Source organism: Pelophylax lessonae (assembly GCF_965119305.1).
Source record: "Pelophylax lessonae genome assembly, chromosome: 9".
NCBI classification, from domain to species: domain Eukaryota; kingdom Metazoa; phylum Chordata; class Amphibia; order Anura; family Ranidae; genus Pelophylax; species Pelophylax lessonae.
In genome coordinates, this window is record NC_138776.1 from 238,409,655 (window position 1) to 238,477,729 (window position 68,075).

Genomic DNA, 68,075 nt, shown 5'->3' on the forward strand with positions numbered 1-68,075 from the left:
AATACCCGGTTAGCCTCTATTCAAGATGACATTTGATTGATTTGTTCTCAGGCTGAAACATTGACATCGAAACCAGGACATAGAATTTGATTGTGGCCTTAATTATAAATGTGTGTCACTTCACTTTGGCATCAATAGAGATATCTTTGATCACTGCCTGCTTTAAAGACTTTCAGGTTTGCAAATTTTTTCTCATTTGTAAATGAAAATACATGGATTTGTAATACATACTTACCTGTAAAATCCATTTCTTGAAATACATCACGGGACACAGAGCCATAAATTATAACATATGGGTTATATAGCTACCTACAAGTGAAAGACACTGGCAACCGATCAGAAAGGATGTCCCACTATATAACCCCTCACACACAGGAAGTACCTCAGTTTCGTAGCAAGCAAAAAAGGCCTCCTAAAAGACGGGAGGGACGTCTGTGATGTACTTCAAGAAATGGATTTTACAGGTAAGTATGTATTAAAAATCCATTTATCTTTTCATACATCACGGGGCACAGTGCCATAAATTATAACATATGGGATGTCCCAAAGCAATGCATCTGAGGGGAGGGGGACATCAAAAATACCACCATCAGACCACAAAAAGGACAACACTGCTGCCTATAGAACACTGACGCCAAATGCAAATTCCTCCTGGATCCCAACCTCCACTCGATAGAAACAAGTGAACGTATGCAACCGACAATCGAGTCGTGGCCTTGCAAATCTGAGCCATAGAGGCTTAATGGCGAAGTGCCTAAGAGGCATCTACTCCTCTGGTAGAATGTGCCTTTACAGGAAAAGGTGGAACCTTCCCTTCTAAGTCATACACTTGGGTAATAACCTGGCGAATCCAATGAGAAATCGTAGACTTAGATGCAGCCAACCCTCTCCTGGGCCCTTCTGGCAGCACAAACAAGAGATCGGTCTTACAAATCCGAGCTGATCTTTCCAAGTAAAACTTTAGTACACTCATTACATCAAGAGAATGCAATATCTTTTCCTCCGGTCGGAAGAACTAGGGGAACCTGCCCCAAAAGGCTGTTTTTGTAAAACTGCCAGCACCAAATTGAAATCCCAAGGACATAATGGTGGCTTCACAGGTGGAAGCAAATGTAACATTCCCCGGACGAAGGTCTGAACCAACGAATGGGAAACGATCAGTTCTTGGAAGAAAACTGATAATGTTGAAATTTGCCCCTTAATAGAGCTCAAGGCTAATTTCATATCTACCCCCTGCTTGAAGGAAAGAACTCTCCCGATGATATATTTGCGGGGATGCCATTTCCTGGCTTCACACCAGGTAATGTAGGATTTTCAGACCCTGTAATAAATGTTTCTAGAGACTGATTTCCTAGCATTTATCAAGGTATAAACTGCAGGGCCAAATACACCCCGCTCCTTTAAGATTAAGGCTTCAATAGCCAAGCCGTCATATTTAGAGACTGTACAGCAGGGTGGAATATCAGATCTTGAAAGAGTAGGTCCGGATGCAGTGGATGGGCCCAAGGCCTTGTCACTGCCAACTTTTGGATTTGTGCATACCAAACCCTCCTCGGCCATGCCTGAGCTACCAGTATTACTCGTTTCCCCTCTGGCTGGAACCTGCACAACAGACGCAATATCAGCTGCACCAGAGGAAAGGTGGCATTAAATCAGGGAATACTCCTTCCAAGGAGTCACTAAAGCATCCACTATGACTGCGAGTGTATCCCTGGTTCTGGACACGAATCTCTTCAACTTGCTGTTGAACCTAGATGCCAACAGATCTACGTCTGGGACCTCCCAGCGTAGGCAGATTGATTGAAAAATCTCAGGATGTAAGGACCATTCCCCCGGAAACATCTGTTGACGGCTCAGAAAATCTGCCTGCCAGCTCTTTATTCCTGGAATAAAAACTGCTGTCAGGCATGGCACAAACTTCTCTGCCCAGGACAGGATGATAACCACCAGGATGATAGGCTGACTGACTCTTTGTGCCTCCTAGATGCTTGATATAAGTCACAACCATGGCTTTGTCAGATTGCAACCTGACAGGGTGACCCTGAAATCTGGGCGTCCAGTATTTCAAAGCCAGACTGACTGCTCGGATTTCCAGAATGTTAATGGGGAGACCTTTCTCTACCCAAGACCATTTCCCCTGGACAGTGGCTTCCTCCAGAACCACTCCCTAGCCGTAGAGACTGGCATCTCTAGTCACCACCTTCCAGATTACTGGAAGAAAGGATTTCCCCTTCTCCAGATTTCTGGTCACCAACCACCAATTCAGATTTTGACATTCTCTTGGTACCAGAGACATGGACCAGTCCAGAGACTGAACCCTTCCGGTCCTTGTAGACAGAATGTTGTTCTGCAGGGGTCTGGCATAGAATTGAGCATAGGCAATTGCCTCGAATGTGGACACTATCTTCCCCAATAACTTCATGCAAAGACGTACAGAAGGATATCTCAGCCTTACTATGGACCGAACCATATCCTTCAGGTCTGTGACCTTTCTTGTTGGCAAGAATACCTTTGCCTGTACTGTGTCCACAAGGAAACCCAGATATTCCAGATGCTGGACCGGCTGTAATGCTGACTTTGCCAAGTTCAGCATCCAACCCAGACATTCTAGGAACTGTACTGTCTGGAGGACATTTTGGCTTACAGCCAAAGCCGATTGATCTATATGTAATAGATCAACCAGATATCCTATTACAGATATCCCTTGGAACAGCCAATACTGGAGCTAGGATCTTTGTGAACACTCTTGGAGCCATGGCTAACCCGAAGGGCAGGGCCACAAACTGAAAATGACAGTTTTCTACTGCAAAGTGTAGAAATCCCTGATGAGCCTGGAATATAGGCATGTGAAGATATCCATCCTTGATGTCTCTGGATGATAAAAATTCCTCCCCCCTGCAGGGAGGCTATGACTGAAAGAATTGGCTCCATACGGAAAGTACAAAGGTTCAGAAACTGGTTTAGAGCTTTAAAATCCAGAATAGGTCTCACATCCCCGTGTGGTTTGGGGATTATGAACAGGTTTGAGTAAAAACCCCTGAGCCTTTCTTTCTCCAGAACCTTATCACTCTTTGGGCCCTCAGCTGGTCCAACGCCAGAAAGAGAGATCTTCTTTTTAGGGGATCTGTCGGTATATTTGACTTTACAAACCATGGATTCGGGAACACCCAAAATTCCAGTTTGTACCCCTGCGAGATGGTGGAGATAACCCAGTTGTCTTGGATCGTTTCCACCCAAACCTTTGAGAACCAAAGCAGCCTTCCCCCCACCCAAGTGAGTGGGGGCACCCTTTCACAGAGTAGGCTTAGGGGAAGACTTGGCTGATCTCTGGGCCCAGGGCTTTTTCTGTCCCTGCCCTGAAGGCTTGGTTCCGGACCCAGGTGGCTGAGGCCATCGCCACCCTCTGGAATTAGAAGAACTGGTAGTGTGAGTGCTGGGGATCTTAAAAGAGGGACGCTTGCTTTTACTTATACAGATCATCACCAAAAAGACATTCTCCCTGAAAAGGGAAGCCAGCCAGCCACTTTTTACATGGTAATTTTGCAGAACAGCTCTTTAACCAAAGGATTTTGCGCATATGCACTGTCATCAGAGCAAACCGTGACATTTGCCGTATGGAGCCCGTAATAGCATCAACTGCTAAACATAAAGTGCGAGGCAGATCTAACAGATCTTCTACAGACTCTCCTTGTCTTGTCTTGGACACTCGCTTCATACATTCTTTTAAAGACTGACAAACTCCTATGGCTGCTACTGCTGGTTGTATCACAGAACTTGCAATAGCAAAGGAGGCTTTCAATAAAGATTCCATCTTTTTATTTGCTGGATCTTTAAAAACCTGGGCATTATCCACAGGGCAGGTTAAACTCTTGTTAACCAAAGAAATGGCAGCATCCACAGTGGGTATATTCCATTTCTTAGTAAACTTTTCCTCCATAGGATACAATAGAGAAAACCTTTTATGAGGAACAAAAATCCTATCAGGATGATCCCAATCATTATACATTTCTTGCTCCAAGAGCAGATGTATGGGAAACGTCCGAGGATTATGAGGAGGGCGCAATGAGCCTAGAGAGGAAAAAGAGACTTCATCCATCTCTAAGGGAGGAAATTTGTATCCAGACCAGACCATTTCAGTAAGAGACTGAACTAACAATCTCTGGGTTTGAGAGGCTGACAAAGACTCCTCTGACTCTGACTCCCCAAAAGTGGAAACCTTAGCTTGACCTTCCATAGGGTCATCATCCGCTACTTCTTCCACATCCTCTGCCCAATCCTGAACTGATTCAGGGGGTGGCTCAGATGAGGGGGATCTATCACGTTTTCTTCCTCCTTGAGATGCTGCAGACATGCCAGCAATCTTACCCTCAAGGCTGGCTAATGCGGATGCCATATCGTCCTTAGTGATGTAGGTTGCGGCAGAAGCACCTGGAGTAGCTACTATGCCTGACAACCGCAATGGCTCAGATTGGCTAGTCGCCTCATGCTCTTCAGGGGGAGTAGACACAGAGGAGGCACGGCTAGGACCTTTAAGGTCTGACGGTGACATCACAGTGCCCCTTCCAACTGTTCCCCCTCGCAGCCCTCTTTTGGGCAGACATTGCTTTATAGCAGAGACAAACTTGAGGTACTAACTTCAGTGTACTTCAAAGCTTGTGCCAAGCTTATACAGCTTATCACACACAGCACTGATTATCCCAAAGAAACAGGACCTGTGTCAGTAACATACACCCACAGTGATTCACCCACTTGCTGCTGCCCAGTTGCTGCTGCCCTGTGTCTCCTTCAGCCTCTGACAGAGGCTAGCATGTTGGAAACTGTTCCTTATAAATCATGCCTATTTATGCTGTATTGCGCATTTGCGGCGTGCTATGTGGCATCCAAGTGCATGCCGTTTTAAAAGGCGAAGATTTGCGCACGTAAATGGGCCTTCGCCACAGACACGCTATCAAGGGAGGAGATGAACACGCGGGGGCTTTCACGCCAAGGCGACAACAACAACATGGGGTGAGAGCAGCTTAGGTCGAATTTGGTTTGTCACAGCTGATACTTTTCAGGTGATCAGCCCAGGGTGAAAACAGTGTGTCAAACAAAAAAGCAAAGAAATAATGATTAAACAATCTTTGCATGAATCCCACAACTGTACAAGCTCATATTATCACAATTGCCACATTTAATACCTGAGGAAAAGCCAGAGCTTTTAACAAGATGTATTTTGCATAGCTTAACATCCATAGTCTCATGCAGAGACCCACATGGCACTCTGTCTCTGTTATCTTTTAAAGGGAACAGTGCATAAAATATTTACCTTTGCTGTATGTGTAAATATTTTAAATAGGACTTACCAGTCCTGTGGCAGAATTCTGTTTGAAACAGGAATCCAATCTTCAACCATCATGGTGAGCTTTGCCTTGCTGACCTTCAAGGACTGGGTCCTCTTTATATAGAGAGGCCACTGCCTTGGACCTGTAGAGCCCCCTGCACGGAGCGCCTTTGGGGTTTGGTATTACCAAGGGTCCGGATCCCAGCCTAAAAAGGACAACATTACAAGCAAAACCTTGTAACTGCTTCCCGAGGCTCAGGTACTATCTTTTTAGTCTACTGACTTTTTTAGATGGATCTGATAGCTAACCCCTTAGATTCAGTGATCTTTGATTGGAGTATATTCTCTTTGAAGAATATGTGGAAAGACTCTCCACCGCGACTATCACCTTTAGACACTGGCAAAAAAATGGAGGTACTTCCTGTGTGGGAGGGGTTGTATAGGTGGACATCCTTTCTGGTTGTTTGCCAGTCTCCTTCACCTGTTGGTGGCTGTATAACCCATATGTTATGATTTATGGCTCTGTGTCCCGTGATGTGCGAAAATAAATTATTATTATAAATTATTACAGACAGCCGGCGGTCAAATTGAAAACTTTGTTTTCAAACGAACTCAAGGAAGACTCTACCTCTACTTTCTGAAGGATTCTAAACCAGTGAAATAACAGACCTAGTGATCAAACAACGGTCTAAAGTTGACTGCAAAGAATCAATCTATCATCAATCCCCACTCAAGGCTGGATTTTAAGTAGGCAAAAGGGGCAATTGCCCCCTGCCAGAGAGAGCCCCAGACTTCCTTTATAAAAAATGTAATAATTATAAACTTGGTGTTAATGTAGCTCTTACAATATATTTGAGCATGATGTCATTAGTTGTTTGGGACAAAAGTCATTTAGCAAATTGGCACTGATTATGAATTATCTGGGAACCACAAAGACCCATGAGAGACTAAGTGCTCTCTGTCTACCGACTCGGGAGAGCAGTGTCCTCAAGAAGATACAATTTGATGAGTTAGAATTTTTCAAGAATCTAAGTGTAAGAAAAAAGAATTTTTGTAAATATTGTAGTGTGATGTATAACTGTGATATATGACTTGACAGTTCCAATTACCTGTGTAATGTGACAATAAAAGGACTGCAAGGGACAATTCCCCCATATGTCTCCATATATTGGAATAAATGGACTATCTCAGTACCCAAGTGATTTCTGATAGAGGTAAAAGGTAATTTTGTATTGATACAAAATATATAAAAGACAGCTACAATTTTAAAAACACGGGTCTCATACTTAGACAAAATATTGGGGAGTATATAAACACATATTGCACTGATGCTTTGTCTCCCCCAGAAAGGAGGGGTAGTAAATCCTCCACCCCCCCCCCCTGTTTTCTTTCCCAACCTTTTTGCCCTCTCCCCTCCCTTATTTTTTACTTTTTTTTTATGCTATTCCTTTATTTCTAGCAGGATACCCTAATTCATTATTTTATTCTTTATTATTTTTTTCACTTTTATTTTTAGTTGTTGGTTACAGTACAGTACCAGCTTTTATACCTGCTGCATGTCCTCTGTGCTCGCTGTAGGGGAGACATGGGGGTATGACTGCGTTGTTCTTAAATTCCCTTGTAGTGATTGTAAAGTGATTATAAAGTCAATTTTTTTTTTTTTATTGTAAATAACAAACATATTTTACTTACCTCCTCTGTGCAGTTGGTTTTGCACAGGGAAGCCTGGATCCTCCTCTTCTCGGGTCCCTCATTGTTTCTCCTGGCCCCTCCTTCCTATCAAGTGCCCCTACAACAAGCAGCTTGCTATGGGGGCACCCAAGCCAAGCTTTTGTGCCATTTAGCACCAGACACGTTCTACCACCGTCTATGGTCCTGCCCTTACGTGCAGGGATTTTGGAAGCAGGTAGTGGATTTTCTTCATGACAACATGGGGTCTCTGTTGACCTTGGACCCCAAATTATGCCTGCTGGGAATCTTTCCGGATGCAGATATCGATAAATATACGAAAAAAATTCTGCACAAAACGCTTTTTCTGCTAGGAAAACAATAGCCAAATTATGGATGAGGCAAACTCCTCCCAGATTTTCCAACTGGAAAGCTGACGTAAGCAAAATTTTACCCTATAAAAAAATTTATTTATATTAATAGGGGATGCCCTGTTAAATGTAACAAAGTCTGGGACCGTTGGCTTAATGTATCTGACACCTGTGTATAGAGCTGCTGAACTTGTATCCCCTTTCTGTGCCCTTCTCATCCAGGCCTGAGTCATATAGACTGTGCTTTTGTTTGTCTCATGTATATAAGTATGGGGCATGTTGGTGTTCTCAAAAAAGCCTAGGTGTAGCTGTATACCAATACTCTTTTTGTGACTTGTCAGGGTCTCCCAAAACCATTCATATATGATACGTGTTAACTGATTGTACTGAACTATGCATCTGTTTATGTGCTGGAAAATTTTATTTTTTTTTTTTTTGGGAAATAAAAACGTTTAATTAAAAAAAAAATAATAATTAAATGTTAAAAGCAATGAATGTACTATGAATTTTCATACGAATGTTCCTAAAAATTTTGGAAAGTGCCTAGGACCCTGTATCAGTTGTGGATTTTTTACAAATGTTCCCATACATGTGTAATAATCTCTCTCACCCACAGGTGGTTATAAAATGGCTGCTGCATATTTAATGAGCCATGTGGTTGTGGGGGGGAAATGCAGCTATGTGTTGATGCACAAAATGAGTGAGGAGTGGTCAAGAAGAATGACCACATCCTGTGGGTGGTCTTATGTATACAGGACTATATAAAAGGAGTAATTTGCATGAGAAAGGTCCCTTTGGCTCTTTTACCTCCATGATGTAGCCTTGCTTGTTTGTTCGTTTGGAAGGTTGGCTGTTTGGAGAAACATGCGGCCAAGACCTTTGTCCGTTTGCTGCAGAGATCCATTGGAAGCTGCTGAATCCACCACCAGAGCCAAGTATTTATTCAATATTCTTGGGACAAGAGTTGTATGTTTAAGGTGTATTTGTTCATGGTAACTTTTATGTGTAAGGAAGCCTTATGTATTATGATGTCCAGTAATGGTAACTTTTAAGATGTGTAAGGAAGCTTTGTGTTTATGATGTCCAGTAAAGTTTTGTTTTATGCTTTTTATCAAAACTGCTCTTGGTGCCTGCTTTCATTTTAAATATTCACGAGATATGTCATTGGCTGTCCAGTATACCTGAATTATAAATTTTGTTGTTTTTCACCATTTGATACAGACCCCCTAAGGTCTAAACCCCCTAAGGTCTAAATCCAACATTGTCTCCACACTTACAGTAGCAAGCAATGCAAACTAGACATTTTTTTATTCTCCTTGAACCCCCCTGCAGACAATCCTTCCTTGGCTCACTACATTTGTAACAATCAGTCAAAACCCGCTCCCCTAAGACATGCAGTATTGCTATGCTGACAGCCTCTCCCAAAAACTTTTGTCCTCCCTATTTAGGTAAGTGGGAGAAGGATCTAAACTAGGTGTCTGCCACAAGCAGTGGGGCCATAAGCTCTACTTTGCACACAAATCTTCCATCATATGTAGGCTCCAGGAATCTGGCTACACATTGCTAAGCAGATGGTACAGGGTCCCCACAAGACATCACAGAATGTTCCCCACAGCTACATCCATATGTGGTCAATCTAAGAGTACCCTTCTTCACTATTTTTGTCTTGCCCAAAACTGCAACCCTTTTGGAGAGATATGCATGCAACAATTTCAGATCTCACTGGGGTCAGGTTAAGAGACAACCCTGTGGCCATATTGTAGATCCTCAGCCCACTCCCATGACAACAATATAATGGGGCTTTTCCACTGCATGGAACCGAACGGTTTGGCTCGCTTTTGTGCTTTTCCACTGCTGCATGGTACGGTGTAGGAACGGTTTGGTACGGTACGGCGGCGCTTTTCCACTACATGGAACCGAACGGTACGGCTCACTTAAACAGTACCACCTCAGTTGTGGTTCCAACAGGGCCATACCGGTACCATATCCCACAATCCTTTGCATGCAGCCTTGACTGTTTGTCACTACTAGCCACTGATTGGTCAGAGAATAATTGTTATCCCATCCACTTACTTTAGTACTACTTTGGAGGAAAAGCAAACCATACCAAACCGTACCGAACCGTTCCAACACCGTACCATGCGGTACCATGCAGTGGAAAACCAAACCGGGCCAAGCAGGGCAGAGTAGAGCCGAGCCGGTACTTGCAGTGGAAAAGTGCCATAACTAAATACCTATCCATCTATAAAATGCAGCCATCGCTTGCATCCCGGCCAAATGGAAGAACAGAAGCCTTCCCACTGTGAGCCAGTAGGTTTTGTCAGTTGATGAGATCATGAGGACACCATGATGCACACAGCAGCTTAAAAAAGGGACCTAAAGCCGGGTCTTGCATGCGCAATAATGCATGTTCAGTATTAATGCATTTTATTGGCCAGAATATTATTTTATCTAATCTAGCATTTATGCACATTTCTGCATGTTTGGTTTTTTTTACGCCCAATGAGCAAGTGATGGGGTTTTTTCTGCATCTTAACACTTCTGCCTCTAAAAGCCCTATGTTTGCATGGATACATAGGCTAACATACAGAAGCGTTTAGAGGCAGGAAAAAAAAACATCAAATGCCTGAAAAAGCAGCATTTTTTACATCCTGTGTACATGAAGCCTCCAGAAAAGTGGTACAAATAGTATACCCTGACTCAACTGTTTAATGTTCCAACTCTTTTCTCTGCTCCTCCTTTTGCGTTCTATCTGCCTACACCTGCACCCCAACCCCGCCATTTGTGTTCTGCTCATTGTCCTTAGGCAACCCATCTTCCACTTTTTCATTTAACTTCTGTTTGTGATATTTTATAACAGCAATAAAAACTAGGAGACTCTACTAACACATACTCTTGCTGCTCAAAGGTCAGCACAAGTGGCATGATCTCCTCATGCGGAGTGTTGACCCATTCGCAGCTGTAGCAATCAAAGGAAAAAGAAATCTGGATGGCTTTACTCCCAAGGTGAGATCCAAAATGCCTTTATTACCTTAAAGGGTAACTCCACTTCCGTGGGGAAAAAGAATAGCAAATAAAGGAAAAATCATTATAGCGTATACAATTGCGGCACAAATCATGTTGTAATTGAATTTTATTAAAAATTACCTTTCCTTATCAGTCTGCAGCTGCTGTTTTTTCTGAAATTGCAATGCAATATGGTTAACTGGAGCTGTTCGGTACACAGAATGTGTACTGACCATGCCCCAGAAACATCATTTCCTGCTTGTGTGATTGGCTCACCAATTTTCCCAGAAATCTGCTTAAAGCGGAGTTCCACCCTGGGAAATTTTTAATAAAAATACCCCCGGGACAGTCAGGGCTAGTGCATTCCACAATGGCTAGCCTCTGATCTGTCCCGGGTTGCACTTACCTGCAAGAAGAAATACTTACCTTGAAAATGTATTGTCCAGAGCTGCCATCTCAGGTGTGGGCAGCTTGAAGCCAGCGTGATCCTCTTCTGTGTCCTCTTCCGTCTTCTTCGGTCCCACGATGCACTGCACCGGCCCCGCCGTCACTTCCGGTGCCGCAGCGTCATCCCTGCACAGCTTCTGGGCATGCCCAGAAGCTGTTTAGCAAGGTATGATGGCGCCTGCACCGGAACTGACGTTGGGGCCGGTGCAGGCGCATTGATTCCTGAGAGCGATGACGTTCAGCTCCCAGGAATCATTGCAAGCCAGGAAGTGACAAATCGCCGTGGCCGCCGAGGGGAGGAAGAGGTAGTAATGTAAGTATATTTTCTTCTAAACCAGGTAAGTAAAAAAAAAAAAAAAATTGCGATTATCCATTTGTTTTTCAGGTGACCCGGAGCGAGAAGATGGAGTTAAGTATAATTTTAGGGTGGAACTTCACTTTAAGAAACAAGTCAGATTTCTGCCATCCCCTGCAATAAAAATTTCATTTTTGGTGAGATACTCCCAATAGGAGCACGTCTAAAGGGATGCAGGCCCAGCAGATTTCCTCATTAGTGTCCTGCAGCTGCCACAGCTGATAGATTATTATGAAACCACTCCCATTTGACCCACTCAGCACAGAGGCACAGAGGAACAAACAATGATTTCTTCAGAATAACAAAAGGTAGGAATCTGCAACAAACTTTGTTAAAATCCTTGTAATGTAACTAGATCACCCAGAGGGGAATGTTTTTTTTTTCAACAAAAGTGGAGTTACGCTTTAACATTATAAAGAGCACAAAATGTACAAGCAGGGCAATGAAGGCTAATGCGTTTCACACATAAACTGTGCTATATCAAAACCTCCATAGGGGATTCTGCTGAGTCCTGATACACACTGGGCCACAGGCCCGGATCCAGGGGCCCGCTGGGGGGGGGGGGGTTGTGAGACCCCCCAGATTTAAGTTTTGACCTCCCCAGATTTCTGAGAGTGTATTCACTAATCCATAAGACTTGATGGGTACAGGCGTTACTTCTGGGTTGTAACTCATGATACAAAAGGCTGCCAAGAGAACAGGAAATACTATTGACATTTTGCCCCCTGGACTTTTTTTTACTGCACCCCAGATCAGATAAGCTAGATATGGCCCTGCTGAGCCATATATCCAGAGCTACCGCAATATCCCCACATAGGGTCTGTATGATCACTAGATACAGGTAACTACTGTTTTAGAATCTTGGACCATTGTTCTGGGCCATTGGTTGTCTATGACATGTTTCACATAAGTTCTTGTAATTAAAGAACATTCTTGCTATGACTGTGTATAACTACCTGCCCATATGATATGTGTATTCTAAATCATTTATTTAAGTGAGGACACAGAACATTTTACAGTTACAGATCTACGGAGAAGCAGCATCTATGGGAACGTTTGAGGTTAAGTTGGGTTCTGGTTATATTTTCTGCCTTTTCTTAGAATTTTATGCAAAGTTCATTTAACGGAACCACCGACCCACACTGCACTTGTGGTCTTCTGTTAGTATACAGCTTCCTTGCAGTCATGATGAACATATATCCCAGATTTTCTCATACAAAGCTAGCCAACAACTTAGCTCGTACAAGTTTTGGAACATTCTCCTTTATTGAACAGTTTCACACTCAATTTATACACACATGAGCCCATTTCCCACCTGATCAAATTACTACACAGAGGTCAGGGGTTGCCTGATTACATTATCCTATGCAGATGAGATTGTATACAGAAACAGAATTAACCTGAACTAATTATCTAGCCATCTGGACAGAACAATGTGAGGTCATTAACATTTAACAATGGGACAGGCAGACTTAACACAATCCACACCCCAGCTCAATAAATAGACAATGTGATAAGACTGCCAATGACAGTCTGTCTGTCTACTACATTGAAACACATGGAATACACATCTAGGTGTCACAGACTCCATGGCAACAGGCCACAGGTCTCAGAGTGCAAAGTGGGATCAAATCTCCACATTTCTTGAGAGACACCGTTGACAAATATCACTCTCCCATCTGAAGCCATCCAAACATCCATTCTCTCAGCGTCCCCCCAGTATCTGTCCCTCACTCCCAGTGACTGTGAACACCGTCACAGTTCACATGATCACCTTTTTAACTGTTCATTGGTATGTTTTTAAAGGTTTAAATTACATTTATTTAAAAAGAGAACATTTCATTTAAAACATATTTTAGAACTGATTTCAGTATGATGTAGAGTTTATTTTTATTTAAAATATCTCCAAAAGCATTTTTAATTTTTTTACTTACACAATGCATACATAACTACAGAAAAACCTTTTTTGGGACTGTTTAATGAAAACCAAAAAAATTAGGAATAATATTTCTCTCTCTTTTGAATCTATGTGCAATCATAAATTATATGTATATGCCTTAGTATAGGTAATGCAGTGCTGTATAATTATGCTTAAGTACTACAGAAAAGCATTTTGAAATAAAATGATTCTGTATATAAGCTTAATAATAGCATGCAATGCCAAGCTGCAGTTTCCAAAGCAAGCCAAGTCCTTTCTTGTATTAACAGAGGCATGGACTCCAGAGAGAGATATCATTTTGCCCCTGTACAAATCATTAGTAAGACCTCATCTGGAATATGCAGTTCAGTTTTGGGCACCAGTTCTTAAAAAGGATATTGGGGAACTGGAAAAAGTGCAGAGAAGGGCGACCAAACTGATAAGGGGCATGGAGGAGCACAGCTATGAGAAAAGATTAGAGGAACTGAATTTATTCTCTTGAGAAGAGGAGATTAAGGGGGATATGATCAACATGTATAACTACATAAGGGGTCCATATAGTGAACTTAGTGTTGAGTTGTTCACTTTAAGGTCATCACAGAGGACAAGGGGGCAATCTTTACGTCTAGAGGAAAACAGATTTTGTCTCCAAATACGGAAAGGTTTCTTCACCGTAAGAGCTGTGAAAATGTGGAATAGACTCCCTCCAGAGGTGGTTCTGGCCAGCTCAGTAGATTGCTTTAAAAAAGGCCTGGATTATTTCCTAGGTGTACATAATATAAATGGGTACTAATATTTATAGGTAAAGTTGATCCAGGGAATATCCGATTGCCTCTCGGGGGATCAGGAAGGAATTTTTTCCCCTGCTGTAGCAAATTCGATCATTCTTTCCCCTTCCTCTGGATCAACTGGGGGTATAGGATTGTGTATATGGAATTGTATGGTTGGGTTTTCATTTCTGTTTTTTTGTTTTGTTTTGTTTTTTATTGGTTGCGCCAGATGGACTTGTGTCTTTTTTCAACCTGACTAACTATGTAAGCACTGATCTCTAAAAGTCTATATTTCCATAAGCTTAGACAAGCCCCCAAGTAACAATTAAAGAGTCAGCATTTTCCTATCACATCCCAGCACTCTGTGCCTGATTAAAGCTGGCCATGTATTGGTAGAATCTTGTTCAAAACTTTTCATTTTAAGAATGTTTGTTAGATTTTGAATTGTTAGTGGGGTCAAATTGATGCTTTATGAGCCAAGAAAATTCTAAGGAACAGTCTGGAAAACTTTTGAATTAAAAAAATTTTGAACATTGAATGAGGTTTTCGTATGGCAAAGTCTATATTCTATTACAGTATGTATTCTAAATTCAAAAAAGTACCGTATTTATCGACGTATAACACGCACTTTTTCCTCCTAAAAATGGAGGAAAAAGCAATAGTGCGTGTTATACGCCGATATTTAAAAAAAAAGGTCAGGAAGCAGCGCCAAGAGCAGAAGGGGGAGGGCCGCGCAGAGGAGACAGGAAGGACGAGCTGTCATAGGAAGCCCCGCCTCCTCTGCCGAGACATGTGACGTCTATCATAGGCGGGACTTCCGATGACGAGCCCTCGTTCTCCCTTCTCCTCGGCCCGGCCCGGCCCGCCCCCTTCTTCTCTCGGCACTGCTTCCCGGCCTTTTTAAAAACTGATTGTGTCAATTGCGCTTGCGAGGCTGCATTAGTGGAGACTGCTCTGGCGAGGCTGCATTGCTAAAGGCTGCATCTGCATTGCTAGAGGCTGCATTGCTCGGGCTGCATTGCTGGAGGCTGCATTGCTGGAGGCTGCATTGCTGGAGGCTGCATTGCTGGAGACTGCATTGCTGGACATTGCTGATGAGCATAGGTGTGCGCAGCCTAATGCATTAGGGTGGGCACACCAAAGCTCAAACACACACGCTAGCGATCACTCACGATGTTCATTCAGAAAGGGAGGGGGCCGGCAAATTATATATTTACCAGCCCCTTTCCCCACTCATCCCAAAACATCCCCACAGGAACAGCCAGCTGGAGAGGAGAGGAGGGAAGCCGGAAGAGCTGTGGGAGTAAAGGGGAGGGGAGCCAGGGCAGTAGGGGGAATCTGTTCTGCACAGGGTGATTAGGATGTGCCTGGGCACATCTGGCACACCCTGTGCGCACACCTATGCTGATGAGGCTGCATTGCTGGACACTGCTGATGAGGCTGCATTGCTGGACACTGCTGATGAGGCTGCATTTCTGGATACTGCTGATGAGGCTACATTGCTGGACACTGGTGAAATGTCATTTGATTAAAAAAAAATGTTCAAAGCTGTTTATTTTAAATTTAAGCTTTTTTCCTGAAATTTCATTCCTAATATTGAGGTGCGTGTTATACGCCGGCGCGTGTTATATGCCGGCGCGTGTTATACACCGATAAATACGGTACTTTCTATTGCTTTCAGCCTCTTTCAAATCTCCAAATTCCTTTTTCTTTTTTTGCTGTTGTGATCTGACTTCCTCTTAGTAGGTGGCTATGTTTGTTCTCCATGGTCCCACTGTAAGTAAGAACGTAACTACCCTCTCTTTCTCGCTCCAGAGATGGACTAGGGATTATGGACTACGGGATGTATAGTATGAATAGAGCAGTGCACATGACCGCAGGTAAAGCGTACTGCTCTAACAAGGACAATGAAAAACACAGTAAGAAACAATTTCATGAAAAATAGATTACAGGGGCATTACATAATGGATGGGTAAGGATTGTTTTTGAAAAATAAATATATATCATTTAGTGTCACATTAAGAGTCAGTGAATCTGGAGATGTCCTCCACAGTACATACTACATCGATTAAAGATTGTCTGTCCCCCTGCAAACAAAACTAACTGTATCCAAAATTAGTTAATTTTTCGCAATACACTTTTAGCAGGTATATCATAGGTTCAGTTTGCATCCACTGTTTTCTCTAGACTATATTTTGCATGAGTTTTCTTAGGCTGCTGGTTTGTCTTTGTCTTCCTGGACCATATAAGGTGGTGGAGCTGGTGGAGCTGATGGTGGTTGAGGAAATGCTGGTGCCGTAGCTGCATATACTGAGGGGGGCATTGAAATCACCACATCATTCTGTATCACAAACACCTGCAATGAAGATTAGACAGCTTAGCAAAAAAACGTATACATCAAAACAAAAGGTTTTAATATTTTGAAAACTACCTGAGTCTCATGTTCTATTTGAAGTAGATATATACTTAGAATGGGTCCTCAAAAACATTTAGTACAGTTATCCTTTAAGCACTTGCCGACCGCTGCCCGACTATATACGGCGGCGGTCAGCCCCTCACAGGAAAAGTGATGTACCGGTACGTCACTAGCCTGTGAGCCAATAGGGGGCGAGCACGCGCCGCCGGAGGCGCGCTCCCGCCCCCGCTCGTTCCCTAAGCAGCCCACGCGTGTGACCGGCGGACCCGATGTCCGCCGGTCACTCGCGATCGTCGGGTGGAGAGGGAGAAAGGCAGGCGGCTAATGTAAACAAAGCTGCCTGTCTTTCTCCCCTGTGTAACAGCACAGATCATACGGTCCTGCCATGTAGGACCGTTGATCTCTGCTGTTACACACACAGCCACATCCAATCACAGTTAGAAGCAGGCCCCTAGGGACACACATAACCCCTCCCTCTCCAATAAAGTTAACCCCTTCCCTCCCAGGGTAATTTTTACAGTAACAGTGCATATGTATAGCACTGATTACTGCAGTAATGTCACTGGTACCCCCAAAAGTGTCAAAAATGTCAGTCAAGGGTCCGATCTGTCCGCCCCAATGTTGCAGTCCCGCAAAAAAAATCGCAGATCGCCGCCATTACTCGTTAAAAAAAAAACATTAAAAATGACAAAAATCTTTCCCTTAGTTAGTAAACGCAATAACTTTTGCGCAAACCAATCAAAATACGCTTTTTGCGATTTTTTTTTTACCAAACATTAGTAGCAGAAAACAAATTGGCCTAAAATGTTAAACAATTTTGATTTTTACATTTTTTGGGGGGGAATTTCATATAAAAAAATGTGAAAAATATTGTTATTTTTGCAAAATTGTCGCTCTTTTTTTGTTTATAGCGCATGATCAAAAAATCGCACAGGTGATCGAATACCACCAAAAGAAAGCTCTGTTTGTGGGGAAAAAAAGGACGTCAATTTAATTTGGGTAGAGCGTCGCACGACTGCGCAATTGCCCATTAAAGTCACACAGTGCCGAATCGCAAAATAGGCCCTGGTCAGGAAGGGAGTAAAATCTTCCGGGGCTTAAGTGGTTAAATGATTCCCCTCCTAAGCATACTTCCCAAGTCTTGCATTTATTGCCCTCACTTTTCTGGGATTTGTGAAGTTGTGTGGACCGCAGGGAGACTTATTTTACCTTACATACTGTATGTGTAAGACCTTTCATTCTATTGAGAGGTCTTCCACCACTGGGACACCTAGCAGACTTCTCTATAAGAATAAGTGAAGATTATTACACACACATGAAAAAGAAGAGACCTCTGTGGCTGCTGAAGGGCTCCCAGTTATTCTTTAAATTCAACCTGTTACGTGAAACGTATGGGGACTCCTTCCATAGATGACCTCCTTCTAAAAATGCTAGTTGCAGACTGCTATGCTGACTCTTTGGCTTTGATTCTTTCTGAATCACCAGCTTGAGGCCAGTATGTACAGTATATTAGTTAAGTCAGTGAAATATCAGTCTATGTTCTTATTTGTTATAGCTCAGTATCTCCAAGTATTGAAGCCAATGGCTTACTAGGATTTTCAGAGGAACAGGTTAGCTATGGTGGCCTCCAATTTTTTGATAGATGAGGGAATAGGAAACATCAATGTTGAACATGTGTGCGCTAACACTTTAAAACTAAACTACAACTGTAACTTTTTCTAATTTTATAACAAGGTAAGGAAGAGTTAGAACCTCTGTCAAGTTTTTTAATTGTTGTGTCTCAGTACCGATTTGTCCCTCACTTCGTGTCCAAATTGGTTTAAAGCGGAGTTCCTGCTGAAAAAAAAATTTAGATAAAAATACCCCCGGGACAGTCAGGGCTAGTGCATTTCACAATGGATAGCCTCTGAACTGTCCCAGGTTGCACTTACCTTTTAGAAGAAATACTTAACTTGAAAATTTCTTGTCCAGCGCTGCCATTTCAGGTGTGGGCACCTGAAGCCGGAGCGTCCTCTTCTGTGCCCACTTCCGTCCTCTTCCGTCCTAGAATGCCCTGCACCGGCCCTGGCATGCCCAGAAGCTGTTTAGCAGGGAATGACGCGCCTGCACCGGAACTGACGTCGGGGCCGGTGCAGGCGCATTGATTCCTGGGAGCGATGACGTTCAGCTCCCAGGAGTCAACGCAAGAAGGAAGTGACGGAGGCGGCCGTATCCGCAGAGGGAGGAAGAGGAAGTAAGGTAAGTATATTTTCTTTGAAAACAAGGTAAGTGAAAAAAAAAATAATAATTATCCAATTCTTTTGCAGGTAAAAACAAGCAAGCGGATAGAAATTTTTTTTTTTTAGGGTGGAACTCCACTCCGCTAGGGGTGGTGATTTGAGGGGATTTGTGTTGGAAGGGGGAAGAAGATTTGTGCTAGGAGGAAGGATTTTGGGGGGGTTTGTGTTAGAAAAGGTAATATAGTGGGTGGGAGGAGATTTGTACTAGGAGTACTAGAGTTTTTTTTGGGGGGGGGGGGGGGAATTGGTGCTAGCAGGTTTGATTGAAGTATTTGTGCTAGAAGGTGAAATTTAGGGGAGGGGGTCGTGGTAGGATGGGGGATTGGGGAGAATTTGGGCTGGGAGGGGGATTTGGAGTGGGGGAGCGGATTTGTGCTTACAGGGGAAATTTGAGGGGTGGAGGATTCGTACTATGAGGAGGGAATTTTTATTTATATTTTTTTTGGGGGGGGGGTAGTGGATTTGTGCTGGAAGCTAACAGGAAATGAGAGGATTTGAGCTGGAAGGGAGGTTGGGGAAGGGGCAAAGATTCGGGCTGGGAAGAGAATTTCAGCAGGGGGGGGCAGAATTATATGGGGAAGAATTTATGCTTAAGGAGTAAGCATGCAGATAGGTGCTCGATTTTTATTTTTATTTTTTTTGAGGGGGGGGGTAAGGGATTTTTACTGACACATATTGCTCATACATCTTGGGGTGGAGCAATAATTCATGTTTGCCCTGAGCTCTAGATGACCTTGTCCGGGCACTGATTGAGTACACAGGACAATCTGCAAATAAGAAGGAATTTCCTCAAGAAAGAGGGACATTTGCCAACTATGGACTAGTGTACACCTCCATAAAAGTCAATCCAAATGCATTTTAAATGCATTTCAAACACCCATTTGCCCTAGGCCTTAGTTACCAAAATACCAAAAAAAAATGTGTTAAGACAAATGTACACCTTAAGTGATTGCCCTTATTTACCTTAAGGAGGTTGCAGTGAGGCGTGCTCTATCTGTGATTTGTAGATTTCCATAGTTTAAGGTAGATTTTTCTAGAGAGGGCATGTACATGTGGTGTGGCATGACAAAGCTCAGGACAGACCCGAGTATCGATATGTCATGCTTATGATATCGCAAGAGAATGAGAAGATGAGATGTCAACATGTAGATGTTGTTGTGGGTACTGCACCCCAGGAGAGTATGCCACTGTTTGACTATGCTTCCCTGGGGTCTTCAAAAAATACTTCCCTGTGGCATTGAGATGAAGAGTAAGAGTTTCCTGTCCTTTTTGCCAAGTAAGTGGCCTACAGAGGATGTGCTTTTGTTGGCATCCTTGCCAATAATGAGAGACTGTCGCCTGAATCATTATGTTGGAAGCTGTTAAGAGGATGCATTTCAATGGATATAAGGTTGAGCAGTTATGTATGGATTCCTAACATTCCTTACTCATCATAAAATAAATAGTAGGTAATGTAATTAGGACACTTGTGAGTTGACACTGCAAACAGAGAGGTTGAGACGGAGAGTTTGTAAAGATCAGAGAAAGAGCAAAAAGGGACTAGGAAACTGGAAGTGCAGTCTGTCTGATCTGGTGACCTTTGCTTTGAGAAGAAGCAGGGCTGTCTTTAACACAGGGCAAAAGGGGGCAGCTGCCCCGGGCCAAGCCATTGTTGTGGGGCCCAACGCACCTGCCCCTTGAGCCCGCACTGCCACAAATAATTGATAAGTGCATTTGGTAGGGCCCAAGAAACGATTTGTCCAGGGTCCAATCAATACTAAAGACGGCCCTGAGAAGAAGTAGTGCTTACCCAGGGGGCCTAGAGGAAGCGATGCATGATTGGCTGTCTACATTGGGAAGGCATGAAGAGGTGGTAGTGAGTTCCTGTCTGAGAGAAAAAGGGAATGCAGAATTCGGCACACCATCAGGCATGTGGCGCTAGAATTTCAGAAACCTATCCGAGAGGAAATGTCAGGGAGGGGCAATGGAAAAAAAAGAACCTCACAATTGTGTGACCACTATTTTAAAATAATGCTGTCCCTCTTTTGCAAGGTGTCCCTGGAATCTAGTTACACTTACACACATTTTATATATAATCAGTGAAAATAATATATATATTATCTTTTACACATTTCTGCACCTTGATGTATTTTAGGTCTTTTTTTTTCATATTTGGTTATTTTGCTCTCATATTGTGCATATACCTCCGAGTTGCTGGTGCGAGTATTTTTCTATTAATCAATAGAACATATTATGGACTATTTTTATATTGTGGTCTTTTGATTCTACTTTAATTCCTGTAAAACTTTAATTGTGCATTGACAAAAACTGTTCATTTTTTGTTTGGCCTACCTACATCTTATTGTATGGACAAATAAGTACATAAGAAACTCATGCTATCCAACAGGTGATAAACGTTTGAATCTCATACCCGGGGGGCGGAACTACAGGGGTTGCAGGGGTTGCAATTGCAACCAGGCCTCATGCTCCAGGAGGCCTGTGCGGCTCCCATGTACACCTGGATAGGAGGGGCGGCAGGGGCAGCATGTAGAGAAATCACTGTCCTCCTTTTTCCTCCTATAGCTGCAGGAGGAAAATGGAGGAGATTGGTTCCTCTGTATGCTGCCCTCGCCACTCCTCCTATCCAGTTCACTTCTGTTCTGCTGTCTCTGGGCCCCTGTGTGCTCCCCTGGTTCCCCCCCCCCCCCCACTGTGCTCCCTTCCCTCTCCTGCTGGCTGCTGCAGGGGATGAGTCATGATAGAGTACCAGGAAGGGGGTCAGTAAATATGTAATTTACCAGCTCCTTCCTTTTCTGAATGGACAGAGTCATAGTCAGGGACATTTAAAAAAAAAATAAAATAAAATGATAAAAAATAATACAATTAAAATACCAAAAAATAAAAACTACTGACACCAGTGGGTGAACTTCCAGGATAGCAAAGGTCACACTTGGTACCGGGCCCTGGCATTCCACCACCGTGGGGTGCCCCAAGATGACAGCAAGGGGGCCCACCGTAGAACTTGTGATAGGGTCCTGCTGCGGGACCGTAATAAAGGGCTCTGCAACTAGAGTAAAAGGCCCCAGGATCAGTGAGAAGAGCCCCAGGCTTGAAGGTAAGGGTCCCGGCCAGGGGTCAGTGGGGCCCTTCATGGTTTCTTGCACTGGGGCCCTGAAGGTTCTAGTTACGCCTCTGTCTCATACTGTTTTTATTTGATTGCTTTGATCACCACTGTGATGGGGTATAAAAATGATGTACAGTATGTTTTTGTGAAGTCTAAAACACTGAGGCTAATTTTACTAAGAGAATTGTTACACCTTGCATTGTGCAAAGATTCACTTTATTATCCAATTATGTGCAAAGGAAATAAGTGAGCAGAGATTTTCTTTTAACCTTAACATGACTGGATAATTGAAGTGACTCTTCAAACAATTTATTGTGTGAACATTCCAAAATACTTTAAATAAATCTGTATTACTATGTGATAAAATGTAGATGTCTCCCCAATAGGAAAGCTTTGCTAAGAGAAATTCTGGTAACTGGAAAACAGCTACAAGACAAAAATTATGCGCTGAGGTAGGATCAATGGACAGATGCATTTTCGCTATGAGTTGCTTAACTTCTTCCCGCCCGTGCTATAGCCGAAAGACGGCTACAGCGCGGGCTCTAATTTCCGGGAGGCCGTCTTTAAACTGCCTCCCAGTGACAGGCTCCCCGCGCGCTCCCGCGAGTGCGCATCAGGGAAAATCTGTGTCGGCCGTGTCCCTTGGACACAGCCATTCACAGATCGTGGTGAATGGCCAATCACAGCGGCCATTTACCACGTGATCGGACCGTGCAATGAGAGATGATCTCATATGTAAACATATGAGATCATCACTCATCGTCAGCTCTCCTTCCTCACACAGAGACTGCAGTGTGAGGAAGAGGAGAGCCGATCAGTGGTTAGGGGACACAGAAAAATGTAATCAGGGCACTGATCACCAGTGCCCTGATTACACAAGGTAAATAAAATACAATAAGTGCCCACCATCATTGCCCACAGTGCCCGCCATCAGTGCCCCCCATCAGTGCCCACAATCAGTGCCCATAGTGCTGCCAGTCAGTGCCCATCAGTGCCTGCTCATCTAGGCACTGACTAGCAGAACTATGGGCACTGAGTGTGGGCACTGATGGTGCTGCTCATCAGTGCCGCCCATCAGTGCTCATCAGTGCCACCCGTCAGTGTCCATCAGTGCCACCCATCAGTGTCCAGCAGTGCCGCCTCTCAGTGCCCATCAGTGCCGCCCGTCAGTGCCGCCTCTCAGTGCCCAGCAGTGCCACCTCTCAGTGCCCAGCAGTGCCACCTATCAGTGCTCATCAGTGCCGCCTATCAGTGCCACCTATCAGTGCTCATCAGTGTGGCATATTAGTACCTCCTCATCAGTGCCACCTCATCGGTGCCCATAAGTGCCACCTCATCACTGCCCATAAGTGCCACCTCATCAGTGCCCATCAGTGCCGCCTCATCAGCGCACATCAGTGAAGGAGAAAAATGTATTTATTTTCAAAATTTACTCGCAGAAATAAGACATTTTCTGTTTTTTTCTTTTTTTTTTTTTGTAAGAAATAAAAAACCCAGAGGTGATTAAATACCACCAAAAGAAAGCTCTATTTGTGTGAAAAAAATGATAAAAATTTCATATGGGTAGATTGTAGCATGACCACGCAATTGTCACTCAAAACGTGAGAGCGCTGAAAGCTGAAAATTGGCCTGGGCAGGAAGGGGGTGAAAGTGCCTGGTAGGCAAGTGGTTAATATACTCACACCTACAGCAGCATACAATATAGTTTTAAACTTGAGAATTAACCTTGAGATTTAGCCAATATCCTACTAAATTATGTATTTGTGTTACACTGACCGGTACTTCCCTGTGTGGGCTATCCCACCTGGTTACAATTAATATAAAAATGGTTAGGCGCTGATGTATGGAAGTCAGTTCCTACTGGGGGGAGTAGAAGCTGCTTCCCCAAACATGTAAGAAAAAAGCAAACAGAAAGCACCTCTGAGTGTGGACTAAGCATATAGAAATTAATTAAAGTAAATGTAGACTCACATTAATGTTCGAAAGAAGATGCATGTGGGATGTTGTGCCCAATAAGACGTCAGTAGGAGTAGGGGCACTACTGCCCGTGTTGATACCGTGTCACGTCTCTCCCCGGGTCCTGCTGATTCCGGCCCGAAACGGAGTAAGATGAAAAACCCCCAGCTGGGTACGAGGGTTGAGACGCACGGTGGAAAGCAATGTCGCTCCTCTGACGTCACAAGTCCGCAACACGTTTCAGAGCATGCGCACTGGATGAGAGAGAACAATGCGCGCTCTTTTTTTTTTTTGAAAAGAGGAGCGATATTGCTTTCCATGTGTATCTCAACCCTAGTTTTCAGCTGGGGGTTTCTCATCGTACTCCGTTTCCGGATGGATTCAGGAGGACCTGGGGAGAGACGCGACACGGCATCAACATGGGCAGCAGTGCCCCTACTCCTACACATATCTTATTGGGCACAACATCCCACATGCATCTTCTTTCGAACCTTAATGTGAGTCTACATTTACTTTAATACATTTCTATATGTACAGTTCACACTCAGAGGTGCTTTTTGTTTGCTTTTTTCTTATCTCACCTGGTTTGTTGGGGGAGGTTTATTTTCTTTTGTCTGTAATGTTTCTATAAAAGTTCGAAAAACAGAATTGAAAAAAAATTAAGCTAATTCTTTAATCATAGTATTGGGTAGGTTCAGCGTGGTGCAGCGGCAGTAACCTGGAGTACACTAACAGGTTTATTGAAGAACTAGCAAACAGTACAACAACCCAGTGGGAAAGCTCACCTGACCAGGTACCTACAGTCAATGCAGCAGAGAGCAGCGTTTGTAGGCCTGAGCTGAAGACTGCACCTGCTGACGGGGGTTGACTGTGGCCTGGTTGGTCCAACCCAGAAGCAGCTTGCTGATGTCCAGACAAAAGGCTGGAGCTTACCTTACTCCAGCAGAACCTGTCCCTACCACTAGTATTGTTCCTGAGGATGGGAATGCTTTCCCTACACTATCCATTCACCAAAGCAGGCCAAAACCTGCGGGCAGGACTTAAAAAGACTCAAGATCTCCGCCAGGGTCATCACTTTAGGAATCATTTTCTTTGGATGAAAATACTTTATTTCACAAGATTGATTTATTTGATTTCACTTATATGGACATTTTGTTCTCTTGTTGTATTAGCGCACTTTTGTAACCGATTTATTTGGTACATACCTTTTTCTATTCATTCGCTATTGTTATACAACTGGGTGGGCTCAGGGCGCAGTGTACTGCGCCCTGGGCCCACCCTTTTTTGAAGCCTATTAAAGCCTCTGGCTCTAATCACGTGCTTAAAAAAAAAAAATCCCCTATTGGAATTCATGCGTCCAGCGCCCTGCATGTAGATTAGGGGGCCGGACGCATGGATAGGGGGGGTGGCGCCCCTGTGACCTCAATGGACGGGCCGCCACTGACTCTAACGTTCCTTACTTTCTTTCCCTTTACTCTACACCCTTACTGCAGTTGGCAACTTGGCTTTTCCCCCTTTTTTTCTTTCAATAATGAGGTTGTACTCTCAGGTCAGGTATCTAGAATGGGCCTATTAAACTTTAACCCCCCCCCCTTTTTTTTTCTTTCCCCCCTGTAATGATGACGGTTTGTGCCTATTTAAGATCTCATTACAATGCAACACTCCCATTATGCCCACCAGTATGGATGTTATGGCTTGTTCTGTCCTTGATTTCACCTATCCTTACCACAACAAATACGTTTGCTGTTTGATGATTGCTTGTTCGAAGATTTTTCATTGTCAAATTTGTTGATATACAGGTTCTCTATCTATTTTATTTGATGTTGGATCTCTACTATACTTGTTGTGGATAACTCATGTGTCTCATTGTTTTGAATATCTGAGAGACTTTTATTATCTTTATGTTGTTAATCTTGTCTACTTGAAAAATTAAAGTGAATGTAAAGTCTTGTTTTTTTTTCTATTAAAATAACAAACATATTTTACGTTCCACCCTCTGTGCAGGGGAAAGCCCGGATCCTCCTCTTCTCAAGTCCTTTGCTGGAGCTCCTGGCCTCTCCTTCCTGTTGAGTTCTCCAACAGCAAGCAGCTTCCTATGGGGGTACCCAAGCCGAGCTGCAGCACCGTGTACCCATTCAGACACAGAGCTGTGGTTTGGACCCGCCCCCTTACTCTCCTGATTGGCTAACTGAGTTTGATTGAGAGCAGCAGGAGCCAATGGCGCCGCTGCTGTGTCTCAGCCAATCAGGAGTGAGAGTCCCGGACAGCTGAGGCATTGGGGACATTGCTGGGGTCTCAGTTAAGTATTAGGGGGACTGCTGAACACAGAAGGCTTTTAATTTTATTGCATACAATGTATTAAGATAAAAAACCTTCTAACTTTACAACCCCTTTAATAAATAAAGATTGAAAAGTAAAGGGAATTTGGGACATAGGGGACAAATTATATAGTAGTGATGGGCTCTGGCGTGTTCAAGATCCTAGTCCCAACCCACCTGTCCGATCCTGCTGGGAAGCCAACACTGTACACCGCTATTTACAGGCAGTGAGACATTTCCCACTCTGTGCAGCCGCCTACCGGGAAATGTCTCCCTGCCTGTGATTAGCGGTGTGCAGTGTCGGCTTCCTGGCGGGATTGGGCAGGTGGGTTGGGACTAGGATCCTGAACACGCCTGAGCCCATATCTACTAGTTAGTATGGTTTTTTTAAGGATATTAAACACTTCAGTGACTGAAGGTTTTACCCCCCTTAATGACTAGGCCATTGTTTTGCGATAGGGCACTGCGTAGCTTTGACAATTGCACATGTGTGGTGCTGTACCCAAAAAAATGCACAAATAGAGATTTATTTTCGTGGTATTTGATCACCTCTGCGGTCTTTAATTTTTGCGCTATAAACAAAAAAAGACTGACAATTTTGAAAAAATAAACAGCATTTTTTACTTTCTGCTATAAACATTCCCAATAAAAAAAAATTTAAAAAATCAAGTTTTTTCATTAATTTAGCCCAATATGTATTCTGCTACATATTTTTGGTAAAACAAAGTCCTAATAAGTTTATATTGATTGGTTTGTGTAAAAGTTATCACATCTACAAACTATGGGATACATTTATGGACTTTTTATTTTTTTTATTGTTTTTTAGTAATGGTGGCGATCAGCGATTTTTAGCAGGACTGTGACATTGCGGCAGACAAATCTGACTAAGTGATGCTTTTTGGGAACCAGTGACACCAATACAGTGATCAGTGCTAAAAAAAAAGCACTGTTACTGTATAAATGACACTGGCAGGGAAGGGGTTAACACTAGGGGTGATCAAGAGGTTAAGGGTGCTCCTATGGAGTGCTTTCTAACTGTACTGGGACTGGATGTACTAGAGGACAAGAGAGATCTGTGTTTCAGCTCAGCTGAAACACAAAATCTCTCTATTCCTCTCTGACAGAACAGCGGTCTGCCTTGTTTATATAGGCAGACCGCCGTTCTGTCATTCCACCAAACGATCGGCAGGTCCCGGCAGCCGTTGCGGACCCGCTGATTGGCTGCGGCGGCCCGGAAGTGGTTAATGTTTTTAACACCCTATTTACTATTGAACTGAGAAATGCAGAAACTGTCTGCCTTAAGAAGTCATTATGGTTCTTTATACTGGTTCAGTGGTGGACCTTTGGCTCGTTTTAACCCACCACACCATAACCAGTATGATTATACTTTCTACCTGGAAACTTTTTCAATGTCTCTTCCTATTTTGTATATACGGATGCACAGTACAGTAGTCTTTCTTTCTTTCTTGCTTTCTTTCTTTCCTGCTTGTGTATTCTTACCTCCTTGCTGCATTGCTTCTCTACCCTGATTCCTTTCACATGTGAGATTTGGCTGTGCTCACCTATAGGCGTCGCCTGCTATTTTATGGGCTTTTACTTCCTTCCCTTACATCACTTCCTGGCCCACGTCCTAGTTTGCTTGCCTATATAAGACATGCTCAGTATAACCCACATTGCCTGAGCAACTTCACAGTTCTCTGAGCTCCCATTAAGCAAATGTGTATTGTCTCTTGTGTATTCTGTGTGTGACTAGCCGTGAACCAACCACGGCTTCGTTTTCCATCTATGCTTGTTCGCTGTTCGCCCTGACCTCGGCTTGTCTCCTGGATTTCCTGTTGCTTGTACTCTGCACATGTGTGTGGTCTCCACATTCTCAGCTTGGCATACCTGGGGGCTGCGACCTTGTTCCAGCTTGCTGTAAGTCCATCCCCACCATCAGGGGCACTGGTGAAGAAGCAGGCTGGGGCCTATACTCTGCATCCTGGGGAACCCTGAGTAGGCGATCCACAAGGGCTCATTACCAAAGACGCTTGAGAGTTTGCTTAGGCTATGATCTCCTCGGAGGCACCGCAGCCTCTTTTGGAACAACTTCAGTGTTTTGCTCAGAGAGTTGATGTCCAGCAGGCCAATCAAGAATGAATAATGCAGTGTCCACAGGAAATTTCCTCCCATTTGGATCAGCTGCAGATTGTGCCCACTTCCTCAACCTCCGTTCAGGCTCCTGTTGCTCTGGCTCCCACGGTCCCTCCAGTGGAGGGCCGTGCTTCGAAACTCCAGCTGCCTCCACCGCCTTGCTTTTCTGGTGAACCTAAAGCTTGTCGGGGCTTAATCAATCAGCTCTCTATTCACTTTGAGACATTATTTTCCTACTGATCGTACCAAGGTGACGTACATGATTTCACTCCTTTCAGAAGATGCTCTGGCTTGAGCCTCGCCACTGTGGGAGTGTCAAGATCCTACTGTTTCCAGTCTCTCTGCCTTCCTGCAAGCTTTTAGCAACACCTTCGATGTGCCTGGCAGGACCTCATCCGCTTCTGGAGCTCTTCTTCGGCTTCATCAAGGAAACATGACTGTTGGCCAATATGCAGTTTAGTTTTGCACCTGCACCTTACAGCAGCCTATTGGAAGGGTCTAGTGGATCGTATTAAGGATGAACTAGCTGGCAGAACCATACCCACCCTCCACCCTGGCTGATCACCCTTAGCATCCAAATCGATGTCTGCTTCCAGGAGCGAGACCTGAATTCCACCACTTTCCCTTGATTTATCATACCTGTCTCCATTCTTTGGGCCCTGAACTCGTATCAAGGTTCGTATTATGTAAACTCTTGGGCAACCGGGAATTTAATCGAGCAGTTCTTGGCTACTGAATTGGGCATTCCTCTCGCTCCCTTGGCAATGCCTCTATAAGTATCAGCAGTCAATAGCTCTACCTTGGCTCTACCTTAGCCTTAGGACCTCTACGGTTCTGAACCACATCCATAACTTTGCATGTCAGTGTTCTTCATTTTGAGAAAATCTCCTTCCTGATCCTTCCTAAGTCTTCTAGTCCTGTCATTTTTGGACTTCCATGGTTGCAGAAACACTCCCCTTCTCTGGATTGGAAATATGGCCATATGGATTCGTGAGAGTGATGAATGGAAAACAGCTTTTAACACCAGAGACGGGCATTATGAATATATTGTAATGCCCTTTGGCTTGTGTAACACCCCATCCATCTACCAGAATTTTGTTAATTAAATTTTTTCTGATCTTTTATATGTTTGTGTCATTGTTTATCTGGATGACATACTCATCTTTTCTCTAGATTTGAACACTCATTGTCAACATGTGTGTACAGTACTTCTACATCTTTGGGACCCTGGAAGAAGTCACGAAGCACGTGACGCAACGCGTAGGGAAGGTCGGAGCGCACCCGGAAGTGACACAACCAGGAAGCGATTACACGCACACGAAGACAGACGCCGATGCTGTCGTTATGATATGTGAGTCACTATATTTTTTTTAATAAAATACATTTTGAAATACTACACTATGAGTGGTCTCTGTCTATACCCCTTACTCTGAGAGCAAGACACAGAACCGAGAGGAGAGAGACAGCACACCCCATGAGAGCCCCCCCCCCCCCCCCCCAGGACCCTCTGAATAACCGGTTCACTTATAAGGCTTTCTTGCAAGAAAGTGAGAGGTGAGAGGCCAGGCACACAGTTTGGAGGCACCAGCACGGTAGTTCACCCTCACTTTCTGCAACTATTACAGCACTTAGAGGGCTTTCATCACATGCATGTTTTCCTTTGTGTGGACATACAAGATTCAATCTGCATGACTGAAAAAAATATGTCCCGAATATATCACATATTCTGAAATTTAGACATACTGTATATGAAGCAACTCATGGATGTGATTTAACATTAAGGCTGTGGACACTTATCACCAATTTTTTTCATCTTTTTTCACGTTTATGTTTAGATTTTCAGCTAGTGGAGCTGTTCAGCTCCATTACTTCACTGAACATATCTTTTCTCACCAGATTCCAGTCTATGCTTATAGTCAGTGGAGTTGATTTACTCCCACAGCCACTTGCACTATCACTCATGTTTATATTTTAGTATGTAATACTAGCACTCTATTACACCACTTTTCATATTTTATGATATATATTGCTTTAAGAGTAAGAATTTTATATATATTATTTAGGTGATATTATGTTATGTTATTTATTTGCATTTTTGCACACATAAATTTATTTATTATTTGATCCACGAGTATATTTAATTATTTATCCAGCATCTTTTGCACATATGGTAATCCATTTGCACTTTACACATTTATTGCACTTTAAAAGGTAGCGCAGCACTATCAAACCCTATCACACATTTAAAGCCCAGGATCAGCTTTAAGTGCCAGCAGCAACCTTTGTTATACCTAGTCTACTCACTCTTGTGTCTTATAACCAGGGCTTTTTTTCAGCGGGAACGCAGGGGAACGTAGTTCCAGCACCTTCAGTACTGAATGGTACTGTATTTAATGGCATAGGGTGCTGGGGTGTGCTCGAGGGTCTATTGATACTGGCTGCTGGGGAATCTATTGTTGCTGGAGGGGATCTATTTTTGCATGGTTGTTTATTGTTTCTGGGGAGGTCAATTGTTGCTGGAGGGGGGCTTATGATGCTGAAGAGTCAATTGTTGCTGGATAGGACCTACTGTTAAGGAAATGGTCTGTTTACGCTGGCTGCTGGGCGATCTGTAGTTGCTGAGGAGGGTTTATTGGATGCAGGGGATCTTTTTTACTGCTTTTCTTGCTATCATCACCAAATTCCATACAAATTACTTAGCACCACAAAATGATACCTGGCTCTGTATTCTGTAAAGGGGGTGGCACTAAGAGGTAGTGGGGGGGGGGGGGGTTGAATCAAAAAACGGTGCTCGGAGGTGGGTAGGGGGCATAGACAAGAATTGACCCAGAAAGGGGGAGTTCCTACACCTATTCTCTGAGAAAAAAAGCCCTGCTTATAACATCTTCGGAACCACCGCCTGTATGCAAAGTTGGAGCCTTCTTTATAGTGTGGTATATTACAAAACCTAAAACATTTCAATCTAGGTTCCCAGGCACATCCCAGATCTTTTAGAACCCTAGAAACACTCTTTATGCAGAAACAGATACCTCTTGATATTCATTCTTCCCAGTAAATGGGAGATAAGGTAACGGTGCCTTCAAATACCCCATTGATCTTTATTCTCTCTGGCCAGGAAAGATCATAGACCATGATGCAGCCAGTTGTGTATTTTGGTTTTGTGCTGCCCTGGGCAAGACTAAAATTGGGCGCCCCCTTCCCCATCCTATGTAAATTTGCCCCACTCCTTCCTTTTTAACAGATGTGACTCCCTCCAAAATTGAAGGACTCTAAGTCTCAGCATGAACCCCTGAGATCTCACGAGAGGGGGTGGGAGAAAGAGAGAGGGGGGTGGGTGAGGGATGGAGAGAGGGGGGATGAGAGAGAGAGAGGGGGTGGGTGAGGGAGGGAGAGAGAGAGGGGGGATGAGAGAGAGAGAGAGAGAGGGGGTGGGTGAGGGAGGGAGAGAGAGAGGGGGGATGAGAGAGAGAGAGGGGGTGGGTGAGGGAGGGAGAGAGAGGGGGGATGAGAGAGAGGGGGAGGAAGAGAGAGGGGGATGAAAGAGAGGGGGGTGAGAGAGAGAGAGGGAATGAGAGAGGGAGGATGAGAGAGAGAGAGAGGGGGGATGAAAGGGAGAGAGAGAGAGGGGGACGGTGAGAGAAAGAGGGGGGGAGGAATAAGAGAGAGGGGGAATGAGAGAGAAAGAGAGTGGGTGAGAGAGAGAGAAAGAGAGGGGGTGAGATAGACGGGGGATGAGAGAGAAGGGGTTGAGAGAGAGAGGAGGGTGAGAGAGAAAGAGAGAGGTAGGTGAGAGAGAAAGAGGTGAGAGAGAAAGGAGGGGTGAGAGAGAGGGGGATGAGTGAGAGAGAGAGAGAGAGGGGGGGTAAGTGAGAGAGAGAGAGGGAGGTGTGTCTAGCAACCAGTGGCCAAAAGAGTCTCAGGTGGAGGGGGGTGGCTTTTTTGCTGCCCCCTGCAAAGTGCCGCCCTAGGCCTGGGCCTTGTTGGCCTAGGCCAAAATACCGCACTGGATACAGCTACTGGAATTACTTCCGAACTTTACCTTTGCAGCTTTAGATTGGAGGATATGTCTGCATTACCCTCAACCCCTTCAGTCTGCTCATCCAGATATTCAATGTCTGATAGCATCTTATTTAAGCCCAACCAAGGACCATGCTTCTCTCACCTGAGGGACTATGGATGATGCATGACTCAGAGAACGGCATCCAAATACAGACACAGCTATAGATGTACAAAACAGCAGAAGGTTCGTCAGCAGAAGGATGGAGTTAATGAAATATCCACCAACCTGTACAATACACAAACACAAGACCTTTGCTAAATCATGTGTAATACTAGTAATAGTCATAAGATACTGTTTGACTAAAATCTAGGTAAAAGAGCAATGGCCACAGTTTTTAGAGTTTTAGGATGACTGCCCACCAAGATATTGTTCAAAATGTTTTCTAAGCATTTGGAAATTGTTCTTAGAACATTGAAGCTTTTCAAGGCTACTGCTTTGCTAGCATAATCTAGAGTGGGGAGTGTTTTGTGGCTAGAACACTGAAGTTGTTAAAAATAAGGCAGGGTAAAATAGAAGCCCCTATGATTTAGTATTAGATAGGTGTTAGGATTAGGTAGATTTAGTGCTGGCTCATTGTATTCAATGGAGGCTCCAATTTCTGGGTTAAGGCTCGTACACACTTGACGAAAATCGGACAAAATATCCTCCGAATTTTCTCTCTCATGCTCAGTGGTCATAACTGTTTTTAGTTGACAGTGCATAATGTTCACGAAATTTCTCTTCCGATTTTTTATTTTATTTTTGGGACATTTGTTCCTAGACTTCTGGGTCGCCAGCAACTTCAGATCATGCGTGGTCTTTCGTATCCGACTTTTCGCGGATGTACTGCATACACATTAAACGAAAATTGGTCACCTGGGGACGGACAATAACAATTTTGGTGTTTGTCCTTCCGTTTTTTTTTCCGTTGAAAATGTCGGCATCGGCTGCTGAAAGTTGTGTACACACTAGCCAAAAATTGTACGATTTTACCTCGGATGGGAATTTTCGGCAGATTTTCTACTAGTGTACCCCACTTTAGGCAAATTTAGCTCTAGCTCACTGTTATCAGTGCAGCTGCATGATTAGTTAGGCCTTTTCAGTGTCTCATCTGATGGTTTGATTGCTTTGTCTGCTTTCCAGAGAACTGTAGGTCCCCCTTGAAGCAGCATGAACAGTGGCAGCCCGTCCATTGGGGGCGCAGGGGTGCCGCCCCCCCCCCCCCCTATCCATGCATCCTAATCTACATGCAGGGCGCCGGACGCATGTATTCCTAGGTTGTTTTTTTTTTAAGCACGTGATTAGAGCCAGAGGCTCTAATAGGCTTCAAAAAAGGGTGGGCTCGGGGCGCAGAGCACTGTGCCCTGAGCCCACCCAGTTGTGTGACAATAGCAAATGAATATTCGCTATTGTCACACAGATTCTCCTCCTGGCCAATCAGGAAGCGGGTCCTGAGTCACATTTCGAGATTGGCCCAAAGGAAAAGCCATGCCATTGGCCAAGGAGGAGGGAGGGGATCCAGGAGACTGAGGGGGAACCCGCCGCCTCCGCTGCTGCTGCCTGCCCTCCACATGTCCAGGTTCAGTGAGCCGGCGACCTGGGGGGGTTATGGTGTGCCAGCTGGTGTGGTCCGTGGGGGGGAAGGTATGGTGTGGTTTGTCTGCTACCCCCCCAGCCAATGGAGCACCAGCTGCCACTAAGCATGAATATTTATACAGCACTTGCCAATCCCAGGGATGGTGCCCCTGAAGTCCGCTGGAAGGCTGTATAAATACTCTGAGACACAGAGCTTCCAGGTCTTGTCCTGGAAAGGAGAAATCCAGCCTGGAGCTCTTGCTGGCCTTTCTGCTATATGCTTGCTGTTCTTGAGGCTTTAGCTGGGTTACCTGAGGGGCCAGGATGCTGAAGTTACAGAGAGCTGATTGAGGGGCTGTCATCTGAAAATCTAGTCTGGTATCACAGAAGAAAGGTATCACATGGATATTGGAAGGAGGCAACCAACTTTCCAAGGACATTTTGTGAGTATTGATGGCTGTACCTGCTCTTAGAGACTTTTGGGCTCCTGCCACCACCCCTGGTGCTAGAGAGTCAGCTGTGTGTTGTGTAAAGGGGACATTGGCTGCTGTCCTGAAGAGCTCAGTCTATCTACTTCTTTGTGCAGCTTCTACTACAAAGCCAGGTGCACAGTTTGCCTTTGCAAGGACTTTTGCTTAAGTTTTACAAAAAAAAGTTTACCGTACTCACCTTGTATATAGTTCTTTTTGGAGTACCAAACTCAAATTCCCTCAACCCTATCCCAGTTACCCCATAAATTAAAAAAAACACCAAACAGAACACCCCTGGACTTGTTATTGAGCCAAAGAATGACCGTCATTATGTGCCTGGCTGTGGGGCAAATACTGGGAAAAAGAACCCAGGCATATTTCCAGCAACTACTTCGGGTGAAGCGGGACAAGTGCAAGTGCCTGTGTGTCAAACAGTGCCTTGAAAAAGTATTCATACCCCTTTAAATTTTCCACATTTTGCCAACGTACAACCAAAAACGTAAATGTATTTTATTGGGATTTTCTGTGATAGACCAACATAAAGTGGCACATAACTGCGAAGTGTAAGGAAAATGATAAATGGTTTTCAAAATTTTTTACAAATAAATATGTGAAAAGTGTGGCATGCATTTGTATTCAGCCCCCTTTACTCTGATACCCCTAACTAAAATCTAGTGGAACTAGAGGTCAAGTCCTGGGATAAAAAGTGTGGGAACTCACCCAAGATTCCCCCCCCACTGAGATTGCAAAAAAGTACCTAAAATACCCGTATTCTGTGCTAAACAGTGCAAATATCAATACTCTAACTATAAACATGTAGCTAGCGCTATTAGCAATGTGTTTAAGTTAAACAAAAGCCATAGCTCTCCTTTTACACAAAGGTCAGGTTAATATAACCCAGCCAGCAAAGAGTTTCTCCTTACATCAGAGTCTGCAGGATTCCCCCTTACAGTGCAAGGGAACTCTGACATAAAGGGGAATTCTGCAGATCATGATCTAAAGGGGAACTCTGATATAAGGGGGGGGGGCTCTGGTGACCAGAGACCACCTTATATCAGAGTCCACTGTGTTCCCACTTATATCAGGTTCTGCAGCATTGCCCTTTACATCAGAGCTCCCCTTCACATCAGCTTCCACAGAGTTCCCCCTTGCACTGTAAGGGGGAATCCGGCAGACTGATGTAAAGGGGAATACCGGGAACTCTGATGTAGGGGGGACTCTGGTTACCAGAGACCACCTTCACAGAGTGAATGCACTAAGGAAGGGGGGGCCCTGATATAAGGGGGAACCTTTATAGGTGGTGCAGGTTTTTAAGGATTAAATTAGATGGTGAGGAGGCATCATAATGCTTCCTTGCCAACTGGCAAACACCCTCTGAAAAGTGATCCCCTGTGATTCACTCTTCAGAGGGCAACACTAGTGTATCCTAATTTACAGCAATGCCCCTTAGATGTGTCACTCTAAACATGCTTGGTATTTGTCCCGGTTCACACATATGTGATGCGGGAACCCTGCAAATCCACTGCGGGCTCCCGCATTGCATTCAACTCGCAGGCAGTTCACACTGCCATATGCGAATTGCCGGGGCTGTCAATACAAAGGAAACGACACCCCCAGATCAGTTCACATATCGCAGTACGACTACGAACTGTCAGTTCGGACATGAATCGGAACGCATAGGTGTGAACACCAATGCAATCTGATTCCGGTGCGGACCCAAAAAAGGGTCCTGTGCGAGTTGTTTCCGAATGCGATGCGAATTCAGCCATACAATCTGTATGGCTGAATTTGCATCGCACACACATCGCATGTGATTTGAACAGCAGTGCGCTATGAAAAACATGCAATGTCTGTCATTGTACATATGTGAACCAGTGCTAAGATAGGAATTCAAATGCATCATTGTTAGTTCCCCCCCCCCCCAGTACCTGGTCTGGACGCCGTCTTCTACCTGGGGCCTGGGTGCAGTGCTTGTCCTGCAGGTGGTTCCTCCTGGAGATGGGAGCCCGGGACCAGCTGAGCACTGCTGGTACACCTGGTCCTCTTCCTTCTGGGCACCACTGAGCCGGGCAACTAGGGCTGGAGGGAACTGGAGGGCGAGGTAGAGCAAACGGGGAATCCTGTCCACCAATTAGATAATCCCCCACCTGTGCAGCTATTTAGAAAAAAATGTCTCCGGGCCTCCTGTGTTGAGTGGGAGCGGAGGACAGTTTATTATCAGTTTCGGGTTCAGGCTGATCAATACGCCGCCGTGTTCCCAGCCTGTCACAGTGAATTCATACTGAAGAGGCTGGTGACTGGGCTTCAACTGTGAAGCGCGCTGCGGTGGATTAATCCGCCTAAACCCGAAACTGATTAAAAAGTCCACTTACTGTCCCCCACTCCCACTAAACACAGAGGGCCCGGAGACATTTTTTTCTCTAAATAGATGCACAGCGGGGGATTGTGGTCCCCCCTTGACAGCAGCTCTGCCTGCAGGACGCGGCTGCTAATGGGAACAGCGTTCCTGCTGTGGAACCCATGTGTTCCTGCAGGACTTGAGCCCTGAGTGGAACCAATTGCCTTTATAAATCACCTGATTAGTAAATAGAGTCCACCTGTGCGTAATTTATTCTCATTATAAATACAGCTGTTCTGTGAAGCTGTCAGAGGTTTGTTAGAGAACCTTAGTGAACAAGCAGCATCATGAAGGCCAAGAAACACACCAGACAGGTCAGGGATAAAGTTGTGGAGAAGTTTAAAGCAGGGTTAGGTCATAAAAAAATATCCCAAGCTTTGAACATCTCATGGAGAACTGTTCAATCCATCATCCAAAAATGGAAAGAGTATGGCACAACTGCAAACCTACTAAGACATGGCCGTCCACATAAACTGACAGGCCGGGCAAGGAGCTATTTTGCAAAGAAAAATGGGCAAAAATGTCCCTCTCTAGATGTGCAAAGCTGGTAGAGACATCCCCAAAAAGACTTGCAGCTGTAATTGCAGGGAAAGGTGGTTCTACAAAGTATTGACTCAGGGGGGTGAATACAAATGCACGCCGCACTTTTCACATATTTATTTGTAAAAAAATTTGAAAACCATATATCATTTTCCTTCCACTTCACAATTATGTGCCACTTTGTGTTGGTCTATCACATAAAATCCCAATAAAATACATTTATGTTTTTGGTTGTGTGACGGTACTCCCCATCATTGGGAGTGTAAGACAGATACTTAAGGGACACTGGGAATATGGTTTGGATAACTTCAAATGAGAGAGTAATATTTATCTACAATGTCTCTCAAGAAATATGAAGATTTAATCCCACTTTACACTGTGGGACCTATAGCCTGTTGCCATGAAGTCTGACTCCTAAATAATCATAGCAATACTTAGATGTGTATTCCATGTACTTCAATGTGGGAGACGGACAGACTGTCACTGGCAGTCTTGTCCTATTGTCTGTTTTGAGGTGGGATGTGGATTGTGTTAAGTCTGCCTGTCCCATTGTTAAATGTTAATGAGCCCACATCATTCTGTCCAGATGGCTAGATAATTAGTTCTGTTTCTGTATACAATTCCATGTGCATATGCTAATGTAATCAGACTCACCTGACCTTATAGTGTATATAATGTGTGTGAGTGGGTTCAATAAAGAGTTCTACTTCACCCTCAATTTACAGTCCTGTCTCTTATAAGGGAAATCTGCTATAAGGGATTGCTATGCTCTTAATACTCCCTTGAATAATCACTAAGCTCTTGAAAGAGCTTGTATCTGTTCCTGCTTCACTCTGGGGAAAGAGAGGTTCACCCACTGGAACTTGGAGTCTTGTCGTAGGTCCATGGTGGGTAGGAGACGGCGAGACCCCAACCAAGCTGCGATGGTTCGTGGGGTCTGCAGTGGTTATGCTGTCTGGTGGAGTGCTTGGAGCCCTCGGGAAGCACTTGGAGCATCCGTCAACGGAGGTACCCAGTCGGGGTGCCAGTTGATCCGTTACAGGTTGTAACATGACAAAATGTGGAAAATCTCAAGGTGTATGAATAGCTTTTCAAGGCACTGTAAAGTACGGTAATGATACAATGCACACCCAAAGGGCAAATTCATTGCATGTTTTCTAAGGTTTACAAACTTGCATAATCTGGTTAAAGGAAATCTGTGCTGACTGAAATATGTAGGCTGTGACCACAGAATAAAAGAGTCCAAATCCATTTATTAGTGTGTACTAAAAACATCCAAGGTGTTTCAGAGGTCAGAAAAAAAAAAAAAAAGTTTCTTATCTTGATTGCTTACGCAGATACTGCTGATTAGCAACTCTTTTAATCCAGTAATTAGCTTTACTACACAGATTCACACAGAATCCATTCAAGGTTTCTATTTTAACTGAAGCCCTGATGAATGGGGAGTATGTGTGACCCCCTAAATGCATTGATTGTTTTTTTTTTTTTGGTATAAAATAATTATAATTTGGAATTCTTTTTGATTGGTTTAGCGATTCTTCTATTAGTGCATATTTTTTCCTGGTAACCTGCTTGGGTACCCACTGGAGAGTATCCCTGTCTGTTGTGAGCAGCCTGTCCTGAGCCTACCCCTGAGCTCTGCAAATTTTTTTGTCCTCTTAATACTTTGTATGAACTGACATCAAAGTCCCAGCGCCCCTTGGATTTTTTTCTTCTCCAAAACAAAATAGCACACAAAGGGGGTATTTACTAAAACTGATTCACACAGAATCCGTGCAGCTGTGCATAGAAACCAATCAACTTCTAAACTCAGCTTGTTCAATTAAACTTTGACAAACTGATAAGAGGCATGGAGGAGCTCAGCTATGAGAAAAGATTAGAGGAACTGAATTTATTCTCTCTTGAGAAGAGGAGATTAAAGGCCCATACACACGATAAGAAAATCTGTAGGGAAAATTTGTCCGACGACTGATCGGCCGATTTTCGGATTGTTAGTATGGTGCTTTCGACAGCCAGCTCCGACTTTTCGGCTGACAAAATCCTGATGTGCAGGCTATAAAATTTTTGTCGTCCGTAATACAACATCCGATTTTCGTCTCATTAGTACAGATTTAGACGGAAAAAAATCTTAAGAGCAAGTCTGGGCATGCTCAGAGATGAAAGAACACATACAAAACAATCCAACACATGACATCACTTCTGAAGTAGAATTCTGTCATACGGGAAAATTCGTATGAAAATAACCTCTTCACTTTCCACATCAGACTAGCATGCCACAAAAAACGGACGACAGATCGTTCGATAATCTGATCGTGTGTACGGGGCTTAAATCTCCCTCAAAAAGTTCTTGGTACAAGACTCGTTTAACAAAGCACAGTATACTAATAAAACAGGTTCTGATGCTGGCAATCATCCAAGGTCCAAGTCAAGCATTAGGCTTCACTTAGTCTACCAGGACCTGATACCCCACTTGTCACTGGTACATGTGTGATATGAACAACTTCTATCAACGGCTGGATCCATTTGCCTGGTAATTGAGAATAGCACAACAATACTGTGGCATGGGTGCAAAAACTGCAAAAAATCTCCACTTTACATTTTTCAATTCCAGTCATACTTAGTCACTTTGCTCCTACAAAAGACAAATAGCATTAAAAACTGGAGGCCTAAAACTTACAATTCTTCTGCGGTAAGATCCATGGTCAAAACACCAGACGACGTGAAAGTCCACAAAAGTCAGGATTAGTCCAATAAATGTGAATATTGATGTAATGATGTTCAAAGCCAAGGAACCTTTCACCTGGGCAAAGTAAAACAGTTTACTGATTTTTTTTTTATTATTTATTGTACAAATATGACATCAATTTACTTTTCACTATTTATGTAATCAATACTTAAAGAGGAAGTAAACCCTCCCCAAAAAATGAGAAAAAAAAACCTCTAAGACAAAAGGCATAATGAGCTAGTATACATCGCATACTAGCTCATTATGAAATACTTACCTTAGAACGAAGCCCCCGCAGTGCCGCCCGCTCAGCGACAAGACAGCCCACATGTTCGGCCGTCCTGCTTCCTGGTTCGCGTCCTCCGGCCATCTGATTGACAGGAGCCGTCGTTCACAGCACAGGGCTCTGAAGGCACGGGTGGCCGTTCCTTCAGAGCACATGCGCCAATGACGTCCTCGGCTGCATTAAAAGTAAATATCTCCTAAATGGTGCAAGTTTAGGAGATATTTACAGTACCTATAGGTACAACTTCCAGGAGGGTTTACAACCTCTATAAATGCTTTTTTTAAATACCCCAGTTTGGTGGTAGATTAGCCATGCAGCTTTATTTTTATTTTTTTACAAAGCAATTCAGACTGGGAGAGGAACAGGCAGAATTTTAAGTCAATCAGACTTCACAAAACACCTGACTCGTATACTGGACATCAATATTAGGAAAGTGTTTTACAAGCACATAATGTTAATGGCCACCATGTTTTTTGGCACCAATGTTACCTGGCAGAATGTGCTGCCATTAAGGATTTTAGTTTAGGCGACATTACCTAGAACAGTGATGGCTAGCCTTGGCACTCCAGATGTTTTGGAACAACATTTCCCATGATGCTCAGGCACTCTGCAGTGTAGTTGAGTATCATGGGAAATGTAGTTCCAAAACATCTGGGGTGCCAAGGTTCGCCATCACTGACCTAGAAGAATGATCTGCCATTAGAGATGTGGACTTATGCGCACTTAACATCAATCCCCTGGGAGACAGTAGATTGCTATCACTTGCCCTGTAAGCCAGCACATACATTTCCTTTGGGGTCTTCTTTATTTAAATATATTGTGAAAAGGCTTTTCTTCATGAACTGGACTTATTTTTTATAGAGTGAATTGTTCCATCTTTATATTTCCTAAGGCCCCTTTCACGCACCGCCCAAAGGAGTCTGTTCTGCTCAGCGGGGGATCGATCTGCCGATCCCCGCTGAGCAGGCAGATGACAGCTCCATCTCCGCTCTGTGTGCAGAGACGAAGCTGTCAGATCCCCACTGTCCTCTATGGGAGATCGGATGAGAACAGACCGCCTGTCCGTTCTCATCCGATCCCATCCGATCCAATCCTCCAGACGGATGGAAAATAGGGTTTCCATCCGTCCGGATTTCACGGACAGGATCGGATCGGATAGCAGCGGGTGTCAGCGGACATGTCTCCGCTGACACCCGCTGCCCCATAGGGATGCATGGAGCATCCGATCAGGTCCGCCTGAAAAATTGACAGGCGAATCTGATTGCCCGTGTGAAAGGGGCCATAGTCACCAGTCACCAGCTCTCTGCTCTGCCACTCCAGCACTCATTGGAGCACTCAGCTGAGGAGGGAGTGGCTGGCTCAGACCGACCCATGCCGGTCCAGGCATCTGGGTGAATCCCTCCTATAAATTTGGGATCTTTCCCCAACCTGGTTGAGTGACGTAAGCCGACAGTGGGCTTTAGTACGCTGTCAGCTTAAAACTGATAAAAGAGGAGGGAGATTTGGGATTTTAAATAAAGCACACAGCTATAAGGTGATGAAAAAATAGATATATAATATCTGGTTTATTAATACATATACACATATGGAGTCATAAAAAAAATACAATGAAAAGTACTGCTCATTAATAACACATTGTACATGTATACACATACACACACTGCATCTACTGTGGTGTGGGTAGTGTTGGTTAGTGACCTAGACCTCTCTAAATAATATAAAAAATACATTGATAAATCATGATTGTAAAAGCAAGTAATTGATCAGATGGTAGTAATAGCATAGCATCAAAAGAGGCTCTGCGCATTTCATGGGTTCTTTCCACTCATCAACTGCCGATGCAGGAAAAATTTACTTGTTTCTGCTATAAAGTGCATATACAGTATCTCACAAAAGTGAGTACACCCCTTACATGTTTGTAAATATTGTATTCTATCTTTTCATGTGACAACACTGAAGAAATGACACTTTGCTACAATGTAAAGTAGTGAGTGTACAGCTTGTATAACAGTGTCAATTTGCTGTCCCCTCAAAATAACTCAACACACAGCCATTAATGTCTAAACCACTGGCAGCAAAAGTGAGTACACCCCTAAGTGGAAATGTCTAAATTGAGCCTAAAGTTTCAATATTTTCTGTGGCCACCATTATTTTCAAGCACTGCCTTAATCCTCTTTGGCATGGAGTTCACCAGAGCCTCACAGTTTGCCACTGGAGTCCTCTTCCACTCCTCCATGACAACATCACAGAGCTGGTGGATGTTAGAGACCTTGCGCTCCTCCACCTTCCGTTTGAGGATGCGCCACAGATGCTCAATAGGGTTTGGGTTTGGAGACATGCTTAGCCAGTCCATCACCTTTACCCTCAGCTTCTTTAGCAAGGCAGTGGTTGTCTTGAAGGTGTGTTTGGGGTCGTTATCATGTTGGAATACTGCCCTGCGGCCCAGTCTCTGAAGGGAGGGGATCATGCTCTGCTTCAGGTTGTCACAGTACATGTTGGCATTCATGGTTCCCTCAATGAACTGTAGCTCCCCAGTGCCGGCAGCACTCATGCAGCCCCAGCTCATGACACTCCCACCACCATGTTTGACTGTAGGCAAGACACACTTGTCTTTGTACTCCTCACCTGGTTGCCGCCACACATGCTTGACACCATCTGAACCAAATAAGTTGATCTTGGTCTCATCAGACCACAGGATGTGGTTCCAGTAATCCATGTCCTTAGTCTGCTTGTCTTCAGCAAACTGTTTGCGGGCTTTCTTGTGCATCATCTTTAGAAGAGGCTACCTTCTGGGATGACAGCCATGCAGACCAATTTGATGCAGTGTGCGGTGTATGGTCAAAACACTGCAGGCTGACCCCTTCAACCTCAATCATACGTCTTTTTCACAAAAACAACCTCGCACTCAACTCCTTTGGTCGACAATGGCGAGGCCTGTCCTGAGTGGAACATGTCCTTGTAAACTGCTGTATGGTCTTGGCCACCGTGCTGCAGCTCAGTTTCAGGGTCTTGACAATATTCTTATAGCCTAGGCCATCTTTATGTAGAGCAACAATTCTTTTTTTCAGATCCTTTAAAGAGTTCTTTGCCATGAGGTGCCATGTTGAGCTTCCAGTGACCAGTATGAGAGAGTGAGAGCAATAACACCAAATTTAACACACCTGCTCCCCTTTCACACCTGAGACCTTGTAACACTAACGAGTCACATGACACCGGGGAGGGGAAATGGTTAATTGGGCCCAATTTGGATGTTTCAACTTAGGGGTGCACTCACTTTTGTTGCCATTGGTTTAGACATTAATGGTTGTGTTTTGAGTTATTTTGAGGGGACAGCAAATTTACACTGTTATACAAGCTGTACACTCACTACTCTACATTGTAGCAAAATGTAATTTCTTCAGTGTTGTCACATGAAAAGATATTCTAAAATATTTACAAAAATGTGAGGGGTGTACTCACTTTTCTTACATACTGTATATGTAATCTGATGTTTGATACAAAGAAAGACATGGGAAGGAATAAGGAAAAGAGGGAGAATCCCCCCTGGTGACTCACAGGTCAACTATAGGTTCAAAATGGGGTTCTAGAAGCCGAAGACATGATGGGGGACTCATCTCCGGGAGCTGTGGCAGTGACCAGTGGCATGAAGACAACACAAACAGTGGTAAATGGACTACCATGGGAGTGGGGTGGAGGCATATGACTGTACCCAGTCATTGCCTCATTTAAAGGCTAAGTCCACCCTAACACTAAAATCCCTGCATCTATAGATTTCGGCAATCTAACTAAGCTGACTAAGAAGGGGGGAATAGGTAGCACTTTAAAGGATTAGTCCCCCCTAAAACTAAACTCCCTGCATCTATAGATCTCCGCGATCTAACACTAACCTATCTAGCCCTGTAAAGAAGAATTCAGTATACTTACCTTTTAGAAGCTGATCTGACCCAATCCCATGCTAAGGTGTCAGCTGTGGCTTCACTGTGGAGGCGGGTCCAGAGGACACAGCCAACAACGGAAGCCCCGTAGTAAGTCTATGGGTGACATCACTTCCCATTCATTTCACAGCCATTGTCGGCCATGTCCTCTGCAGAGCTTCTGCTGCTGAAGATCGAGATCGGCTTAAAAAAAGGTATGTATACTCTTCTTTACAGGGCCAGATAGGTTAGTGTTGGATCGTGGAGATCTATAGATGCTGGGATTTTCGTTTTAGGGGGGACTTATCCTTTACAGTCCCACCTATCCCCCCCCCCTTCCTAGTCAGCTTAAAACTGGTCACAGGAGTGCAGAATGAACCAAAAATGTTTTGTCCATAATTTTCCTTTAAATACTTCAGTTATGCTAAATATTTCACATGCCGCTCTGGGCAAGATCAGGCACCACACTCCACAATCACATCTCTGGTGCTGGCTTATCTCGTCTCCATTAAATCAACAAATGTACCAAAGCTTGAGAAAGTACTGTGCCTAGCATGAAACATGTCAGAATAGAACCTGTTCCTGTAGGATTTTTTAACAAAGCAAAATGATTATTTTACATCTTGATGTGCAGTATTCCTGTCCTGCTACAACTGATTGCTTAGGGTTATGTTGTACAGATAAATAACCTTTTGAGATGTTGGTGTGGTTTAAAACAGCCTTTTTTAACCAGGGTACCTAGGCACCCTGGAGTACCTTCAGGTGTCTTCAGGGGTGCCTTAGTAAAATGGCCAAAATGTTTCCAAATAATGTATACAAGTTAGTGAGTAGATGAATCCTTTTAGTTACACAAAGCCACAGGTTTTCATTGTGCACCATTACAACCTTCTAGTCACCAGGTTCATAACAACCAAACACGTCATCAGTTGATAAGGAGGACATTGGGTCCCACTCCCTGCACACCTTTCCTTTTACCCTCCTCTGCCACTCTCCATCCACTGAGGTCACATTGGCTGAGTGAGGAAGAGAAACTGAAGAAAAATAATCACTAAAATACTATCCTTTTGTCACGTTTTTTGGGGTTGTGTTCAATAGGTGCAAAGAGAGATCATTCAAATACTTAAAAGTATAACATTTATTAGAAGTAATAATGGATACAGATAAAGAAAATATAACAAGAATACTTAACTAAAGTTGCTTGTTTCCACGGAGTCCCCTTTAAGGCGTGGACAGGTAATCAAACCAGACACTTGCATGTTACATGATGCTGCTCTGGAGATGGAACTAACTCTTAGCAGTTTGGGCAGTGGTATTTAGACTTGTGTATAAGGAATATACCACCCCAAGCCAACTCCCTTTGCAATATAACCCCTCAAGGACTTGACCAGTTAACAATAACATTCCTTTGGTATATGGTAAAGCTATGCTTATGTCCTTATATGGCTCCTTGAACATGATTTGGAGGCCTAGAATGCATTAGTGAGCCACTTTATTAATAAGGAAATATGTAATATGCAATTTCCCCCACAACTAGTCATTACCAGCTTGCAAAGGTGTGTTTGCATCACCTCTAATGTTGGGTGTCCTAAGCTTATGGGTAGGGTTGAGCGAACCCGGCCTGTGTTGTTCGTGTTCGTACCGGACTTTTGGGTATTCGGTACCCGGACCCGAACCTGAACATTTCACTGTATGTTCGGGATACTGTCCGTTGTTCGGTAACGTTATTTGATGTTTTGGCGCGGTTTTAATGGCGTGCTTTCAACAGGTGCAAGGCAGCCAATCAGCAAGCGTTTAACTAGTGTGCCCTAGAAGCCATCACAGCCATGTCTACCAATGGCATGGCTGTGATTGGCCAGTGCAGCATGTGACCCAGACTCTATATAAGCTGGAGTCACACAGCAACGCGCGTCACTCTGCTATAACTATACTAGGGAGAGGTTCCTGACTGCTGCTGAGGGAGAGATAGGAGTTTACTGTAGGGCGAGGCTGGACAGATTGCTTGTAGGGAAAGCATAGGAACAATCTGCTTTATCATACAGCGATCTACTTTGATTTTATTGTGTGGGGTGCAGTGCACAATCTTTTTGCCCGGAGGGAGAGATAGGAGTTTACTGTAGGGCCACGCTGGAGAGATTGCTTGTAGGGAAAGCATAGATAGGAACAATCTGCTTTAATCAGACAGCGAACTACTGTACATTGATTGTATTGTGTGGGGGTGCAGTGAACGATCTTTATGCCCTGACCTGAGCCAAGTGAGGAGGAGAAAGGAGAAAAAAAAAATTTTTATCAGTCTGTTAGGCGTGCGGTGCTGCACATTTCATGCAAGCTCAGTGCATATGTGTCTGCTAATCTGCATTTAAAAAAGAAAAAAAAATTTTTCCTTCATATTTAACTTTGACATATAGTATTTAGACAGACATTGCTTTTCTAACCTGCTCTTCAAAAAGCACCAATGTGAGGGGAAAATAATTCTTTTTCAGTAATTAGGGTAAAAAAATTATTTTTCAGTTTTTCATTCAAATGGGTTTTTTTTTTTTTTTATTCAATAGCGGAATAGAACAACAACAGTATCCAACCATGTGTCTGCTTAATTTGCATTTTAAAAAGAAAAAAAAATGTTATGTTACATATTTTACTGTGACTTACAGCGTTTAGACAGACACTGCATTTCAAATCTGCTATTCAACAAGCACCAATTAAGGGGACAATTATTTTTCAGTTTTTCATTCACAGTGCGATACACCCATTGCATACTGTTGTATTGCGCATTGCAATAAAAAAAAAACATTTAGGGGCAAAAAAAGTTGATTGCGGGCCTGTCTGCATATGTTACAGTGAGATACACCCATTGCATACTGTTGTATTGCGCCTTGCAATAAAAAAAATAATATTTAGGGGACAAAAGAGTTTATTGCGGCCCTGTCCGCATATGTTACAGTGAGATACACCCATTGCATACTGTTGTACTGCGCCTTGCAATAAAAAAAAAAAACATTTAGGGGCAAAAAAAGTTGATTGCGGCCCTGTCTGCATATGTTACAGTGAGATACACCCATTGCATACTGTTGTATTGCGCCTTGCAATAAAAAAAACTATTTAGGGGACAAAAGAGTTTATTGCGGCCCTGTCTGCATATGTTACAGTGAGATACACCCATTGCATACTGTTGTATTGCGCCTTGCAATAAAAAAAACTATTTAGGGGCAAAAAAAGTTGATTGCGGCCCTGTCTGCATATGTTCCAGTGAGATACACCCATTGCATACTGTTGTATTGCGCATTGCAATAAAAAAAAACATTTAGGGGACAGAAAGATATTAAATTGTGGCTTAGTCTGTATCTGTACGTGTGAGATACACCCGTTGTATACTGTTGTTCTAGTTCGCTATTTAATAAACACCCATTTAGGGAAAAAATATTAAATTGCGGCCTAGTCTGTATCTGTACGTGTGAGATACACCCGTTGTATACTGTTGTTCTATTCCGCTATTCAATAAACACCCATTTAGGGAAAAAATATTACATTGCGGCTTAATCTGCATATTTTACTGTGAGATACACTCATTGGATACTGCAAAAATAAAAAATCCTGCCATAGCTGACCACAATTGGGTAAGAACTCAGAAAAGCAAAGAGACTTCTCATTGCAAAGGGCCTTGCCTCCGAGACTGCAAACCATCTCCCTAGGAGGGAGTGAGGTGTGATTTGGATGCCTGGAGAGATCAGAATGTACTAGAGAGTGCTCTTAATGCTTGTTAGGAAGAAAAAGAGGGACTGTCTCAGCAGAGTTGACAGAGAGTCATCACGGCAATTTCTACCCCTGTTTAAGGACCTGAACTAAGATAGAGCACATGTCTATAGACCCAGAAGAGGGTGTCCTATGTCAGAGAGAGCCTGGACTCGGAGAAGTGTTGAGAATCCTAATATAAAGAATTAGACAGAAAAAGAATCTGGCCTGGAGTGGTTGTATGGACCTGAGAAAAAACCTGGAATGAATTGGAAGAGAGGTTGAGATACAGACACACAGGAGCAGAGATCTGCATACTTCAGACTAAAACTGAGTAAAGCATCGACTGAGCAGTGCAGCCATTGCAGCAATCCCCAGGAGTCTGCGCTGACATTAAAATAATTCAGAAGGACGAGTGATGCTGCTTTAGCCCGCCCGCTTGAATTTCATACTCTTCATACGTTGTTATACACCATCCATCGTATGGAAGTGGAGATTCTGATTGATCATACCTGTCAAGGGTCCATACATCATCCATCGAGGTCGGTGAATCCTGCTGGGACACATCCTTACACTCTCAAGCCTGTTTGACCCCCATACTATATGGTATTGGGGTCCCATCCATCTGGTGAGCGCAATTCACTTTTATCTTCACTGGTGTTGGGATTTGCTGCACAACTAGTCTTTATTTGCAATTTGGATTTTTTTTCCATCATCACCATTCATATGAGATTTTCACATGGGACATTTTCAATTTTTGTTGGACTCCAATCATCATTATTAGCGCTGCACATTTGTTTTTTCTTTTTGCATTGTTCATCACTTTATTGTCTAGTGATTGGTGTCAGCTGCTTTTACACTTTTTCAGTTAGCGCAGTAATTTTCGCTTTTATACTCATTGGATACTGTTGTTCTATTCCGCTATTCAATAAACACCTATTTAGGGAAAAAATATTACATTGCGGCCTAGTCTGCATATTTTACTGTGAGATACACCCTTTGGATACTGTTGTTCTATTCCGCTATTCAATAAACACCCATATAGGGAAAAAATATTACATTGCGGCCTAGTCTGCATATTTTACTGTGAGATAAACCCTTTGGATACTGTTGTTCTATTCCCCTATTCAATAAACACCAATTTTGGGAAAAAATATTACATTGCGGCCTAGTCTGCATATGTTACATCGCAACAAGGCACTCAGGTCTCGCATGGAGGCCCAGTTACTGGTGGTGAAGTGGTGCTGTTCCGCAGAGCGACTCATGGGTGCGTGCTGCAGCTGAAACTCCACTATGGCCTGCTGCTGCTCGCACAGTCTGGCCAGCATGTGCAAGGTGGAGTTCCACCTTGTGGGCATGTCACATATGAGGCGGTGAGCGGGAAGGCCAAAGTTACGCTGCAGCACTGACAGGCGAGCAGCAGCAGGGTGAGAACGCCGAAAGTGCACACAGACGGCCGGCACTTTCTGCAGGAGCTCTGACATATTGGGGTCATTTCTAAGGAACCTCTGCACCACCAAATTCACCCCTATCGCCAGGCAAGGGATGTGTGCCAAACCGGCTAGGCTCAGAGCTGCTACAAGATTTCGCCCATTATCGCACACCACCAGGCCGGGCTTGAGGCTCACTGGCACCAACCACTCATCGGTCTGCTGTTCAATGCCCCTCCACAACTTCTGCGCGGTGTGAGTTTTTTCCCCCAAACAGGCAAGTTTTAAAACTGCCTGCTGTCGTTTACCCCTGGCTGTGCTGAAGTTGGTGGTGAAGGGTGTTACGCTGACCGGATGAGGAGGCGGTAGAGGATGAGGAAGCGGAGTAGCAGATGGCGTTGCACAGTGCATACCTGATTTTGTCACCCACTTGGTTGTGCAGGGAAGGTATGGCTTGCCTGGAAAAGTAGAGGTGGCTGGGCACGACGTACTGTGGGACAGCCACCGCCACAAGGCTTTTAAAACTCTGCGTCTCCACAAGACGGAAGGACAGCATTTCAAAGGCCAGGAATTTTTAAATGCTGGTATTCAGGGCCAGGGATCGCGGGTGGGTGGGGGGGGGGGGTACTTCCTCTTCCGCTCCAGTGTTTTGGAGATAGAAAGCTGAATGCTTTCACAGGACATTGTGGAGATGGTTGGTGACCCAGGTGGTGGTGTTGCTGGCAGATCCTCTGTTTGCGGGGTGGCAGGTGCCGGTCTCACTACAGAGGTGGATGAAGAGGCCGAGACTGCAGCAGCAGAAGAGGAAGCAGGAGGAGCCAGAGACCTTTCTTGGTTTTTGAGGTGTCTACTCCACTGCAGCTCGTGCTTTGCACTTAGATGACTGGTCATGCAGGTTGTGCTCAGGTTGGGAAGGTTTATGCCTCGCTTCAGGCTCTGATTGCACAGCGTGCAAACCACTCGTGTCCTGTCATCAGCACATTGTCTGAAGAACTGCCACGCTAGGGAACTCCTTTGAGCTGGCTTTGGTGTGCTTGGTCCCTTGCTGCATTGGGCAGTAGCAGACGTAGTGTCTAGGGCACGGCCGCTCCGCTTTTGCACCCTGCTCCCTCTTCTGCTGCGCTGGTGGCTCTGTGCGACCACCGCCTCTTCCTCCAAACTACTCAGGTCACCTGCATGACATTCATTCCATGTGTGGTCGAGGACCTCATCGTCCTCCACATCATCTTCCACGCAGTCTTCACCCCTGCAACCCTTGTCGGTCTCCACAATTCGGAATTCCGCAGCAGTTGGCACTTGTGTTTTCCTAGACGTGCTGCGATGGTCCTTCCATGTACTCATCTTGAGACATAAGTGGTTGGGCATCGGTGCACTCAATCTCTTCCACTTCTGGGGCAGGGCTAGGTGGATGGCCCTGGGAAACTATGCTAACAGAGTCATCAAAAAGAAGAAGAGGCTGCTGCATGACTTGGGGCTCAGACTGCTTGGCTGATTTGCAAGGGGGTGAGGTGAAAGATTGATGGACATCTGCTGCAGGTGGCAACTCGGACCTTTCAGCAGAATATTGGGTGGGAGACAATGTGAAGGAACTGGAGGCACTGTCAGCAACCCAATCTACTATCACCTGTACTTGTTCTGGCCTCAACATGCCAAATACTGCTGTAAGGTTCTGTTGCATACTCGCAGCTGAGAAAGGTGTTTCCCTTGTGCGTGTAGCTGGCACAGATCGACCACATCCTCTCCTTGCAACAGGAGCTCCACCAGCAGCACCACGACCCAGCACTAACATGGTGGAGCAGTATGTGTGCACACGCCTAGACGTACTTAATGACGGGTCTGCCCCCTTCAACTTCTGGGTCTCCAAATTGGGCACTTGGCCTGAGCTTGCCTTTTATGCATTGGAGGTGCTGGCCTGCCCTGCAGCCAGTGTATTATCTGAACGTGTATTTAGCACGGCTGGGGGCGTTATCACAGACAAGCGCAGCCGCCTGTCCATAGCCAATGTGGACAAGCTCACGTTCATTAAAATGAACCAGGCATGGATCCCACAGGACTTGTCCGTACCCTGTGCAGAATAGACATGTATACCGGCCTTACCCAGCCATTGTTGTATTTTTGATTTTTCTCACTCTTTTTGGGGTGTACCCTAATTTAAAAAGAAATAAAATTAAAAACAAAAACCAGTGTTGGCTACCTCGTCCTCCTCCACTGCCGCTTCCACCTACATCGCCACATCCACCACCACCTCAACCTCCTACTCCATATGGGCCTCGTCCTTCTCCTCCACCGCCGCTGCCGCTTCCACCTACACCGCCATATCCTCCGCCACCTCAACCTCCTACTCCATATGGGCCTCGTCCTCCTCCTACATCATTCAAGATGATTATTTTTTATTTTTCTGTTTTTTATGTTCTTTTAATTTATTTCCCTATCCACATTTGTTTGCAGAACACTTGCCATGCTCTTAAGATGATTTTGATGCCATTTGCAGCCCTCTAGTCCTTTCCATGTTGGTTTTAGAGGCATTTTAGTGCTCAAAAATTCGGGTCTCCGTTGACTTCAATGGGGTTCGGGATCGGGACAAAGTTCGGGTTAAGTCCGGGTCACGAACCCGGACTTTTTTTTCAAGATCGGTCGAACCCGCCGAACCCGAACATCCAGGTGTTCGCTCAACTCTACTTATGGGTTTTGCTGTATTATGTAAAACTATGGAGAAAGAGGATCTGCACAACGGTAGTTGCTCTTAAAAAATCTTCATCATTATTCAAGAACCACAGAACACAACTGCTGATAAGATCAGTTGACGCGTTTCAGCCTATAAGGCCTTAGTCATAACAGTCATTACATAATTATATAAAACTATACATTTTTTACATTTTAGAAAGGGGTGTCTCGAGGTCAAGCAGAATTTTAATGGGTACCTTGACTGAAAAAAAGGTTTGAGAAACACTGGTCTAAACTAAGAATGGTATGCTCTTCTACACCAAATTTGGGCTACATTAGTATACATTGTAATGCTCTACTCATATTTTAGTTTTATGGCTCCGAAATTCCCCTTTTTACTTGTCCAGGGCTTGCACCATCACTAGCCAAACAATTTGTACCTAATGGGACAAGTAGGCCAGTATTATATGTCTGAATTGTGGAAATTGTGGAAATGTTTATTCAAGAACCACAGAACACAACTGCTGATAAGATCAGTTGACGTGTTTCAGCCTACAAGGCCTTAGTCATAACGGTCATTACATATTTATCTAAAACTATACATTTTTTACATTTTAGAAAGGAGTGTCTCGAGGTCATGCAGAATTTTAATGGGTACCGTGACTGAAAAAAAAGGTTTGAGAAACACTGGTCTAAACTGAGAATGTATGCTATTCTACACCAAATTTGGGCTACATTACTATACCTTGTAATGCTCTACTCATATTTTAGTTTTATGGCTCCAAAATTCCCCTTTTTACTTGTCCAGGGCTTGCACCATCACTAGCCACACAATTTGTACCTAATGGGACAAGTAGGTCAGTATTATATGTCTGAATTGTGGAAATGTTTTAGGCTCCTTTCACACGGCCGCTCCGTGTGTCCGCAAATCATCCAATCCGTTTGCGGATGATTTGCGGACATAATGTAAGTGAATGGCACTGCGGGTGTCAGCGGAATACCACCCGCTGACACCCGATTTTCCTCCATTCAGTTCTGTTCCGTTTTTACAAATGGAACAGAACCCATTTTTTCTTCCGTGTAAAACACGGAAAGGAAGGAAAATCGGATGTCAGCGGTGTCATCCGCTGACATCCGCAGTGCCATATACTTATATGATGTCCGCATATCATCCGCAAACGGATGGGATGATATGCGGCCACACGGAGCGGATGACAGAAATGTCATCCGCTCCGTGGTAAAAAAAAAAAAAAGTCCCGCAGCGGACCTTTCACACGGAGCGGCCGTGTGAAAGGAGCCTAATTATATCATATGTTGAATTAACAGATTGCGTGCAAAGGGCAGATTATTTATAATATATATGTTTATTATATAGATTTATTTATGCAAATATTTTATGTAGGGATGTTCTGTAAAGATTTGTTTACATATTTTAAACCCCAAAATACAATTTCCAGATCATTAATAACTTTATATCCTCTTCTCATTGATTATCCCTATATAATGATGGTGTAAAAGGTGTACAGTAGGCAAAGTATATTTTTCTCCTTTATTTTATGCAAAACTCACCAGACAAATGTTAGGTTTGGCCTTGGCTGCGACTGTCAGTGATCCGGCAATGACATACTGCAAAATATACCACATTCTTTGTTAAAATAAATACAAATAATTTCCAGCTTGTATCGTCTTTTCTAACTACGCAAAAATAAACACCTTGACAATTAATAAATTACAGAAATACACACAATAAAAAAGATTTATTAGGTTTATTATTAGGTATTCATTATAGCTGGGCAAATATTTATTGCTATCAGTCTAATTAAATTCTTAGTCCATCTAGGAATTATATTTCAGATATAGGCAGATAATTTAGAAACCTAAATCACTTCATCTTCCCCACAAAGACACTGCAAGTGAGAAATGAGCACTGCGGTTCCCAACTCCACCCACCTGGCCATTAACCTGACCTCTCATTCCTACTTTAAGATCTTTTCAATATATTTTTACATAAAATGCAGCAAGAAAAGTTAACGTTTACATTTGAATGACTAAAAGATATACAAAGTATGTAACTCGTGTGTGATTTTATGCACCAATGTTCGCTAATACCTTAAACAGTAGTTTTAGGTATATTGAACCTTTAAAGTGTTGCTAAAGCCCCAACAGTAAAATCAGTCTGTATATGCAGTAAAGCATGCTTGTTATACTCACTGTGGAATAGTGTAAAAAGGCTGTTAGATCCTGTCTGCCCTTATCCTCCCCTTCTTCCACTGTCCCGCCTCCCCCCAGATTAACAATGCTGCTGTCCAAAGGTGCCCCTGTGCCCCTTCATCCAGAGTGTGGGCATTGTAATACAGGAGGTGTGTTACTAGCCAGATCATCTGGGGAAAGCAGAGGGGAGAAAGCCTAAAAAAAAAAAGAAAACGAATGCAGCCACCACATCTAATGACTGGTAAGCTGTTAGAAGCACTAGATTTATTCTCCCTGGAGAAGAAACGCCTGAGAGGGGACATGATAGCAATTTACAAATACCTCAACGGTGATCAGAGGATAGAAAAAAAACGATTCAGTCGCAAGGAATGCATGAGGACACGAGGGCATACAATGCGATTAGAGGAGAAGAGATTTAACCTCAGGCTATGCTGGGGGTTCTTTACTGTAAGGGCTACCACACTGTGGAATTCTCTACCACAAATGGTAGTAACTGCAGGAAGTATGGCTACTTTTAAAAGACTCTTGGACGTACATCTCAAGGATCGAAACATTCAGGGGTATGAAAAATGAATACGTCCACACACACCTACACAGGTTGAACTGGATGGACTATTGTCTTTATTCAACCTCACCTACTATGTAACTATGTAATATAGTACATTCTGGGTTTTGGATTTGGCATCACGTTGAGGTACACTCACTAATGTAAAATTCCATATTATGATCTAGCCACATTCATATACATTGAAAATATGGGACTCGTGGAGTTGCTTTTAGTACTTACAATAATAGGTCCCCAGAAGGGGATTCCGCTGGGCAAAGAAATGGAAAACGTAGTGAAAAATAAGCCAATCCCCAAAGCAATCTGCACGAGGGCGGCCACGATAATAACAATCTGGAGAAGAAAGAAGGCATTATTTTACATAGTGTATATATATATATATATATATATGTATAGATATATATATACACACACACACACAACCTATATTACCAAAAGTATTGGGACGCCTGCCTTTATACGCACATGAACTTAATTGGCATTCCACACTTGGTCCCTAGGGTTCAATATTGAGTTAGCCCACCCTTTGCAGCTATAACAGCCTCAACTCTTCTGGTAAGGCTGTCCACAAGGTTTAGCAGTGTGTCTATGGGAATGTTTGACCATTCTTCCGGAAGCATATTTGTAAGGTCAGGCACTGATGTTGGACGAGAAGGCCTGGCTTGCAGTCTCCGCTCTAATTTATCTCAAAGATGCTCTATCGGGTTGAGGTCAGGACTTTGTGCAGGCCAGTCAAGTTCCTCCACCCCAAACTCGCACATCCATATCTTTATGGACCTTGCTTTGCGCACTAGTGTGCAGTCAACAGGAACAGGAAGGAGCCAACTCCAAACTGTTCCCACAAAGCTGGAAGCATGAAATTGCCCTGAATGTCTTGGTATGCTGACGCCTTAAGATTTCCCTTGACTGGAACTAAGGGGCCAAGCCCATCCCCTGAAAAACAACCCCACACCATAATCCCCCTCCACCAAATGATTTGGACGAGTGCACAAAGTCTTGCCACAGATTCTCAATTGGATTTAGGTCTGGGTTTGACTGGGCCATTCTAACACATGAATATGCTTTGATCTAAACCATTCCATTGTAGCTCTGGCTAATGTCCTACTGGAAGGTGAACCTTCGCCCCAGTCTCAGGTCTTTTGTAGACAGGTTTTCTTCTAAGATTGCCCTGTATTTGGCTCCATCCATCTTCCCATCAACTCTGATCTGAAGAAAAGCATCCCCACAACATGATGCTGCCACCGCCATGTTTCACGGTGTGTTCAGGGTGATGTGCAGTGTTAGTTTTCCGCCACACATAGTGTTTTGCTTTTAGGCGAAAAAGTTAATTTTTGGTTTCATCTGCCCAGAGCACCTTCTTCCATGTGTTTGCTGTGTCCCCCACATGTCTTCTCGCAGACTGCAAACGGACTTCTTATGGTTTTCTTTCAACAATGGCTTTCTTCTTGCCACTGTTCCAAAAAGGCCAGATTTGTGGAGCGCACGACTAATAGTTGTCCTGTAGACAGATTCTCCTACCTGAGCTGTGGATCTCTGCAGCTCCTCCAGAGTTACCATGGGCCTCTTGGCTGCTTCTCTGATTAATGCTCTCCTTGCCTGGCCTGTCAGTTTAGGTGGATGACCATGTCTTGGTAGATTTGCAGTTGTGCCATACTCTTTCCATTTTCGGATGGTGGATTGCACAGTGCTCCGTGAGATGTTCAAAGCTTGGGATATTTATTTATAACCTAACCCTGTTTTAAACTTCTCCACAACTTTATCCCTGACCTGTCTGGTGTGTTCCTTGGCCTTCATGGTGCTGTTTGTTCACTAAGGTTCTCTAACAAACCTCTGAGGACTTCACAGAACAGCTGTATTTATACTGAGATAGATTACACACAGTTGGACTCTATTTACTAATTAGGTGACTTCCGAAGGCAATTTGTTCCACTAGATTTTAGTTAGAGGTATCAGAGTAAGGGGGCTGAATACAAATGCACGCCACACTTTTCAGATATTAATGTGTAAAAACTGTTGAAAAACATTTATCATTTTTCTTTCCATTTCACAATTATGTGCCACTTTGCGTTGGTCTAAAACATAAAATCCCAATAAAATACATTTATGTTTTTGGTTGTAACATGACAAAATGTTGAAAATTTCAAGGGGTATGAATACTTTTTCAAGGCACTCTTTACTCATTGGTACATTCTGGTACTTAACAATATGACAGTTACCTGACAGTTGGGTCATCCCAATGCTTAATTAATGTACCATTTATATTGATGATCATGCAAATGTGGATCCATTGTGACTCTGAGTAATTAAGTTGCTGGGTTGTGATTATACCTTAGGGCAGTGATGGAGAACCTTGGCACCCCAGATGTTTTGAAACTACATTTCCCATCATGCTCATGCACTCTGCAGTGTAGTTGAGCATGATGGGAAATGTAGTTCCAAAACATCTGGGGTGCCAAGGTTCGCCATCACTGCCTTAGGTCAATTCCAGGCCTCTTTTACAGTACCTGTGATTAATCATTGTTATGTAACATGCCAAAAGTTAATAAAAATGTTTTAAAACATAAAACCCACATATCAAAGTTCTAATTGTTTGACCTCTTTTATAGGTGCCATATAATATTGTACTACCTATTGACATTCTGCCCACCATCAGTCAATTTTTCAGCTGTCTTTGCAATTTTGAGTTAAAGTTAAAGGGCACTACCATGGAAAATATTGTGTTCTAATAATTATACAGGGGAAAGGGAATGTGTGGAGGAGTTGTATCTATTTTTTTCCTTAATATGGCCAGGAATAAATACCTTAATAATATATATTTTAGCTTGTCTGTCTGTTTACAGAGCTGAAAAGTACAAACTCCAACTGATACACCATAGTAAATGAGTCAGGTACTCTCGCCCTCCTTGACTCTTAAAAAGGTATCCATCAGTAGTGGCCCGTCCATTGGGGGCGCAGGGGCGTCGCCCCCCCATCCATGCATCCGGCCCCCTAATCTACATGCAGGGCGCCAGATGCATGGATTCCAATGGGTTTTTTTTGTTTTTTTTTTGAAGCACGTGTTTAGAGCCAGATGCTCTAATAGGCTTCAAAAAAGGGTAGGCTTGGGGCGCAGAGCCCACCCAGTTGTGTGACAATAGCGTATGAATATTCGCTATTGTCACATGGATTCTCCTCCTGGCCAATCAGGAAGCGGGTCTTGAGACCCGTTTCCCGATTGGCCGAAAGGAGAAGCCATCCTATTGGCGAAAGAGGAGGGAGGAGACACAGGGGAAGCCCGACCCATGGAGGAGACTGAGGGGGAAGCCGCCGCAGCCGCTGCCTGCCCTCCACATGTCAGTCCAAGGTGAGTGAGCCGACGACCGGGGGGGTATGGTGTGCGGACTGGAGCTGGTGTGGTCCAGGGGGGGTATGGTGTGCGGGCTGGAGCTGGTGAGGTCCAGGGGGGGGTATGGTGTGCGAACTGGAGCTGGTGTGGTCCGGGGGGGGTATGGTGTGTGGGCTGGAGCTGGTGTGGTCCAGGGGGAGGGTATGGTGTGCGGGCTGGAGCTGGTGTGGTCCAGGGGGAGGGTATGGTGTGCGGGCTGGAGCTGGTGTGGTCCAGGGGGAGGGTATGGTGTGCGGGCTGGAGCTGGTGTGGTCCAGGGGGGGATATGATGTGCGGGCTGGAGCTGGTGTGGTCTGTCTACCGCCCCCCGGCCCATGAAGCACCAGCCGCCACTGGTAACCATTTCAAATTTAAATCAGAGAGAGTCTGAAAGTAAACCATTCCTGTTCCTGGCCAGATCTCCTACACCCACTAAGCTTAGGTGCCCACCTAAGTTTGCTTGCCAGGATTTTAGTACTGTTTTGGCTATGTCTCATTGCCCAAGCATCAATTAGCATGGCTGTTTAAGGAGGTAACTCCCTCATTGATTAGAATCTGATATAAGGGGTCATTCTCTTTACTGCACCTAGACTTTACCCTGTTTTCTCATTTTTAGATGTTTTCCTCCTGTGCTATCTGCTGGTGAAATGTGGTATCACAATGTGGCCAACAGAAAGCAATAATTTTCAATGTAACTCAAAAGAGACCAAAAAAAAAACAGCGAAGCCAACTATTCATTACAAGACAGATGCATAAATAATTCCTTAGGGAAGTGGGATTTACATGTAAACTGCGGGCCATCTTTACTCTAAATAAATATGTGTAATTGAATACTTACACCGAGAGCTTTGGGCTTGGCCTTTAGAAAGGTCTGGTAAAAGGCTGAAGACTCTGTAATTTGAGGTATGACAGCAGAAAAGCTCCACTGGGGGGCCACAGTAGGCACTTTCCACATCTGCGGAGCTGGGGGGACTTCATACCCCGTAGGAACTGTATGGACGTTAAATTCTGCAGGATTGCTGTACACATTAGGTTGTGGAGCATCCATAGGTACTTCATTTGGTAAAGCTTCATAGCTGGGCAGATTAGCTTCATTGGTCAAAGTGGGCATCGTGAAGAGGTACTGGAAGCAAAAACAGAAGAAAGAAAGAATAATAAATCTATAAAAATATTCTTCGCCAAGATTAGAATGTAAAAATCACCTGTGAAGTTTTGTCAAACAGTAAGCCAGGATTACCCATCGGTCACATGGCCTGTTTGTTATTTTCTTCCTTGATCTCATTAAAATGACACTTTGCTCCCTCAGGGATTCATTATAAGGCACATGGGAGCATCACTGTGGTTGTGATGTAGTCACGCTCTTAGGTTTCATAGAAACAGAAAACTTATTTATACTGATCATCCATTCATATTGTATAATGCTGGAAAAATAGACAGGGATAACAAGTAGGGAGTCCAACCTGAACTTTTACCTATACACAAGAAAATACATTCAATTTTTACTAAATATCTCAGGAGCTGCCAATCATGTTCTTGAATATGTGATGTTCTAAAAACAAGCGTTAAGGATTGACAGAAATTTCTGTAAAAATTCCAAAGTCTACAAATATATATATATATATATATATATATATATATATAGTACACCCCTCACATTTTTGTAAATATTTTATTACAAACCCGATTCCATAAAAGTTGGGACACTGTACAAATTGTGAATAAAAACAGAATGCAATGATGTGGAAATTTCAAATTTCAATATTTTATTCAGAATACAACATAGATGACATATCAAATGTTTAAACTGAGAAAATTTATAATTTTAAGGGAAAAATAAATTGATTTTAAATTTTACGGCATCAACACGTCTCAAAAAAGTTGGGACAAGGCCATGTTTACCACTGTGTGGCATCCCCTCTTCTTTTTATAACAGTCTGCAAACGTCTGGGGACTGAGGAGACAAGTTTCCCAAGTTTAGGAATGAAAAGAAAGGGGTGCTGTAATAGCCCCCATTTCTTTATGGGATGGCGGTAGGGGGCTATTAGACAATAGGGGATTTGGTAGTTAGTCTATCAGGTAATTTTATCCTTCAGCTCTTGAACTTTTGACCCTGGTCAAGCAGTTTTGAGCTTCAAGCCTAAATCTGCGGTTGTCCTGGCAGTTTCTGTATGAAACTGCAGTTTTCACGCTCAATTAGCAGCTGTTTCTAGACAGTTTTGCGCGTGGAGCTCCGCTCCCGCTCAAATATCCCGCTCTTTTCCAAGAAAACTAGCCCTAACTGGTTCTATAGGGGCTATTTAAGTAGTGGCCATGGGGCTCCGGGTCACTTCACCTCAAGAACTTCGTCTACTGCGTTCCTGTCGTCATGAATCTCCTAAGGCAGCTAATAGAAAAAGCGGGCGAGGAAGGAGGGGAAGATTGGGTGCGCCGGTGCCTGGAAATACCTCTTCAACAGGAGCAAGCAGCCATGGCCATCCCTGGAGAAGTCGCCGGTCAAGACTCCGTGGAAGCGGCAAGCGGTGTTCCAGAAGAGGAGAGCGCCAGCGAGGAAACATCTTGTCTGGTGGAAGTCGCGAGAAGAACGACCGGGTCTTCGCGCATGCGCAGTGTTATTGCTGCGGTCATGCCCGGTACGGAGGCGGGACCGGCAAAAAGACGTAGGATGCCTCGGAAGCGCTACTCACCGGCACCCAGAAGAAACGAAGACGGAGCTTCACATCGCAGATCGCCACACAGAAGAGGAGGACGGAGGCCGGATCGCATCCCCCCGGAGGACCCCGCAAGGCATCCTCAAAACCCTGGGCACGGTGCATCAGCAGAAGGAGCGGGACACGCCTCGCGGTGTGGGGCCCCCACTACAGCCGCCAGGGAAGCATCCGCATCTCCTCAAGCCGAGGCATCAGCTCTGCACGTTCCGGGTGAGTCCTCTGCCCCTGACAAAATGCTGTTATTGATGTCAAATATTTTGGAGGAATTTAAAACATTTACTAATCAATTCAAAAGTCAGTCAGTTCCCTCTAATGCGAGCAGTGTGTGGGTTGCGCCATCTAGTGGGGAGGCACCTATCAATCATGCTAATGTTGCTTTTGACCTAGCTCAGAGCCAAAATTTGCCAGAAACACGTTTGAGGGAACCCATTGTTTGTGAAATTTCTCCACTTGGCTTCCATCTCTCTGAATCTATTAAGGAGAAAATCTGGCAAGGTGCTTTTGTAGATGTCTTATCTTTATTACCATCATCTAAGGAATTTGTTTCCAAATCAGACAAGAAAGATGAGGAGGAGAGGAGGAGGTCAATAACGAAATCATTCAATAACTGGTTACAAGCTTTTTTGATTTTTTCTAGCGTTTTTTGTGAAAAATACCCGTATAAAAGTGTGGGATTGTTTCAGCATATCGATATCGTGCTGGAGGCGTATAAAAATTTCGGAGGATCTGCATGGTTTAGTTACGATGTAGCATTTAGACAGAAATGATCTGTACAGCCATCTTTGAAATGGGGGGTTAAAGACGTGGGATTGTGGCTAGACCTATTTTTACCACAGCGGTCCTTTCTGCCCAAATAGCCTGTTAACCCTCAGCAAACCAGTATGCAGTCCTTTAGAAAAGGTATCTGCTTCAATTTTAATGAAACACAATGCAAGTGGCCCGGTACATGTAAATTTAAACACAAATTTGCGTTCTGTTTCGGGTCACACCCCATTTTTAAGTGTTTTAAAAAAAATGGCAAACACACAACAATCAGGGGGAGTTCAGAAAAGCTACCACCCTGGTGAAATTACCAGAAATGTTGCCATGGCTCCTCAAATATCCAAACAAGGAGAAGGCACAATTATTAATTGATGGGTTTGCCTTTGGTTTCATATTGCCTTCTTTTAAGGGTAAAGGTTGCGTTATCCATAAGAATTTGAAATCTGTAGACGGCTTGCAAGCCATTGTGGCCGAGAAGATCGCCATCGAGCTAAGGGAAGGCAGATTTGCTGGTCCTTTCTCTGAGCCCCCATTCCTGAATTTCAGGGTCTCTCTGTTGGGTATCGTTCAAAAGAAGGAACCAAACGCATACAGATTAATACACTATTATCCTAATGATGATTCCCTTAATGATGACATCAGTGATAGTTTGGCTTCAGTACAGTATGCAACTTTTGAGGATGCTTTGGAGAGACTTAGGTTTGCAGGAAGGGGGGCTCTGCTTGCTAAGGCAGACATTAAGTCTGCCTTTCGCCTGTTACCAATCCATCCTAGTTCGTTTAATTCATTGGGTTTTCATTTTAATGACCAATTTTATTTTGATAAATGCCTCCCATGTTCGTTATCTTGTTTTTTATTTGAAAGTTTTTCTACTTTTCTGGAATGGGTGGTAACACAACTATCTGGTTCCCATTTGATAGTGCATTACCTGGATGATTTCCTTTTCATTGGACCCTTCTACTACATGTTCAGTTTTATTGGACGTATTTGTCCAAGTATGTAAGCTTTTTGGGGTCCCTCTCCCTTGAAAAACTGTTTTTCCCTCCACTTGCCTAGTTTTCTTAGGAATTACAATCGATGCTGATCGTATGGAGCTTAGACTACCGGAGGACAAACTTGAGAAACTACGCAGATCCCTTTTGGTCGCGATACGGCGAAAAAAAGTTTGTCTTAAAGAGTTGCAGTCCCTTTTGGGATTGCTAGCGTTCGCATCCAGAGTAATACCGTAAAGTGTTTTCTAGAAGGATTTATTCAGCTATCTCCGGTCTTAAATCACCTTCATCTCATGTGAGGATTTCAGCTGAGATGAAGGAAGATTTTTTGGTCTGGATACAATTTCTTCTTTTCTTCAACGGTGCTTCTGTTTGGCAGGAGCATTTTGTTGTAGATGAAGATTTCTTACACTTCACAGATGCTGCTGGCTCCCTGGGCTTTGCAGCCATTTGGCGCAATCACTGGTGCGCGGCACCATGGTGTGACAAGTGGAAAATCTCAGGTTTTACGCGCAACATTGTGTTGTTAGAACTCTTTCCAATCATAGTGGCCCTTGAATTATGGGGCCATTATTTTAGGAACAGGAGAATAATGGTAAGGACGGATAACAAGGGCGTGCTCTTTGCAATAAATTGTTTATCATCCAAGTCGCCACTCGTTACCATCATGCTCCGATATCTTGATGCGAAGTGTCTGCATTTTAATATCTGGCTGAAGGCATCTTTTGTGCCTGGTAAATCTAATATTTTGGCAGATTGTCTGTCCCGTTTTCAGATATGCTTTTTTCATCTGTTGCCAGAGGCAGACAAAGCTGGACACCCTTGCCCCGAGCACCTGTGGAGACTGATCTAGATAACATTGTTGAGAATATTGAGTGGTCTCTGGCTCCATCAACGCTTGCTGGATACCAATCAGCATGGTTGCAGTGGATACAGCATCTTCAGAGTTTTAATTTGCCATCAGACTTTTTTTCAGAGGGTTTGCTATTATCTTTTTTAAACTCATTATTTAGAAAACAATTTTCATGGTCCCACATAAATAAAACTCTTGCCGGTATATCCTTTTTTAATAAACTTCAAAACCAGCCTGCTTGTTTATCATATTTTCCTGTAAGGCAGGCTATGAAAGGATATCGGAAACGCCATTTTAAGTCTGATGATAGAAAACCCATGTCCATAGATTTGCTGAGTAATTTATGTATGACTTTGGATAAGGTTTGTTTCTCCAGGTACGAAACAAGCTTGTTTAGAGCTGCATTCTCAGTAAGGTTTTTTTGCAGCACTCAGAATTTCGGAATTAATTCCTGATAGAAAATTGGGTTTTACAGGGTTAAAAATTCAGGACATTAAGTTTTATTCTTCTAGCGTCAGTATTTTTTTTGTCTCATTCTAAGACTGAGCAATTGGGTGTTGGGAAGCAGATTTTTCTACATGAATTTAGAAATTCCGCAATCTGCCCTGTTTTACTTTTGAAGGATTTTGTTTCTAGAAGACCTTGTGTAAGCGATGTTTTATTCATTCACGCTTCAGGCAAACATATGTCTCGTTATCAGTTTTCTGCAGTTTTACGAATGTGTTTGAAGTTTCTGAATTTAAGTGAGGCAAAAGTAACTTTCCATTCTTTTCGTATTGGGGCAGCTACAGAGGCAGCTAGGCTAGGCCTAGGTATTGATTCGGTAAAACAGATTGGTAGGTGGGCATCTGACTGCTATAAGTCCTACATTCGCCCTAATGCTTTTGTTTAATTGCAGGAAATCAGCTCACAGTTTGGATCATAGGCCATTCGTTCATTCATTGGGCTCATCAGCGGGCAAAGAAGAGGGTCTACTCTGAAAATCTGGGACTGGACGCTACCAAATACAAGGTCTTATGGTTTAGCAAGCGTGGCATGTTATGGGCTGAACTCGTTTCGTTAGTTTTAAGGCTTACTAGTTCTTCCCCTCCCCCTAACATTTTAGTTATCCATCTAGGGGGTAATGATATCGGGGCGTGGAAAAACTTTAGACCTTTTGTTTCAAATTCGGGATGATTTTGTTTTCCTTCAATCTCAATTTCCAAATTTGCATTTAGTTTTTTTCTGAGGTTGTTTCACGCCTGACATCTTTCAATTATCACAGTTTGAAGCCGATAGAAAGAATGAGGAAGCGTTTGAACAGAGGTCTTTCCAAATTACTTCTAGAATTAGGAATTTTGTCCTATAGACATGTCGAGTTGGAAGGTGGCCTAGCGGGTCTCTACTGGAAAGATGGAGTCCATCTTTCCGATATTGGCTTGGACATTCTTAATAATAATCTGGGCTCTTGTATAGAGCAGGCCGCGTGTTGGGTGAGTGGGGACAGGTGGAAATTTTCCGCCTGTCTTGTGGATAATGGTTCTGAAAGTGTACGTTATATTTGTCAACCTGAGCCGTAGTGGCTAGGTTGTGTTTACGTGATTTTGAATATGTAAGTGTAAATAAAGTTTGAAGTATTTATTTATGTATGTATTAGGCCAATAATTAAAGCAGCCGTGGCCTTTTATGTCCAAGCAAATATCGTGTGGTCTATTTATTTATTATTAGTATGTCTAGTATAAGGTTACAGTTATTTAGATCTAAGTAATCACATCCTGCCTGCCATTCCCATAGGAATGTTGTCCCATTCTTGTCTAATACAGGTTTTTAGTTGCTCAACTGTCTTAGGTCTTCTTTGCCCCATCTTCCTCTTTATGATGCGCCAAATGTTTTCTATGGGTGAAAGATCTGGACTGCAGGCTGGCCATTTCAGTACCCGGATCCTTCTTCTACGCAGCCATGATGTTGTAATTGATGCAGTATTTGGTCTGGCATTGTCATGTTGGAAAATGCAAGGTCTTCCCTGAAAGAGACGACGTCTGGATGGGAGCATATGTTGTTCTAGAACTTGGATATACCTTTCAGCATTGATGGTGCCTTTCCAGATGTGTAAGCTGCCCATGCCACACACACTCATGCAACCCCATACCATCAGAGATGCAGGCTGCTGAACTGAGCACTGAGAACAACTTGGGTTGTCCTTGTCCTCTTTAGTCCGGATGACATGGCGTCCCAGTTTTTCAAAAAGAACTTAAAATTTTGATTCGTCTGACCACAGAACAGTTTTCCACTTCGCCACAGTCCATTTTAAATGAGCATTGGCCCAGAGAAAACGCCTGCGCTTCTGGATCATGTTTTGATTTGGCTTCTTTAATGGCCTATAGAGTTTTAGCCGGGAACGGGGAATGGCACGGTGGATTGTGTTCACCGACAATGTTTTCTGGAAGTATTCCTGAGCCCATGTTGTGATTTCCATTACAGTAGCATTCCTGTATGTGATGCAGTGCCGTCTAAGGGCCAGGAGATCACGGGCATCCAGTATGGTTTTTCGGCCTTTAACCTTACGCACAGAGATTGTTCCAGATTCTCTGAATCTTTGGATGATATTATGCACTGTAGATGATGATAACTTAAAAACTCTTAGCAAATTTTTCTCTGAGAAACTCCTTTCTGATATTGCTCCACTATTTTTTGCCACAGCATTGGTGATCCTCTGCCCATCTTGACTTCTGAGAGACACTGCCACTCTGAGAGGCTCTTTTTATACCCAATCATGTTGCCAATTGACCTAATAAGTTGCAAATTGGTCCTCCAGCTGTTCCTTATATGTACATTTAACTTTTCCGGCCTTATTGCTACCTGTCCCAACTTTTTTGGAATGTGTAACTCTCATGAAATCCAAAATGAGCCAATATTTTGCATGACATTTCAAAATGTCTCACTTTCAACATTTGATATGTTATCTATATTATATTGTGAATAAAATATAAGTTTATGAGATTTGTAAATTAGTCCATTCCTTTTTTACTCACAATTTATACAGTGTCCCAACTTTTTTGGATTTGGGTTTGTATCTTTTCATGTGACAACCCTGAAGAAATTACACTTTGCTACAATGTAAAGTAGTGAGTGTACAGCTTGTATAACAGTGTAAAATTTCTGTACCCTCAAAATAACTTAACATACAGCCATTAATGTCTATACCACTGGCAACAAAATTTGGCCCAAAGTGTCAATATTTTGTGTGGCCACCATTATTTTCCAGCACTGCCTTAACCCTCTTGGGCATGGAATTCACCACAGCTTCACAGGTTGCCACTGGAGTCCTCTTCCACTCCTCCACGATGACATCACGGAGCCGGTGGATGTTAGAGACCTTGCGCTCCTCCACCTTCCATTTGAAGATGCCCCACAGATGCTTAATAGGGTTTAGGTCTGGAGACATGCTTGGCAAGTCCATCACCTTTACCCTTCTTTAGCAAGGCAGTAGTCGTCTTGAAGGTGTGTTTGGGGTCATTATGTTGGAATACTGCCCTGCGGCCCAGTCTCCGAAGGGAGGGGATCATGCTCTGCTTCAGTATGTCACAGTACATGTTGGCATTCATGGTTTCCTCAATGAACTGTAGCTCCTGTAACGCTCCTGCGTTTTTATTGTAAGCTGGATTTGCAGCTGCAGATTCTCCACTCAGCAGTCATGTAGAGATGTGTTGGAATACCAGATCCAACTCTCCAGACTCATCACTGTGGGCCTGTCTGCTTCAGCATACAGATATACACACACTCAATAAGATGTTCCTGGAGTGATAGAATGTATATGATAGTATGGAGGTGATGTGCTGAAGGGACAGGTGTGAGCAGTGACAGTAATGATAAGCACTTGATAGTAATGTTCAGGAGAGTAGTAGATGGTAATAGGTAGAATGCAGATAGGTTAGTAATCAGGTATGGTAACAGGTGGTAAGGACAGCAGATGACATATACAAGATAGACTAACCCAGTGCAAGGATAGATGGTAGTAGACTCAAGAGCTAGCAATCTATGTAACAGTGCAGATGGTAGAATTAGTATGCATAGATAGTAACAGTCCTTAATGTGCAGAAGATGATAGTGTTAGTTAGTTATGGAGGATTCCCCTGTGGGGTACTTATCACTTAGTAAGTATTAGTAAGTAGAGGGGTCCAGTAGTGAGGGAGTGATCCGGTAGTGAGATACGGGATCAGTAGCGAGGTTCCGGTCTGTTCCAGGTAAGGGTAAATAGCTGGAGGTTCCGATGGCAAGACGAGGCTTGTAAGCATGTAGACACACAGTCACATTGAACGAACAATGTGAGAGAGAACGCTGGCGATTGAAATAGCCGCTCCGCGGCGCTCAGTGATGACGTCATTCGTCTTAAAGGTGTATGCGTTCCACCTAACTAGAAAGGTGGGACGCAATGTTAAAAGGAAAATGGAAATTAAGGGTACCGAAGGTACCAGAATCTTACAGCTCCCCAGTGCCGACAGCACTAATGCAGCCCTAGACCATGACACTCCCACCACCATGTTTGACTGTAGGCAAGACACACTTGTCTTTGTACGCCTCACCTGGTTGCCACCACACACGCTAGACACCATCTGAACCAAATAAGTTTATCTTGGTCTCATCAGACCACAGGACATGGTTCCAGTAATCCATGTCCTTAGTCTGCTTGTCTTCAGCAAACTGTTTGCAGGCTTTCTTTTGCATCATCTTTAGAAGAGGCTTCCTTCTGGGACAACAGCCATGCAGACCAATGTGATGCAGTGTGCGGCATTACACCAAGCTAACCAGCA

At 43.7% G+C, this 68,075-nt stretch overlaps 1 protein-coding gene across 1 annotated transcript; it reads right to left on the minus strand.

Moving 5' to 3' along the window:
• Nucleotides 1-16,041: 16,041 nt before the first annotated feature.
• On the minus strand, nucleotides 16,042-59,088 carry LOC309564337 (membrane-spanning 4-domains subfamily A member 4D-like). Its single transcript, XM_082268963.1, has 7 exons — nucleotides 58,809-59,088; nucleotides 54,829-54,939; nucleotides 53,400-53,456; nucleotides 39,763-39,885; nucleotides 33,878-33,988; nucleotides 32,226-32,348; nucleotides 16,042-16,214 (listed from the first exon to the last, which is right to left on the minus strand). Exons 1-7 carry the CDS (start codon nucleotides 59,079-59,081, stop codon nucleotides 16,068-16,070), a joined length of 945 nt encoding a protein of 314 aa, XP_082125089.1. The 5' UTR covers nucleotides 59,082-59,088; the 3' UTR covers nucleotides 16,042-16,067.
• Between the last annotated feature and the right edge of the window lie 8,987 nt (nucleotides 59,089-68,075).

Coding starts and splice junctions, on each gene's coding strand:
- LOC309564337 (XM_082268963.1), bottom strand. CDS start 59,081: ATGCCCACTTTGACCAATGAAGCTAATCTGCCCAGCTATGAAGCTTTA. Junction 32,349..33,877: donor TGGAAGCTCTGTGTCTCAGA/GTATTTATACAG, acceptor TGTATTGTACAG/GTTGGTGGATATTTCATTAA. Junction 16,215..32,225: donor CATCATCCATAGTCCCTCAG/GTGAGAGAAGCA, acceptor TCTTCATTGCAG/GTGTTTGTGATACAGAATGA.